Here is a 70,547-nt window from a genome sequence, read left to right as displayed (position 1 = left end):
GTCTGACCTGATGGGACGAAGAGTGTCTGGCCTTGCTTCAGGGTGCATTTGTAGCACTTGTCCACCTGGTCGGCGAAGAACATGCCGCTGTGGTTGGACGATGACCTCCAGCGCTCATACAGGGACAGGTTGGCAGAGGTGGGCTTGATAAGGAAGAAGATCTTCTCTCCCTGCAAACAGGAGCAGATGTTCAGCGGCATGTGAATGGCTGAACGCCAGCGTGCCAAGAAGCCACTGACCTTCAGGACGTGGTACCACACGGAGGCGCCGCCGCACTCGATGTGGAAGTCCGTGTAGCTGTCCTTCACGCAGATCAGACAGTATTTGGTGACTTTGGGTTTCCCCAGCAGGGCGTCGTCGGGCCAGTAGTTCTCCACCCAGGACAGGCGCCGCACTATCTGAGGACTCTCTACGATGGAGCTCATCCTGGAGAACACAGAGAGACACGGTGGTCAGGTCTGCTGCAGGACGCTGCCTTCAGGCGTCCCGCCACTCAGCCGCCGCACCTGGTGTCGGAGAACTCCAGGTTGATCACGTTCAGAACCTTCTTCCTGTTGGTGCTGTAGTAATAATCCACAAACTCTTTGAGCTTCATCTGGCTGTCCGTCTGCTTGGTGACGTCCACCACGTTGACGGTGACGTCTGGACCTGAGAGGACAGGAGAGGACAGCGTGAGAACATCTTACAGAACATCTCCTGCCCCCCACTGACAGAGCGCTAGCTCCCCCTGCTGGAGGACTGATCGGCTTCTGCACCTCCTGCTGCCTCAGAGCTTTCTAACAGGGAACCAATAGTCTCTGATTTATTCAGGACTGATGGTCACATGATGACTGAGAAATACGAAGCTTCTGAGGATCAGAGAAACCCTCAGGGAAGCAGCTTCAGTTACTCCAGAACTGTCAGAAGACAGCGTTCTTGGTCCCTGAGGCAGATGAAATGTGTCCTATTCGCTCCGTCGTTCACAGGTCGTCTCTCCGTCACGCCGCCCGCACATCTGGGCTGATTGGTTTAAAGCCAACGCCATGAATGGGAGATGAAATCCACCCAATGCTTCCTGTTTCACAGGAACTGGCAGGCAGGAAGTCGCCCATAGTTATAGAGGCCCCTCCCCCTTCACCCCGCCGGACGAGCCGAGGTAGGAAAAGAAAAGCTCCAGAAATGGAATCAGAAGGAAGCCCCACCCACTTTCAGAGCTCATCAGGTGAGACGTTCACAGCAGAGCCCACAGTGGGAGGAGCAGGTGAGACGTTCACAGCAGAGCCCACAGTGGGAGGAGCAGGTGAGACGTTCACAGCAGAGCCCACAGTGGGAGGAGCAGGTGAGACGTTCACAGCAGAGCCCACAGTAGGAGGAGCAGGTGAGACGTTCACAGCAGAGCCCACAGTGGGAGGAGCAGGTGAGACGTTCACGGCAGAGCCCACAGTGGGAGGAGCAGGTGAGACGTTCACGGCAGAGCCCACAGTGGGAGGAGCAGGTGAGACGTTCACGGCAGAGCCCACAGTGGGAGGAGCAGGTGAGACGTTCACAGCAGAGCCCACAGTGGGAGGAGCAGGTGAGACGTTCACGGCAGAGCCCACAGTGGGAGGAGCAGGTGAGACGTTCACAGCAGAGCCCACAGTGGGAGGAGCAGGTGAGACGTTCACAGCAGAGCCCACAGTGGGAGGAGCAGGTGAGACGTTCACAGCAGAGCCCACAGTGGGAGGAGCAGGTGAGACGTTCACAGCAGAGCCCACAGTGGGAGGAGCAGGTGAGACGTTCACAGCAGAGCCCACAGTGGGAGGAGCAGGTGAGACGTTCACAGCAGAGCCCACAGTAGGGAGGAGCAGGTGAGACGTTCACAGCAGAGCCCACAGTGGGAGGAGCAGGTGAGACGTTCACGGCAGAGCCCACAGTGGGAGGAGCAGGTGAGACGTTCACCGGCAGAGCCCACAGTGGGAGGAGCAGGTGAGACGTTCACAGGCAGAGCCCACAGTGGGAGGAGCAGGTGAGACGTTCACAGGCAGAGCCCACAGTGGGAGGAGCAGGTGAGACGTTCACAGCAGAGCCCACAGTGGGAGGAGCAGGTGAGACGTTCACAGCAGAGCCCACAGTGGGAGGAGCAGGTGAGACGTTCACAGCAGAGCCCACAGTGGGAGGAGCAGGTGAGACGTTCACAGCAGAGCCCACAGTGGGAGGAGCAGGTGAGACGTTCACAGCAGAGCCCACAGTGGGAGGAGCAGGTGAGACGTTCACAGCAGAGCCCACAGTGGGAGGAGCAGGTGAGACGTTCACGGCAGAGCCCACAGTGGGAGGAGCAGGTGAGACGTTCACGGCAGAGCCCACAGTGGGAGGAGCAGGTGAGACGTTCACAGCAGAGCCCACAGTGGGAGGAGCAGGTGAGACGTTCACAGCAGAGCCCACAGTGGGAGGAGCAGGTGAGACGTTCACGGCAGAGCCCACAGTGGGAGGAGCAGGTGAGACGTTCACTGCAGAGCCCACAGTGGGAGGAGCAGGTGAGACGTTCACAGCAGAGCCCACAGTGGGAGGAGCAGGTGAGACGTTCACAGGCAGAGCCCACAGTGGGAGGAGCAGGTGAGACGTTCACAGGCAGAGCCCACAGTGGGAGGAGCAGGTGAGACGTTCACGCAGAGCCCACAGTGGGAGGAGCAGGTGAGACGTTCACGGCAGAGCCCACAGTGGGAGGAGCAGGTGAGACGTTCACAGCAGAGCCCACAGTGGGAGGAGCAGGTGAGACGTTCACGGCAGAGCCCACTGTGGGAGGAAGCAGGTGAGACGTTCACTGCAGAGCCCCACAGTTGGAGGGAGCAGGTGAGACGTTCACAGCAGAGCCCACAGTGGGAGAGCAGGTGAGACGTTCACGGCAGAGCCCACAGTGGGAGGAGCAGTGAGACGTTCCAGCAGAAAGCCCACAGTAGGAGGAGCAGGTGAGACGTTCACTGCAGAGCCCACAGTGGGGGAGGACAGGAGAGATCGTTCACAGGCAGAGCCCACAGTGGAGGAGCAGGTGAGACGTTCACAGCAGAGCCCACAGTGGGAGGAGCAGGTGAGACGTTCACAGGCAGAGCCCACAGTGGGAGGAGCAGGTGAGACGTTCACAGCAGAAGCCCACAGTGGAGGAGCAGGTGAGACGTTCACAGCAGAGCCCACAGTGGAGGAGCAGGTGAGACGTTCACAGCAGAGCCCACAGTGGGAGTGACAGGTGAGACGTTCACAGCAGAGCCCACAGTGGGAGGAAGCAGGTGAGACGTTCACAGCAGAGCCCACAGTGGGAGGAGCAGGTGAGACGTTCACGGCAGAGCCCACAGTAGGAGGAGCAGGTGAGACGTTCACGGCAGAGCCCACAGTGGGAGGAGCAGGTGAGACGTTCACGGCAGAGCCCACAGTGGAGGGAGCAGGTGAGACGTTCACAGCAGAGCCCACAGTGGGAGGAGCAGGTGAGACGTTCACAGCAGAGCCCACAGTGGGAGGAGCAGGTGAGACGTTCACGGCAGAGCCCACAGTGGGAGGAGCAGGTGAGACGTTCACGGCAGAGCCCACAGTGGGAGGAGCAGGTGAGACGTTCACAGCAGAGCCCACAGTGGGAGGAGCAGGTGAGACGTTCACAGCAGAGCCCACAGTGGGAGGAGCAGGTGAGACGTTCACGGCAGAGCCCACAGTGGGAGGAGCAGGTGAGACGTTCACGGCAGAGCCCACAGTAGGAGGAGCAGGTGAGACGTTCACAGCAGAGCCCACAGTGGGAGGAGCAGGTGAGACGTTCACAGCAGAGCCCACAGTGGGAGGAACAGGTGAGACGTTCACAGCAGAGCCCACAGTGGGAGGAGCAGGTGAGACGTTCACAGCAGAGCCCACAGTGGGAGGAACAGGTGAGACGTTCACAGCAGAGCCCACAGTGGGAGGAGCAGGTGAGACGTTCACGGCAGAGCCCACAGTGGGAGGAGCAGGTGAGACGTTCACAGCAGAGCCCGCAGTGGGAGGAGCAGGTGAGACGTTCACAGCAGAGCCCACAGTGGGAGGAGCAGGTGAGACGTTCACGGCAGAGCCCACAGTGGGAGGAGCAGGTGAGACGTTCACAGCAGAGCCCACAGTGGGAGGAGCAGGTGAGACGTTCACGGCAGAGCCCACAGTGGGAGGAGCAGGTGAGACGTTCACAGCAGAGCCCACAGTGGGAGGAGCAGGTGAGACGTTCACGGCAGAGCCCACAGTGGGAGGAGCAGGTGAGACGTTCACGGCAGAGCCCACAGTGGGAGGAGCAGGTGAGACGTTCACGGCAGAGCCCACAGTGGGAGGAGCAGGTGAGACGTTCACGGCAGAGCCCACAGTGGGAGGAGCAGGTGAGACGTTCACAGCAGAGCCCACAGTGGGAGGAGCAGGTGAGACGTTCACAGCAGAGCCCACAGTGGGAGGAGCAGGTGAGACGTTCACAGCAGAGCCCACAGTGGGAGGAGCAGGTGAGACGTTCACAGCAGAGCCCACAGTGGGAGGAGCAGGTGAGACGTTCACAGCAGAGCCCACAGTAGGAGGAGCAGGTGAGACGTTCACGGCAGAGCCCACAGTAGGAGGAGCAGGTGAGACGTTCACAGCAGAGCCCACAGTGGGAGGAGCAGGTGAGACGTTCACGGCAGAGCCCACAGTGGGAGGAGCAGGTGAGACGTTCACGGCAGAGCCCACAGTAGGAGGAGCAGGTGAGACGTTCACGGCAGAGCCCACAGTGGGAGGAGCAGGTGAGACGTTCACGGCAGAGCCCACAGTAGGAGGAGCAGGTGAGACGTTCACGGCAGAGCCCACAGTGGGAGGAGCAGGTGAGACGTTCACGGCAGAGCCCACAGTGGGAGGAGCAGGTGAGACGTTCACGGCAGAGCCCACAGTAGGAGGAGCAGGTGAGACGTTCACGGCAGAGCCCACAGTAGGAGGAGCAGGTGAGACGTTCACAGCAGAGCCCACAGTGGGAGGAGCAGGTCAGACGTTCACGGCAGAGCCCACAGTAGGAGGAGCAGGTGAGACGTTCACGGCAGAGCCCACAGTGGGAGGAGCAGGTGAGACGTTCACGGCAGAGCCCACAGTGGGAGGAGCAGGTGAGACGTTCACGGCAGAGCCCACAGTAGGAGGAGCAGGTGAGACGTTCACGGCAGAGCCCACAGTAGGAGGAGCAGGTGAGACGTTCACGGCAGAGCCCACAGTGGGAGGAGCAGGTGAGACGTTCACAGCAGAGCCCACAGTGGGAGGAGCAGGTGAGACGTTCACAGCAGAGCCCACAGTAGGAGGAGCAGGTGAGACGTTCACGGCAGAGCCCACAGTGGGAGGAGCAGGTGAGACGTTCACGGCAGAGCCCACAGTAGGAGGAGCAGGTGAGACGTTCACGGCAGAGCCCACAGTAGGAGGAGCAGGTGAGACGTTCACAGCAGAGCCCACAGTGGGAGGAGCAGGTCAGACGTTCACGGCAGAGCCCACAGTGGGAGGAGCAGGTGAGACGTTCACGGCAGAGCCCACAGTGGGAGGAGCAGGTGAGACGTTCACGGCAGAGCCCACAGTGGGAGGAGCAGGTGAGACGTTCACGGCAGAGCCCACAGTAGGAGGAGCAGGTGAGACGTTCACGGCAGAGCCCACAGTGGGAGGAGCAGGTGAGACGTTCACAGCAGAGCCCACAGTGGGAGGAGCAGGTGAGACGTTCACGGCAGAGCCCACAGTAGGAGGAGCAGGTGAGACGTTCACAGCAGAGCCCACAGTGGGAGGAGCAGGTGAGACGTTCACAGCAGAGCCCACAGTAGGAGGAGCAGGTGAGACGTTCACAGCAGAGCCCACAGTAGGAGGAGCAGGTGAGACGTTCACGGCAGAGCCCACAGTGGGAGGAGCAGGTGAGACGTTCACGGCAGAGCCCACAGTAGGAGGAGCAGGTGAGACGTTCACAGCAGAGCCCACAGTGGGAGGAGCAGGTGAGACGTTCACGGCAGAGCCCACAGTAGGAGGAGCAGGTGAGACGTTCACGGCAGAGCCCACAGTGGGAGGAGCAGGTGAGACGTTCACAGCAGAGCCCACAGTGGGAGGAGCAGGTGAGACGTTCACAGCAGAGCCCACAGTGGGAGGAGCAGGTGAGACGTTCACGGCAGAGCCCACAGTGGGAGGAGCAGGTGAGACGTTCACGGCAGAGCCCACAGTGGGAGGAGCAGGTGAGACGTTCACAGCAGAGCCCACAGTAGGAGGAGCAGGTGAGACGTTCACGGCAGAGCCCACAGTGGGAGGAGCAGGTGAGACGTTCACAGCAGAGCCCACAGTGGAGGAGCAGGTGAGACGTTCACAGCAGAGCCCACAGTGGGAGGAGCAGGTGAGACGTTCACAGCAGAGCCCACAGTGGGAGGAGCAGGTGAGACGTTCACAGCAGAGCCCACAGTGGGAGGAGCAGGTGAGACGTTCACAGCAGAGCCCACAGTGGGAGGAGCAGGTGAGACGTTCACAGCAGAGCCCACAGTGGGAGGAGCAGGTGAGACGTTCACGGCAGAGCCCACAGTAGGAGGAGCAGGTGAGACGTTCACAGCAGAGCCCACAGTGGGAGGAGCAGGTGAGACGTTCACAGCAGAGCCCACAGTGGGAGGAGCAGGTGAGACGTTCACGAGCAGAGCCCACAGTGGGAGGAGCAGGTGAGACGTTCACAGCAGAGCCCACAGTGGGAGGAGCAGGTGAGACGTTCACAGCAGAGCCCACAGTGGGAGGAGCAGGTGAGACGTTCACAGCAGAGCCCACAGTGGGAGGAGCAGGTGAGACGTTCACAGCAGAGCCCACAGTAGGAGGAGCAGGTGAGACGTTCACAGCAGAGCCCACAGTGGGAGGAGCAGGTGAGACGTTCACAGCAGAGCCCACAGTGGGAGGAGCAGGTGAGACGTTCACGGCAGAGCCCACAGTGGGAGGAGCAGGTGAGACGTTCACAGCAGAGCCCACAGTGGGAGGAGCAGGTGAGACGTTCACAGCAGAGCCCACAGTGGGAGGAGCAGGTGAGACGTTCACAGCAGAGCCCACAGTGGGAGGAGCAGGTGAGACGTTCACGGCAGAGCCCACAGTGGGAGGAGCAGGTGAGACGTTCACGGCAGAGCCCACAGTGGGAGGAGCAGGTGAGACGTTCACAGCAGAGCCCACAGTGGGAGGAGCAGGTGAGACGTTCACAGGCAGAGCCCACAGTGGGAGGAGCAGGTGAGACGTTCACAGCAGAGCCCACAGTGGGAGGAGCAGGTGAGACGTTCACAGCAGAGCCCACAGTGGGAGGAGCAGGTGAGACGTTCACGGCAGAGCCCACAGTGGGAGGAGCAGGTGAGACGTTCACGGCAGAGCCCACAGTAGGAGGAGCAGGTGAGACGTTCACGGCAGAGCCCACAGTGGGAGGAGCAGGTGAGACGTTCACAGCAGAGCCCACAGTGGGAGGAGCAGGTGAGACGTTCACGGCAGAGCCCACAGTGGGAGGAGCAGGTGAGACGTTCACGGCAGAGCCCACAGTGGGAGGAGCAGGTGAGACGTTCACGGCAGAGCCCACAGTGGGAGGAGCAGGTGAGACGTTCACGGCAGAGCCCACAGTGGGAGGAGCAGGTGAGACGTTCACAGCAGAGCCCACAGTGGGAGGAGCAGGTGAGACGTTCACGGCAGAGCCCACAGTGGGAGGAGCAGGTGAGACGTTCACGGCAGAGCCCACAGTGGGAGGAGCAGGTGAGACGTTCACAGCAGAGCCCACAGTAGGAGGAGCAGGTGAGACGTTCACAGCAGAGCCCACAGTGGGAGGAGCAGGTGAGACGTTCACGGCAGAGCCCACAGTAGGAGGAGCAGGTGAGACGTTCACAGCAGAGCCCACAGTAGGAGGAGCAGGTGAGACGTTCACGGCAGAGCCCACAGTGGGAGGAGCAGGTGAGACGTTCACGGCAGAGCCCACAGTAGGAGGAGCAGGTGAGACGTTCACAGCAGAGCCCACAGTGGGAGGAGCAGGTGAGACGTTCACGGCAGAGCCCACAGTGGGAGGAGCAGGTGAGACGTTCACAGCAGAGCCCACAGTGGGAGGAGCAGGTGAGACGTTCACAGCAGAGCCCACAGTGGGAGGAGCAGGTGAGACGTTCACAGCAGAGCCCACAGTGGGAGGAGCAGGTGAGACGTTCACAGCAGAGCCCACAGTGGGAGGAGCTGCGTTTCTGTTAGTATCCTCCATAGTAACATGGTGGGGAGGTCACAGTGTAACAGGTGCTGGGCCCCAAGGAGCCGCTGCCTCCCCAGGAGCAGACGTGTGGTTTTCTGACCCTGGAAAGGTGGGGATGTCCTCCTCCTTACCTGCCTCTGTTTCGCCCTGGTACTGAAACATGATGTTCTGATCCACCTCCTCTGGCTCCTGGACAGAAACACCAATGTTCCTAAAAACCCTCCTGACCTAAAGCTAGCTTACGTCATGTTTCTCCTGAAGGCTCCCTTCCCAGTTCTCCCAGTTAAAGGGACAGAGGATGACACAGCAGGCCATCCTGGACAATCATGGACGTCCACGTCTAATAAGACTGGAGCAGAAGGGTCAGGGTGGTCCAGGAACTCCCAGGAGAGGCTGCTAGCTGGACAGTTAGCCTACTCCACTACAGCAACTATCAGCTGCTGGTTTTAACATGTTTCAGGGTTTAATTCAGCTTCCTACCAACGTAGTTCTCCACGTCACTGATGTAGAAGGTGGGGGCGGGCATGGACAGGCCCAGGCCATCCTTCTTCTGAACCATGATGGGTTCGTTGAAGCCGTTCTCCTCCAAGTAGTCCATGGACAGCTGGCTGCCGCTCAGCTTCACCACGATGTCGTCGGCACTAAGTGGAAAGAAGGAGCAGAGAGTGTCCATCAGCCTCAAAGGTAGAAAATAGCGCCCCCGAGTGGAAGTACCTGATGCTGCCACACCTTCTCATTCATAGGCCTAAATATTCACACCCCTTCAGCTGGTCCAGGATTGGCCCAGTTACTAAAACACAGACCTGCAGGGATTTTACTGGGATTCGATGTGATGGCTGCTGGTGAGGATGGTGGAAAAGGCAGATGGTCTAAACATCTAGATCTAGGATCTTCTTCTCAGACACCCTGTCTACTTTTAAGGCTAGGCTTAAAACTTTCCTTTTTGATAAAGCTTCTAGTTAGAGTGGCTCAGGTTATCCTGATCTATCTCTATAGCTCTGCTGCTATAGGCTTAGACTGCTGGAGGACATAGGGACCCCTTTTTCATCATTCTGCTTCATTCTATCTCTATTCTCCCACTCTGCAGAATCTGTTAGTTCAATCTCTAACGTTCTGCTCTCTCTGCTTTTTCTCATAGTAGCTTCATCTGGTCTGTTCCTGTTTGGCTGTGACTCCATCCTGGAGAGAAATATCAGCTGTGCTGCTGCCATCAACACCTTTGTTTCTAGATGTTGGAGCTTGGCCTGTTTTCCAGTGTAGTCCTGTTTCTCTGACTGGATGTACTGTCCTTATTCCTGTTTCTGTTGACATGAAAACTTGTCCGATGAACTGTTTCTTTCACACACAGAGCCTCCTGTGGAGCTAGCTTGATGATCTGGTTAATCTGGATCTATAAAGTGACTTGAGATGACATGATGTGAATTGGAGCTACATAAATAAACTGAACCGAAATCTGCAGAACAAGCTGCCCTCAATCTCCTCATCAGTACCCAGAGTCCTGCTCTGTGTTCTATTCCTCAATCGAAACCCAACGCTTCTGGTTCCAGACTCAGAGGTTCTGTAGAGAACATCAGAGAAGAACCAGCACTGTTAAGAGCAGTGCTTCAGCACTCTGGACAGAGAACATTGAAGATGGACAGGGTTAAATTGATGGACAATCCTGGAGGAGAAGAACACGTTAGAGATTCCAGAAGATTAGAGACCTTCTAGCAGATAGGTTAAATGAAGAACACAGAAGGAATCAGAATGGCCTAGTCCAAGTCCAGATGGACACTGAACGACATCCTGCATCCAGGCTGACTGAGCTTTAGATGTTCACAGAAGGTCTGTCTCCTGAAATCCTTCAGTTTAAGGACTTCCGGAGGAGGACTCTGAAGCACCAATGAGGGTCTCAGTCATGAGGAGGATTGTCCTGAGTCTGAGGTTGCCGGTTCAAGTACTCCCCTGCCTGACCGGAGCTCAGAGGGATGAAGGCGACTGTACCTGGGGAAGGTCCGGCTCCGCAGCTCCTTGATGAAAACCTGGCTGCCGTTCTGAACCGCTCGGATGTCTGCGCTTTGCCCGGTGTCATATTTGCTCCAGTTCTTTTTCTTTTTCACTGAAAGAGTCAGAAACGGTTGTTAATAAGCTAAGAAAGGACAGTGGTTGGTCTTCAAACCGTTCAGCTTTGGATTCAGCTGAAACGGCGGCTGAACCGGACCACCGTCACTCACAGGTAGATTTGCCATGGGTCTTCTCGCAGTTGGGGCAATGGTAGATATCGATGTCCGGAGCGTCGTCTTCATCAACCCCAACACAGCTGAAAGCAGAAGCAAAGCACTGTTAAACAACGCAGCAGAACCGTTTGTGACGGCTGAGGAAAAAGGGGCGGAGCTACAACAGTAAAGACGTTCAGATCAAATGGGGGGGTAGGATGGCGATGACTTTTTAATATAAGCAGTTAAAGAAAAATGCTCGGATTAAAAGGAAGTTAAAGCCTAAGAGAAAAATGGATGCTAGCAAGGCGGAGGTCCTGGAGGTCAGAGGGAAGTCAGACAGGTTATACTTAGGGCCCCAGCCAGGGGCCCCTGATGCTTGTCGTCATGGGGACCAATCTAAGTCGTACTGCTGGTGAGATTTGACTGTAGCTGCTATGATTTAAGCTTCCCAGGTGTCTCCATTGCACATTTACACTACCCCCAACCCCCCAGGCTGCCAACTGACCTTCCACTTTATTCAGATACGTTTTTACAACAACAGCGCGGTGTTTTATAGAGCCGACAGGCAGAGGCGTCAGAGGTCGCCACAGCAGGATGGTTTCATGATGCTGCATCAGAAACAAAGCCACTGCAGCTTAGAGCTAGGATGATCTGCAGAATCATCGCAGTTTAATCATTTCTCTGCAATTTTCAAATAGCTGCCATTATGTTTGGTCATATTACATTTAAAAAGAATAAGTAGCTAAAATTATCTCTCCAGCCCTTTAGCTGGCGGTAATATGCTCAAAGTTGGTTCTAAACCACACAGACGGGAAGAGAGATGCAGCTAGGATGCAACTTCATGCATTTAGAATTAATCATTTCTTGACGAAACTGTAAAGTTCTGCAACAAAGGACTCTGGAGAAGCAAGGTCATTAAAAACTGAAACATTTACATGATTTTGGTTAATCCAAAGAAACATCTAAAGAAAATCACAAAACCGGCTTCCCTGAGCAAGACCCTTAACCCCACACTGCTTCACAGGCGGCGCTCCAAAGGTTTGCTCCATCAGAGGAACGCTGTCATGTTACGGATTCTACCTGTTCTGAAGGCAGCAGTTACTGATCAATCAACCAATCTAAGGCTGACTGATCTTATCCATCATTGACAGCTCTCAGGTTTCTCTTCTGTCAAGATCTTTTCAGAAAATGAAAGGATTCATGTAGACCTGAAACAATCAGATTATTCAATGATTGAAATAATTATCAACTAATGGATTAATCATTAACTGGAGTATAGAGACTGTAAAACCTGCCTTTAGCTGACAGAGTGACCCAATTAGAGTTGGAATTATACCAAGATTGTAAAAATTTCTGGTGTTTTAGATAAAAAAAAAAACAATCTGCTGTATAATCCAGAACTCAAGCGAAAAAGTTTTAGTTTCACATGGTTTCATTTTGTAGAAAAAATCTTCTTTAAGGAACATTGACTACCTGATTATTTATCATTAATCTAAAAAAACAATCAACAGATTAATCGATTTGTAATATAATGCCGTCCCTTATTCATGTTTTTTAAATATGATAAATAAAAAGAAAAGAGACATCCTTATATTTGATCTATTTAATGGTCCAGCTGTTTAAAATCTGACTGAAAGAACTAAACTTAGTGAGATTAACAGGAACCGTGAAACAGGAAGTTCTAAAAATAATGCATTTACTGCATCATAGTTACTTTAACACATTTGTTGTATATCCTACCCTGCTAATATGAAACGATTGTGTTAAAGTAACTAAATATGGTTAAGTGCCAAAAACGGTTGGATTATTTTCTTCAGTGTGACTAACAGACGGGTGTCCCTGGTTGCCCGGATTCGCTGTCAGAAGGAGAACCTTCCTGTTTCCTCCGTCCAGCATCATCTTTCCCATCATCCTCTCCTTCTGATCAGAGAACTGGAGGAGTTTATCCAGATTTAGGTTCACTAACAGAGGAGGTTCATCCTGGATCTTGGGATCCATGAAGGACATCATCTGGATCCATTCATGGTTCTGTTCTAACTATGGTTTTACTTCTATTAGAGTAAAGGCTCAGATTAAGACAGAACTATGGCGCCCTCCAGTGGCCGATGTTAACGTTACAATAACAAATGTGGATGTCATCAATGAAAAGCATGGAGCTCATTTTATTCCTTTATTTTATTTTAACCCATTAATCAGCAGTTAACCATGAGTTATTATTTCTTTACGTCCCTGGATGGATTTCAGGAAAAGATGATAAAGTTCCTGAAACTTTGTAAAGTAATATTAGAGTGAAAACGGTGTTTATGCGAGGTCATGGATAGTGTAATATATTATTAATCACATTTTTTCCACTGTTTCCACAGCAATGGGAAATATTTGGGCCCCAAATGGACCCTCCCTCAAACCAGGGAGAGAAGGACCCTTTTATCGGCCACATGGGAAGGAGACCAGGAACCGGGAATGCTCCAAATCGCTCTACTAACCCAAGATAAACTTTTAAGATGTTTTTAGGCCAGAATGGAGATTTTACTGAATCTAAAACAGAGAGCTGTTGTTTTAGCCCAGAGCTGAGGATGTCCTGCAGAGTACACTGAACTCCAAGCCTTTCCAGTCTACCGGATTATTCTCCTCATCAGATTAGCGCTCTCTAAATGATCAGCTGCTGGAGAGAATGGCTGCTAAACTGGCCACACAAAGTTTCACTCTGCTTTAAATTAAAGTCTTTCAACCAGAGAAAACTATTTATAAAATTAAATTAAGATAAGGAGGAAAATTTCCTGAAATCTAATATCTGAACTAGACATATATAAAAAAGAGAGGATCCGTCCTGCTGGACTGGACTGGAACGGTGGGAGGGGCAGGCTGTTAACCAGCAATACCTACAGGTTTACATGGTACGCCCTGCTTATGGGACGTACGGCTTTGGTACGCTCTAATTTAGACCTAGACAACTTTTACTGTCATTTTCTATACACAGTATATACTAAACAACATTTAGGACAGCTTTCAGACAGTAAATGAACATTTCCATTCCGTAAAGTGCAGCAGTGATCAAAGGTAAACAGAGTGGGACAAAAAACGTATCAATCTGGAAGTTCAGAGCATTAATATCTATGATGCAGATATGCAGCAGTCTGGTTTGGTGTTATCAGTGTGATGCAGGATCTGGGACATGATTTAGATCAGGGGTAACCAATTAAAAATCAGCCGGATCCGAATAAAATCATCAACCAGTAAAGATCCGGAGACATTTTTAATGATCCGTTACTTTAAACAGAATTTATCACAGGTGTTTATGCATCCATGTTATACATTGAATTGTTAAATTAAAAAATATAAAAAAAAAAATAGAAAAATCATTTTAAAATCTAAAGTGTTTTTTTTTTAAGTATAGAAAAGCAATCTTTCAGTTTGGTTTATAGACAATTTCCTGATTCCCATATTTTCTCAAACAGCTGAACTGATGGTTTGTTATTTTCTTTCTTTTTTCTGTCTTAATGTTGGCAGTGGGCTTTAGGCTGCCCTGCAAGGCTTTAAACCTGGGTTTAACCGGAGACTAAGCCATTCTCAAGCACATATCAAGGTGCTCATTTTTATCCATATTTATTTTTTATCCTGTTCATGGTGGAGAATCCTGCTTCACAGCAGCAGGTTGAACCAAACATCCTCTAAATGATCAGGCTCCGCTCCGGTCCGGCCAGGTCAAGATTCGCTATTGCAATCTCACCAAACAGGAAAAAGAACCGCAAGAAGATCTGGTTTGTCAAATTAAAATATAGTAACAACAGATCGGTGACTACAAATTAGAGCAAAATTCTTCTATATTTCAAAAAACTAACGCAGTTTATTTAAAAGATTGGATGCAAACTATTGGTTCTTCAACAGACCAGGAAGCAGATTTCTCATCTCCATTAGAAACATCTGCTGGATGCTGATGGGGAGTTTTTTAATAAGTCATATTGAACTAATTGTGTATTTCTGCATGTTTTGCTCCTAAGAAATTTAATGATAATATCGCAATCCTCTGCTCGAGCTCTGAGGATAAGTCGGAGCACAGCAAGAGGAGAGGAACAGCGGAGGCTGCAGGCTTTGCTTTGCAGGAGGTCTGGATGCTGCGGGACGGAGCGGAGACGGAGGATGTAGGATTTCAGGGTAACAGGAGAAGTGAAGTTAGACACTGTCGTCAGACAACATGCGGTAATTTATAAATGATTGAAATCAGGTTGGGTCCGGATTAGCCAGCAGGTGGGTCCAGATCCGCACCGCGGTCCTCTAATCTGTGACCTCTGATTTAGAGTTTTCTTATCAGTTCATCAGTGTGATGGCGGTGGGGAAGAAGCTGCTGCAGAACCTGCTGGTCCTGCATTGAATGCTGGGAAGCCTCTTCCCAGAGGGCAGCAGGGAGAACAGTCCATGGTGGGGGTCTGTTATTGATGGAAAATGTAAAATCCCTACAGAAGATTTCATTGAGGTTAACAGGCGCTGTTTTACTAACAGGTTAGCGTCGAACTTTGAAAAGTTTACAAGAACTCACTGGCTGCCTGATAACTACAGGATTATTTTTGGAGGGTTTTTTGTTCTTTGGGACGATGCTGTCTGTTAGTGAGGCGTTCATGAGGCGTCATGAAGCGTTTCACATTCATACAAACTGTTCTGATACTGTGTCACTGAATACTGACACCTGCTGGACATTTAAAATCACTACAGGTAGCTTCTTCAACAGACTATACTGACACCTATTGATGACCTAAAATATGATTTTACGCTATTTTTCGCGATAATGGATTATTTCATATCTATAATTTGATTTGAAAAAAATGTTTGATACTTTTAGATACAATCTGTAAATGTGAACATAAAATGGGAAAATGTAAGTGAAGAAGGATGTTTTTGTGGAGTAGGATTTATTTATTTACATTTCTTTCAACAGAACTGATAAGGTGTGAATTTGTGGAAAATGAAGAGAGGAAAAAAAACCACAGAGATCAGCCTCCAGCTTCTACAAGAGAAATCAGGTGAGAAAAGTGACTTGCGTAAAATGTTGTGTTAAAGATTGTAACATTGAATTATTAATCCCTGGTTTCAAACTGGAATTACTGGGAATCTCCAGCAATATAAATTTTTAGTAAGGTATCAATTTAAAACTCTTATTTTCTTTCTTATTGTTCCTACTAGATTCTATTTATTTTGTGTGTGTGTGTATTTAAAAGGATTTAATTCCAACTCTGAAAGTTAACATTTCCAAGACCAGCAGGGATTATAATCCAGATTAGCCCCGCCCCCATGCCTGTTGTTTCCTTCCAGGAAGGACGACTGTCATTTAACGTGACAAATCTTGCCCAGCCCGCTACGCGCAGGGCCTGATCCACCACTATGAGGTATTCCTAGATAAAAGCCCGACTAACATTTGGAAAATATACTGAGATACACTATATTGCCAAAAGTATTTGCTCACCTGCCTTGACTCACATATGAGCTTAAGTGACATCCCGTTCCTAATCCATAGGGTTCAATATGACGTCGGTCCACCCTTTGCAGCTAGAACAGCTTCAACTCTTCTGGGAAGGCTGTCCACAAGGTTTAGGAGTGTGTTTATGGGAATTTTTGACCATTCTTCCAGAAGCGCATTTGTGAGGTTGCACACTGATGTTGGACGAGAAGGCCTGGCTCTCAGTCTCCGCTCTAATTCATCCCAAAGGTGTTCTATCGGGTTGAGGTCAGGACTCTGTGCAGGCCAGTCAAGTTCATCCACACCAGACTCTGTCATCCATGTCTTTATGGACCTTGCTTTGTGCACTGGTGCACAGTCATGTTGGAAGAGGAAGGGGCCAGCTCCAAACTGTTCCCACAAAGTTGGGAGCATGGCATTGTCCAAAATGTCTTGGGATGCTGAAGCATTCAGAGTTCCTTTCACTGGAACTAAGGGGCCAAGCCCAGCTCCTGAAAAACAACCCCACACCATAATCCCCCCTCCAACAAACTTTACACTTGGCACAATGCAGTCAGACAAGTACCGTTCTCCTGGCAACCGCCAAACCCAGACCCGTCCATCAGATTGCCAGATGGAGAAGCGCGATTCGTCACTCCAGAGAACGCGTCTCCACTGCTCTAGAGTCCAGTGGCGGCGTGCTTTACACCACCGCATCCGACGCTTTGCATTGCACTTGGTGATGTATGGCTTGGATGCAGCTGCTCGACCATGGAAACCCATTCCATGAAGCTCTCTGCGCACTGTTCTTGAGCTAATCTGAAGGCCACATGAAGTTTGGAGGTCTGTAGTGATTGACTCTGCAGAAAGTTGGCGACCTCTTCGCACTATGCGCGTCAGCATCCGCTGACCCCGCTCCGTCAGTTTACGTGGCCTACCACTTCGTGGCTGAGTTGCTGTCGTTCCCAAACACTTCCATTTTCTTATAATACAGCTGACAGTTGACTGTGGAATATTTAGGAGCGAGGAAATTTCACGACTGGATTTGTTGCACAGGTGGCATCCTATCACAGTTCCACGCTGGAATTCACTGAGCTCCTGAGAGCGACCCATTCTTTCACAAATGTTTGTAAAAACAGTCTGCATGCCTAGGTGCTTGAATTTATACACCTGTGGCCATGGAAGTGATTGGAACACCTGATTCCAATAATTTGGATGGGTGAGCAAATACTTTTGGCAATATAGTGTACATGAAAATGGAACGACCAAGTTTCATCTTTAGTAGTAAGTTTAAATTCGAGTTTCTGATTGTCTGAATTAACCTCTGAAACATATTTTCCCTAAAAATGATCTAATGTCTTCCTGATGAAATTTGCACCACTAGTCAAGCTCACATCCCTCCCATCATCAGGACTAAAGTAGAGTTGGATCCACCAAGGTGGACACCTTATGAGATATTCCTAGATAACAGCCTGCTAGGGAGCCATAGCTGTTCACCTTCTTTCCTTCAGTCACCAACAGGCTTGCTGCCAACCATTGGTCTGAAACACCATGACGGGAGAGGCTGCCGGTTCGGGTAGCGGTGCTAGCAGTAGCTGGTCCATGGTTTACTCCAGCTAAGCTAGCTGATGGGTTAAAGACAGCGACGTCTAGCAGAAGTCTGAACGTGCCGTACTGTGGTATTAGTGGAGCCTGTGATGCCGCTCTGCCTGCTAGCGCTGCACACTAACCGGGTTTCATCACATTCTCCAGAACTTTGAGGGAAAAAGCAAAGAAAACGCGGATTAGAGGTGTTTCTATCTGCTTAGGAGGGAAATATCCAGGTGATTAAAACCGTCAGAGGGTAAGGTTACCCTAGGCTGTAGTAAAGAGGAAGCTAAGGTAACTAGCTGTTGCAGACAGGTTTGAATGACTATGTTGAAATCAGGCCGAGTGTGCTAACTTTTTCATGTCATCCAGTAGAAGCAATGCCATGTTGATAGAGAGAAGAGTGATTCTAAACGTGTTCTTCACACCAAATATGAAACGTGAAAAGCTCCAACAACATGCAGTCTGTAGGTTGTTGGTTTCTCCTCATCATGATGGAAACCAGACAAAGCTGCTGGCGTTCCTGGGTTCACCGGATTCCCAGAGACGGAAGCAGTATGGGGAATACCACCACTTTCTCCAAAGGCTGGGACTGGATGACCGTCGCTTCCAGCTGTACCTCCACCTATCCAGGACCTTTGGGGGACAAACCACTGAGACAACAATAAGAAGCTGAGACAACTTTCTGGAGCTCAATCAGGAGTAGCAGGACACAAGAACGAGAAGACCTGCAGAGAGAGAACCAGAACTCCTTCCGAAACTAAGGAACCACAGCGGGAGATCTGAGACGAACGCTGGGGAATCAGTGCACCACAGTGGGGAGAGAAGAGAGAAGAAGCACAGCTGTAGGCCTGGGAAACAGCGTCAGTGGGGAGAGGTTCCAGCTTGCCGGGGCTAGCTACAGAGGCTAACTGCAGAGGATCAGAGGAGCACAGTGGAAGATCGGATAAGACGATCAGGCAGACAGAACTCTGAAGGCGAGGTAGAGACTACCACCGCCTGGGAGGAGAACAGCTGGACATTTGAGAAGCCAGTCAGGAAGAGAGACTACGGCTGGCTGGAGCTAGCCTCCAGAGGCTAACTGGAGATGAGAGGAGTACGGCTTGCCTGGGAAGACAGCGGCAGAGTTGGGGAGAAAAGGCATCAGCTGGCTGGTATCAGCAGTGGGTGTAGGACGAAGAAACAGTCCTTCTAGGGCAAAATTAAAATGTCCTTTTCAAAAGCCACTTCATCCCACTTCATCCTTTGTCAACTTAATTCTATCTTCTATTTCTCTGCTGCCTCCTTCACAGCTATATCTAGCCCCCGATTGAATTTCACCACACAAATGTAAACAAAAGCTCGGGTTTTTCAAGGCACCCATTATATTTCACAAAATCGCACCATTTACCAGGCTAAATTCGCCACCTTTGCCTCGCTCAAGAGATGTATCTATGTATAGAGATAAGATGGGAATCCTTCACTCCAGCCTTCGGTGTGAACGCACCTTAAAGGAATAGTACACCCAAAACATGATTAGCCTTCATTTTCTACTCACCCCCATGCTGAACAACACTCTGGAGTACTTTTTTGATATCTCAAATGTATCTGGAGATCTGGGAGGCTTCTTGCTGTCTGCTGACATTCAAATAATGGAGGTCTATGGCGCCCGAGGCAGAAAGGTCCATAAAAGTCCACAAAAAACGTGTCAATATTCCTCCATACTGCTCGTCCAATGTATTCCAAGTGTCCTGAGTGGGTAGCGTCCATAATTTACTCGAAACGAAGTCATTCAGAATGTTTTTAGAGCATAAACAGTAGTGTATAGCATTTCCTGAAAGTGCGCGCGTGCGCGTTCATGACGCTACGGAAGCCGGCAGACCAAATCAGATGAAAGTGCGCATTCAGCGTCTGCTCTGCCGATAATGCAAGCGTAGAAGAAGAAATGTGCTGTTTACCTGTGCAAAGAAAGAAACAACGAAAGAAAAATGTCTGAGGACTTCAGTGTTGAGGAAGAGCATGAGTTCTTTGCCGAGCTGAATGCGCACTTTCGTCTGGTTTGGTCTGCCGCGGTTTCCGTAGCGTCGTGAGCTCGCAGGCGCGCGCTTTCAGGAAATCCTATACACTACTGTTTATGCTCTAAAAACATTCTAAATGACTTCGTTTCGAGTAAATTCTGGATGCTACCCACTCAGGACTCTTGGAATACATTGGACGAGCAGTATGGAGGAATATTGACACGTTTTTTGTGGACTTTTATGGACCTTTCTGCCTCGGGCGCCATAGACCTCCATTATTTGAATGTCAGCAGACAGCAAGAAGCCTCCCAGATCTCCAGATGCATTTGAGATATCAAAAAAGTACTCCAGAGTGTTGTTCAGCATGGGGGTGAGTAGAAAATGAAGGCTAATCATGTTTTGGGTGTACTATTCCTTTAAGGATGACACTCCGTCCTGCAGGAACAGATCATCCTTCATGGAGGTAAATGTTTGCGATGTCAGAAATTCACTAATAAATGTATTTCCATCTTCAGAGAAAAAAGTCCAAACCCAACCAATGCACTTTCTAAAGTTCATTCTAATCTTGCTTTTTGAATCAAGCTCTTCTAAGGAGATACTTCAACATGTTTCTAAAACCGTCTGCTGACAGCTGAGAGGAACAACCTTAGCTCAAAGTGTTCTAGTGAGCCCCAAACACACCTTTTTCTTCTTGGCTTTCAAACCCCCTCCCCCAAGCTGGAAAATTTGCACTCAAATTTTCAAATGTCAGCCAGGTTGAAGGTCTAACAAGAGTAATATGCTGAATTTCTTCCTCCAGCCTTTAGGAGGCGGTAATGCACCCACCAGAAGTCTTGCTTGGAAGGAACTGCCTGATTAACAGGCCGGGGTTCAATCAGAAACAGAACCAGATGGATGCGAGGAATGAAGCAGTGAGCAGATCGCCCCATGTCCCTTTAATGTTAGTTTATATCCTTGGTTCCAAACGCTGAGATCTCTTCACTAAAGTGAGGCTGCTGAACCTCTAGAACCAACCTTCTGCTGTTGCCGACACAGCATTTCAGGTAATCAGTTCTGTTGTTGCAAAGCAACAAAACCAACAGCCAAGTGCATTTTGGGCAATAACTGTTGATCTTTATCACGCCTCCCTCTCTGCTACAACAAAACTTTGGACTTGTTTAATGAAAATGTCAAGGACTCCTAAGTCTCTAGAGTAACACCTTCTCTTAGAAAATTTGATGAAAATCTGTTTTTTCTCTGCTCAGATTATAAGAGACAACCTGCATTCAAAAGAACTGTAAGGAGACAGTCAAGGGAAGCTGAAGAGGCCCTGCAAGGTGGTTCTGAGGCAACAGACTGGGATGCAGTGTGTCAGCCACATGGAGAGGACATCAATGCAATGACTATATCAACTTCTGTCAAAAGGTGAAGATCAGAGGAAGCAAGCAGACATAGAGGCAGAGGCTGGGAAACAAGCTCCAGCAGAACAATCTCAGAGATGAAGAAGATCCCAGGCTTCCAGCAGAAGGATGATCAGACAGAAGGAAGTCTGGACAGAGGCAATGAACTAAAAACCATTCAGCATCTTCATCTCCTTCCCACAGTCACATGGACATCCTGCCCTCCTCTGCTCTTCACTCTCCTGATTCTATTAGTTGATCAGAAGCATCTGCAGCGGCTGCACTGATGGGAAAGCGTCCTCCCGTCACTGATAAACAAACAGGTGATAGGATTAAATAAAAGCGCCCCTACATGTCCTCCACTTTCAGTTTATCTTTTTATCTTTTTCAAAACATGTGTAAGTATAAACCTTAACAATGAATCAGTGGAATATTTATTCCAAGTATTTTTTCATAATTGGCTTATGAGGCTCCTTAGATTGAGGCTGTTGTTAAGACTCCAGCTTCAAACTGAGCTGGGGATCCAAACTGGAGGTCTAGATCCACTTTCCTCCAAGGGATCGTTTGAGTTTCACACTGAGCAAGGGATTCATCTGCACCACAGTCCGTTCAAGTACCGCAGGAAATCTGAGTGGCAGTCAGTTTCTCCGTTCTCCTACAAACAACCGCATTCTGGGTAAACCCTCCACCGAATGAGACAAACCCTGGAACACCCCACACCGACTGGAGTCAAAGAGTCAACCACTTTTCTGGAAACGTGAGTCTGCAAACCATTTCTCCTCTTCAAGTTCGAGAATCAATTTTCCCACTGAACCTGAACTAACCGCAGTGTCTTCCCCTCACCTTTAACTTCCGGTGTAGCACTGTCCAGAGCAACACTGGAATCTCCACCAGCTTCTCAATAAACCTGTTAAACTTTTTCTCTGGTCTCTCTGTAAAGGTTTCTCTGCATGTGGGTCAGAGGATTTGATAAAATCATGACAGGAATTTGTTGTGATGAATGAAACACTGATGGATCTTATAAACAATCACATGCAAAACAATTCACAAAGAAGACATCTATGCAGCATCTGGCTCTGCCTGGTGGATGATTTAACACCTGAGCGTGGGAACATGTATCCTTATTAATGAGCGATTTGCTAATTACAGGTCCGCATATAACAAAAATAAATTCAATAAATCAACCAAGTTATTATTAATAGACATAACAAAACTAACATACATTTAATCAATATTGTTCATAGGACTCCAGAGGAGAGGTTATATTTATTTAATTCTTCCATTAATAAGCTGCATAATGCTAACGTGATGCTAACTGTCTGGTTCACCTGCAGACAGCTCAGTCCAGGCAAGGCGATGTTCGTCTCGAACGCACCAGCTAAAAATGGTACGGCAACACCTCAGCCTGCCTGAGGCTTCAAACATCTCAGAGTTTAGCTAAGGTTCTACGTCTGCAGGATAACACCCATAAAGGCTGCAGCCATGTCCACTGATAGAAGAGAATAAACACGGGTAGATATCCAGGCTGATAATTTTCTCTTTGCGTCAAAGATCAGAAAATAACTGTACTCACAAGGATCCTGAATCTTCACACTACATTGAATCAAACAATAAGGTACATGTCAGCCACAGCTGCTGTGGGGCAAGCTGCCCTACATTGGCTTCCTGTTAAATCCAGAATAGAATTTAAAATCCTCCTTCTCACATATAAAGCCTTAAATGGCCAAGCTCCATCTGATATCAGAGATCTGATTGTTCCTTATGTTCCTAACAGAGCACTTCGCTCTCAATCTGCAGGTTTACTAGTGGTTCATAGAACTTCTAAAAGTAGAATGGGAGGCAGATCTTTTAGTTCTCAGGCTCCTCTCCTGTGGAACCAACTACCAGTTTTAGTCTGTGAGGCAGACACCCTGTCTACTTTTAAGGCTAGGCTTAAAACTTTCCTTTTTGATAAAGCTTCTAGTTAGAGTGGCTCAGGTTATCCAGAGCTATCTCTATAGTTCTGCTGCTATAGGCTTAGACTGCTGGAGGACATAGGGACCCCTTTTTCCTCATTCTGCTTCATTCTATCTCTATTCTCCCACTCTGCAGAATCTGTTAGTTCAATCTCTAACGTTCTGCTCTCTCTGCTTTTTCTCATAGTAGCTTCATCTGGTCTGTTCCTGTTTGGCTGTGACTCCATCCTGGAGAGAAATATCAGCTGTGCTGCTGCCATCAACACCTTTGTTTCTAGATGTTGGAGCTTGGCCTGTTTTCCAGTGTAGTCCTGTTTCTCTGACTGTGACTAACTGGATGTGCTCTCTTCATCCTCTGACATGGGAGCTAGCTCGGAGCTCGTCTGCCTGGCTGTGTGTTTCCTGGACGGGGCCGCCTGTGGAGCTGGTTGACAGTTGCCTTTAGTATCTATGCTTCTTTTTCTATGTCTGCTTCTGTCTCCTTGAACCCCAGTGGGCCTCAGCAGATGGCCGCTCACACTGAGCCTGGTTCTGCTGGAGGTTTCTTCCTGTTCAAAGGGAGTTTTTCCTCTCCACTGTCGCTACAAGCATGCTTAGTGTGAGGGATTGCTGAACAGTCAATGAGTCGATGCAATCAGCTGGTTTTCCTTAGATAGAAAACTTTGAATCAATCTGACTGGATGATCTAGTTTAATTGTCTCTATAAAGTGACCTGAGATGACATGATGTGAATTGGAGCTATAGAAATAAACTGAATAGAATTCTTACCTATCGAAGGAATAAAGAAATCTAAGGAGACTTAAAAAGCCAGAGCGAAGTGCGCTGTATGGCAGAGGTAAGGATAAAACCTGTGAATGATTCCTCAGGTCTTATTTTTTATTTTTAATGGGACGCATGATGCTAATCAAACGGGACATTCAGAGTGCTGTGATTATTTTTACCAAAAGGGAACGAAAACAATGTTTTTCTACATTATATAACTATATCAATATGTAAATATATATATTTACATATATATATTTACATTAAAGTTAATTTGGGGGTAGAAAGATGGGACAGAGAGAGGACGCGTTTGAAGGAGTCTGAAACCCGGCGTACACTGTGATTTTTTTCTATCGTTGAACGCATCTGCTGCTCACACTGTGCGACTAATCGCAGTGTTTAGTTGTACAGTGTGAGTTCACAGCTCATGATCTATGTTTGGCCCGACGTTCTGATGCGATCTACCTGCTCACACTCTAAGACTAAAAAGCAGGTGGGACAGAGCTCCGCAGTGAGATGGAGCTGCTCATCTATCCTGAAGCCAAATAGAACGGGGATATGAAGCTTACTATAGTGAACCGCGCTGCCTTGGCAATTTGCGCAATTTTGTGCTGAAATTCCTAAATTGAAAAGGCGACGACGTATTTGGAAAAAGGACGTGGCTGCTGCGGTCCATCAATTTTGCAGACAGAGCTGCATTTAACTCATTGCATCTCCGCCACGCTGCTGTGTTTACATCTGAGAGGAAGAATAAAAAGAAGAATCCTTGGTTGCACCCTGAGCGATTTGCCTATGGCGGAATTTGATTTCCTCACGATTCCTGATCAGGTGATGGTCGTGAGAGGCTGATCGCCGCACGTAGCCCCCTACACGACTCACGACGCTCAATCAGGCTGAAAGTTTGGCCGATCGAAAGATTGTTGCATGACTGGAAAATTGCCCCGAAAATCGCACAGGGAACGCCGGGCTTTAGGAGGACTGGCAGCTTGGGACAACCTTCAGCGCGGCCCCTGGAAGGTCTCGGCCCCTGGAAGCATGCGGCCCCTGAATTTACAGTGGTGTCACACCTTCATCATGTTGCTGACTGGATATGATTTTGATCAGCAGTCCGTAAACCACCTGCTTATGAAAGGAACTCTACTCAGTGTTCCTCTGATGTAGTTAGTTTACATCAGAGGATGGAAACAACAAAGAAGGAACCAATCAGAGAGAACATAAAGTTCAACCAATCAGAGAGGAGAACAACCCGCCGAGTCCTGCAGCCTCCAGAGGTGTTTCCACACCCGGCTGCTGCTGCTGGACGTCCAGCGTCATCAGAGGGGAACCTCACACCCCCTAAACTAGAGGAACCTGAAACATGTCCAGTGTGTCGCAGTTAGCTTGTCGCAGGTATGACGCAGATACTTTTGATTTATTCCCAATATTGAAGCATGGTCTGCGCTGTTATTCCACGCCACAACGCCAGAGGGCCAATCAGGATCTAGCTAGGATTGTGGGTGTCCGTGTTTCGGTTTGACCAGCTTGTTTGTCATCTACAACTCCTCATCCAACGCGGGACGCCACACATTTTAACCATGAGTGTTCCCCAAAGACTGGCCGTAGCGCTGCGTGTTTTGGTTTCGGTCGCAAACCAACAGACCGTCGCACAGAGCTACAAACTAGCGTCCTGCCGGTGTGTGGGATAGAGTCCGAGGTGTGCCAGGCGCTGTGGACGGCACTACAGCCAGAGTTTCTGCCATTAGGTACCAAACAGGAAATACTCATAGTGTAGAGAGGATGTAGAACTGACCAATCAGAGGCCTCCTGTCTGCGCTCACCTACAGGTTTGGAGAGGAGGGGGGGGGGGGGTCTGGGTTAACACACGCAGACAGCCTGGTCTGTGAGCATAAACCAGCTTTAGATGCTTCATGGAGGTAAACAGGTCAGCCTCATTTTCTAGCTGATGGAGGGAAAGTACACATGGCTGCTGCCCCAAACTCACCTTCACCACGTGACAGCAGGTAGAACCAGCATCACCCTGCCCCCCCTCCCACGGGCACCCAGTGAAGAGTTTACATTCAGGCGCGTAAACCCTCCGCTCCGCAGGGCTGCTTGGCTCCAATAAAGCCGCTTTAAAGCGACCATCTGACGGGCTGGGGGCCACAGTCAGGGACGGGGGGTCACAGTCAGGGACAGGGGGCCAATAATGCCGTCTGATGGGGGGGGTTCTGCTCCTCTCCACAGCGGCCACACCAGCAGAGGGAACCGGCGGAGCCTCCGAGAACATGGCGGGGCAGGAAGGCTCCGCTCCGGGGCCCCTCCGCTCCGGGGCCCCTCGGCTCGGTCTCCGTTCTGCTTGAACAGCGACCGAACCGAGAGCTTCATGCGCGGCCGCGTTCAACGACAACATGGCCGATAAAATGTCCGGCAGCGGCGGGGAAAGGAGGTCCCGATTAGCGGAGGCTCCGCCGAGGCTTCCCCGCCGCTCAGCGCTTCTGGCCGGGGAGGAGGCAGAGTTTAGACCGGGGGAGCGGAGGATGTGAGCCGCAGTGTAACTGCTTTATTACCCAGTTATTAGTCGGTCCCAGGAATGTGTTTTGTTGTTTAAAATGTCCCAGCCCCGGTCGGCGGGCTCTAACTCCGCCTTCTTCTTCTCCTCCGAGCGGCCTCCGCTCAGATGGAGCGGAGCCACAAAGCTGCTGTCAAACGCAGGCTTCGCCATTTTGGTTTGTTCCCCAGAAAAGCAGAGCGGAGAGTCCTTACCTGCCGTGGAACCAGTCCTTACAGGCATCGCACTCGATCATAAACTGGGTCACGTCGTAAGGCAGCCTGCAGATGCAATAGACTGGTACCGTCGCCATGTTCCTTCCCTCCCAGCCAGAGTGGGGGGGCTGCAGGAGGAACAATATGATCCAATATGAGCAGAAAAAAAGCAGCCAGGGGCAGGATCAAGCTAGGCTGCCTGCCTGCTCCATCCACCCGCAGAGGCTGCCTGCTGCGGAGCGATGCTCGCTCCTCTAATGCATAGTTTGATGAATATTTCCACTCACTGGATGCCCCCTGCTGACTGCCTGCACGCGCTCACAGCGGAGTTACACGGAGCCCAGGACCATACGTCAGAGAGACTTCAAATCTGATGAATGAATTTTAGGATCAGTCTCAAGGGCAGGGATGGTTACTCTGAGGTTCCTCTTAAGTTCCTTTTAAGTTCCTCTGAGGATTCATTTTGAAGTTCCTCTAAGGTTCTCTGAGGTCCATTTTAAGTTCCTCTGAAGTTCCCCCGAGGTTGCTTTTAAGTTCCTCTGAAGTTCCTTTTAAGTTCCTCTGAGGGTCCTCTGAGGTTCCTTTTAAGTTCCTCTTAGGTTCCTCTGAAGTTGCTCTTAAGTTCCTTTGAGGTTCCCTTTAAGTTTCTCTTAAGTTCCAGTGAGGTTCCTTTTAAGTTCCTCTAAGGTTCCTCTTAAGTTCCTCCTAGGTTCCTCTGAGGTTCCTCTGAAGTTCCTATGAGGTTCCTTTTAAGTTCCTCTGAGGTTCTTTTTAAGTTCCTCTAAAGTTCCTCTGAGGTTCCTATTAAGTTCCTCTGAGGTTCCTTTTAAGTTTCTCTTAAGTTCCTCTGAGGTTACTCTGAAGTTCCTCTGAGGTTCCTCCCTCTTAAGTTCCTCTGATATTCCTCTGATGTTCTTCTGAGGTTCCTCTTAAGTTCCTCCTAGGTTCCTCTGAAGTTCCTTTTAAGTTCCTCTGAGGTTCTTTTTAAGTTCCTCTAAAGTTCCTCTGAGGTTCCTATTAAGTTCCTCTGAGGTTCCTATTAAGTTCCTCTGAGGTTCCTCCCTCTTAAGTTCCTCTGATATTCATCTGATGTTCCTCTTAAGTTCCTCTGAGGTTCCTCTGAAGTTCCTTTGAGGTTCCTATTAAGTTCCTCTGAGGTTCCTTTTAAGTTTCTCTTAAGTCCCTCTGAAGTTTAGCTTAGGTTCCTCTTAAGTTCCTCTGAGGTTCCTTTTAAGTTTCTCTTAAGTTCCTCTGAGGTTTGTTTTAAGTTTCTCTTAAGTTCCTCTGAGGTTCCTTTTAAGTTCCGCTGAAGTTTCTCTGCAAGAACTTCAACAAAATCCACAGGAAGCTCAGCTGGCTCAACAAATGGCACTAATACTGTCACATGTTATGTGACATACATTCATACATACAACTATACCTATATTATAATTATTTATGTATATAGGCACTGCTCAAAAAAATTACAGGAACACTTTGGAAACACATCAGATCTTAATGGGGGAAAAAATCCTGCTGTTTATTTATACTTATATGGACTGGGTGATGTGTTAGGAACAGGATGCCACATCATTTGATGGAAATGAACATTATCTGACCATCACAGACCATCACTGACCCACCACCAATCCGGTCATGCTGAACGATGTTTCAGGCTGCATAACGCTCTCCACAGCTTCTCCAGACCCTTTCACATCTGTCACATGTGCTCAGGGTGAACCTGCTTTCATCTATGAAAAGCACAGGGTGCCAGTGTACTTGCCAATTCTGGTGTTCTGTGGCAAATGCCAATCGAGCTCCATGGTGCCGGGCTGTGAGCACAGGACCCACTAGAGGACGTGGGGCCCTCAGGCCACCCTCGTGAAGTCTGTTTGTGATTGTTTGGTCAGAGACATTCACACCAGTGGCCTGCTGGACGTCATTTTGTAGGGCTCTGGCAGTGCTCCTTCTGCTCCTCCTTGCACCAAGGAGCAGATAGCGGTCCTGCTGATGGGTTGTAGACCTTTTACAGCCCTGTACAGCTCTCCTAGAGTAACTGCCTGTCTCCTGGAATCTCCTCCATGCTCTTGAGATTGTGCTGGGAGACACAGCAAACCTTCTGGCAAGGGCACTGATTGATGTGCCATCCTGGAGGAGTTGGACCGCCTGTGCAACCTCTGTCGGGTCCACGTAGCCGCTCATGCTAACAGTAGTGACAGTGACCCTAGCCAAATGCAAAACTGGTCAAAAAGAGTGAAAAGATGAGGAGGGGAAAAATGTCAGTGGCCCTACACCTGGAAAACCATTCCTGTTTTGATGGTTGTCTCGTTGTTGCCACTCTAGTGCACCTGTTATTAATTTCATTAACACCAAAGCAGCTGAAACTGATTAATAACCCTCTCTGCTACTTACCTGACCTGATTACAAAGTTTTCCTTTAATTTTTTTGTATATATATATATATATATATATATATATATATATATATATATATATATATATACATATGTCAGGACTTGGTGCAGTTCTGCTGGCTCTTCCCTCTCCTCTCTCCTTGCAGGTGACTGCCTTTGACAGAGGGGCGGGTTGCCCACACCTGCGGCTCGTATGTGATTACTGGCAGAGCATAGCTATTCATTGCCTGAGTCTTATTCTTGCCATTGAGCTGGCTCCTTAGGACCTGCCTTACTTGTTGGAGGTATTTGGCCGGAGCTGCTTTCCTTGTTACCTCTTCGAGGTTGCCATTTGCTTGTGGGATTCCAAGGTACTTGTAGTGTGGAAGCTCAATGGTAGCATTCTCTTATGATAGAAAGAAGAACACTTGAAAACGATTCACACCATTTTGTTCTCCAGAGGGGGGAAACATTTATTTGCAATTCCCCAGGGCCTCCTCCCAGAGGGATGTGCCTGGAAGACTTCAGAAGAAAGGGTTCAGGGGGCTCTGAAGAAGCTGCCTGAGCCACCTCAGCTGACTCCTCCAAATATGGAGAAGAAGCGACTACTCTGAGCATCTCCTGAATCCTATATCTGTGTGTCAGCCAGATTGAGGAGATCCTCAAGGTATCTCTTTGACTGTCCAATGCCTCTTTCACGGTCATCAAGGGTCCAATGATTGCCTCTTTCTTGGTCATCAGGGGAAAGGAGACACAGGACAGTTTGCCAGTATCGCTTTGAGGCCAACCGATAGTCCATGGACTCTCCAAGCTCCTAACAGTTCTGAGTTTTTGCCTCTGCGACTGCCCAGGCAGTGGCACATTTGACCTCACAATACCTCCTTGCTGCCTTAGGAGTCCCACAAGCCAGGGAATCTTGATAGGTCTCCTTCAAAAAAGCCCATTGCCTGATATGGTGGAACCAGCGCTCCCATCCTGTAGCCAGGTCTAAAGTAATTTGGCAAGTGCTTGATGGTCGGGTTCTCCCTCGAGGGACCAGGCCAGGCCCAGCCCGAAAAGACAAACGCAAGCCCATCCACCAGTGGGCCCACCACCTGCAGGGGGAATGAGGGACAGGTAAAGAGAGGATATGGCAGCACAGTAGTGAGAGGCAAAAGCCTCAGTGACCCGATCTGCAGGTGCTCGAATGGGGACATGGAATATCACCTCACAGGCAGGTGTAGGAGGCAGAGTTGTACCGGCTTGAAATAAGCTCACTTCCACATGTAGCATGGGCTCTAGAACCCAGCTCCTTGAGAGAGGCACCTATATGCCAGAGATATGGCCTCCACAATCCAGTGTGTTAATCTTTGGCGGGAGACAGGTTTGCCCTTATGAGCAGTAGCCCAGGATACAGATGGTCAGCTCTTCTGAGACAGGCTGCCCTGTCCACATAAGCTCTTAAAGCTCTCACTGGACATAAGCAATGAAGCTTCTGCTCTTCCGCTGAAGAGAAAGGGGGTGGACGAAATGCCAGCAATTCCACCATCGAACACCTGTATGCAGACTCCAACACCTTCAGCACAAAAGCAGGGTTGGGTCTCAAGCACACCTTAGAGAGCCCGGGTGCCCACTGTAAACAGGCGGGACTGACTGAAAGTGCATGCAACTCACTCACCCTCTTAGCCGTGGTCAACGCTAAAAGCAGGGCAGTTTTCAATGAAAGGAACTTTAAGCCAACACCCTCCAAAGGTTCAAAGGGATGATGACAAAGGGCATCCAGCACCAGACTGAGATCCCATAATGGCACCAGAGGCTTAGAAACTGGTAACTTACCTCATGCCCCTCTCATGAAACGACACACTAAGGGGTGCTTCCACACAGGTTTATCACCAAACCCTACCTGACAAGCAGAGATTGCGGCTAAATAAACCTTAATTGTTGAAAAAGCCTTACCCTTCTCCTACAAGCTCTGCAGAAAGCGGAGCACATCCACCACTGAACACTGAAAAGGAATGGTCTATTTTTCCTCACACCATTCCTCAAACATTTGCCATTTACCACTGTAAAGATAGCAAGTAGAAGGAGCCCTAGCATTCTGTATGGTGTCGATTACCTCTGGGGGGAGGCCTGTTGCATTTAAATTCCACCTTTCATGGGCAAAGCCCAGAGTGCCACCAGATAGCCACCAGAATCAAAGACAGCCCCTGTTCCCTCACTCTGACTAGAGTTGGGGATATCAGGCTGAGAGGAGGGAAAGCATAAAGCAACACGTCTGGCCATGGGTGCACCAGCGCGTCCATACCCAGTGGAGCGTATGGGTCTGACAGGGAGAAAAACAGCAGGCAATGAGCGTTTTCCCATGAGGCGAAGAGATCTACGGCAGCTGTCCGTATCTCTGCCAGATCTGCTCCACCACCTGTGGATGCAGCTTCCATTATCCATAGAGAGGGTTCCCTTTGGATAAAAGATCGAAACCACTTTTACTCTGCGACACAAATGACGGCGGGAAGAGAGTCGCAGTGAGGTGACCCACCGCTGAAAGTCCCTCATCATCAGAAGCCCCAGATGGACCTCTGAAATCACGGATGCCATAAGACCGAGGAGCCACAGGCACAGTCTGAATGTAACAACGTTTCTCAACTGAAAACGTGTCATGCACTGAGTGAATGACAGGATTCTCCCCTCTGATAATGTGATACGATAAGAGAGGGAGTTTATTTTGAGACCCAAATACTCCGTGCATTGCACGGGAATCAGGCGACTTTTAGCTTGATTTATCCTTAACCCGAGGTTGATGAGGTGATTCATCACTGCTAGGGATTAGCTGACTGCCTGCTCCCTTGATCGAGAACAGATTAGATAATCGTCTATGTAAGAAAATATTTGTATCTCGCACGTCCTCAGAGGGGACAACGACCCTTCCACACACACACACACAAACGGGGTTAATGACAGCCCAAACGGGATGTTCTGAAACTTGTAGGCAGCGCTCTGATAAGCGAACCTGATAAACTTTCGGTGTGGGGGGTAAATGGAGATCTGAAAATAGGCGTCGTAAAGGTCCAACCGGACGGATGGAGCGGCACAGTGCTTTGTGTGTGAGCATCCTGAATGTATATCTGCGTAAGTGTCTGTTTAACATACGCAGGTCCAGTATGGGGCGTAGTGATACGCTGTCTTTCTTTGGAATGAGAAAAGTAGAAACCCTGACGAACCTTCTCGTCCAGTACTACTCTGATCGCTTTTTTCTCTAACAGGGATGCTATTTCGTCTTTCAGGACATGAGCTGAATCCCGAATGGGGGGGTTTGGCTGGGCTTGCGAGGCAAATAAAGGTTAAAAGCATCTCCCTCCTGTTTTCTAAAGGGTACTCATCTGACTCATCTTCTCCAAGGAGGGACCAAATAGACCTATCGTCGGGTCATAGGCCGCATCCATGATCTCGGCCTTCTGGGAATCACTCAGGCCTGACAGGTTTAACCATAGGCCTCTTTCCCCAGAGACAGCCAGACCCATGACACAACCACAACCTTGAACAGCACCACCAGAGGTGCGTAAGATGAGATTGTTCACCACGCAGATCTCATCCCATAGACTGGGGTTAGGTGTCCCCGAGTCCAGTTGATGCCCCATCTCCTCCAGGATTTCACCTTGGTACGCAGACAGCAGTGTAACCACTTTAAGTGAGCACACTGACTGACCCGTATATCTGTACATCCTTTGGTAAATGGAGGCTGTGAGGCGGTCCATTTTACCTGGGAGCGAGATATTTGGAGATGCTGAAACCGATCTGCGATTAGGGTGGAGGTGGTAAGCCACTGAAGACTCTACTGCTGAGGGTTCGGCCAGCCCCAGCTCACCCATGCCCTGTATCTCCAGCTTAGAGAAGCACTTGGCGGGAAGCTTGCTCTTAAATGGGCTGGACCAGAAGCTCATTTCTCTCATTCAAGCAGGAACGGCCAGTAAAAGTTGCTTTGCTGGTGGTGAAGCTGGTGGAAGCCTTTTACCGTCAATCAGGTCCCGTTCTGCTCCTTCTGAATCCTGCACTGCAGGCCAGGGGATATTCAGCTTTAAAGCCGCCCGTCTGTACACATCGTACAGGTCACTGTCCCCCGGGCAGATGACTTCTGCCCCACTTGAAGGCCTGGAGTGTTAACCCGGGACGGTCGGGTCCTCCTCCTTCATGTCCTCCAGTTCGAGGAAGTCGGAGATAGCGTCACCATCCATTTCGTCGATGCTGTAGGCTGTAATTCTCTATCTGTGTATGACTGGTACCACAAGCTCACCAGTGCTGACCTTATGGATCTTGGTTAATTCTTCCAGTTGTTTTTGTCCCTAATAAGACTGATCTATGAAGACTGATCTGACAAACTTGCGAAATAAAAAGACACGCGAAATAAAACATATTGAGATAGATGTTAAAGACAAACTGGACTAAAATAAAAACAGACAGACCAGCTTTTTCAGCTTTTATTTATAATACAGATAAAAATGTTTTTGTTTTCATTTTTGACGTCAAGCTTAGAAAATGTCAAAAACTGTTTTTAAGGCAACTTTACAAAGATATTTACAGAAGGCACTTTTACCTAAAAAAATTAAATCTCAAACGTGATAAAGAAAATGGCAAAAACAGTTTTTAAGGCAACTTTACAAAGATATTTACAGAAGGCACATTTACCTAAAAAAATTAAATCTCAAACGCAATAAACCACATTTACAGAAGGTTTAGTAAAGTATAAAAAGAATAGCTATAACCCTATTCTAAAATTGCATTTAAAATTGGAAAAGTTCCAGCATCTTAAATGTGCAAGGAGGTCCTCCAAAGCGACTTCTCATCTATGGTAAACGTTTGAAAACCTGCGTTTGTTACTAATCAACACATATCACCAGCTGTGGCTCAGAGGTCATAGAAAAAGAAAAAAGAAAAAGTTAAAGGATGACATGTTTGCTTTCATGTGCCTAAAGGGCGAGTGATTTACGGAAATGCTGCGCTCTCTGGGCCAGTTCCTTCGCAAACTCTAGGACTTCCAGCAGAGCCTGTTTGTCTGGGTAGTACACGGCCGCCTTCTTGGTGGCCACAGCCAGCTGCTTGAGGAGCGCACACAGGTGGTTGCTCTTACACAGGAGGCTTTGGCAGGAGCCTCGACGGGCGGCCTCCTTGCACAGAGTGTTGACCAGCCTCTGGCCCACCATGATGACCAGTTTGCTCTGGGAGATGAACTTCTCTGGTGGCTGGTTATTTCGAAGGCTCTCCACGAATCCAGCGATGGCCTTTTGAAGAGCTCCAAAATAGAGCCTGCAGTGCTCTGACAGGGATGGCTGCTGTTCCTCTGCGCTGCTTCTGGGCTCAGCCTGAGAAAAAGCACATATTAACCAGAAATAAAGGAAAAAATATAATAAAAAAGCAAACACAACAATGAGCCACCATGTCACCAGAGGACAAGTTAGGAGCTCTACTGATCCTTCATAAACAGTTTCAGCTGGAGCCGCACAGAATGTCCTACAAGAACCATTCCCAATCTGCAGGAGCCTCATTGATTTTCTTGTCCCTCATGATAAACCAGTGGATGCATTAATATTTTAGGGAGATTAAATCTTACTACAGATGACAAAGATTCACAATAATTATTGAAGAATAACATCAGAAAATGAGGTTTATGATGCTGATGATTGCATTACATTCCAGAACTTTAGGCCCACCTTCATCTGCTGGCTCCATGTTATGAAAATAAAAGGCCATAAATCTATAAACACACAAAGCTACAGTGATGATGTCAATAGTCTGGATCAGATTAAAAATAATCGGGGTCAGAATAAAGAAATTCATCAGCAGTAAAGCTTAATTATGATCTGTTACTTTAAACAGAATTGAATATATAAATAAAATAAAATCAGGTGTTTATGTATCCATGTTATAGATTGAATAAAAAAAAAAATGTAAGCAACCTGTTAGAAATAGAAAGGAGCTAGATCTGTAAACATAGATTGTTCACTCTGCAGAAACAGTCTGTGCTGCTAAACCACCTGCAATCTGCTGACTCTGCAACATCTTTGGTTCCATAAGGAGAGAGGGAATCAGAGAAGTTTTTTAAATGAACTGAACGTCTCTAAATGACCACAGAGGGAGGCAGACACGTCTGAAAAGATGAAGGATAAAGTCTGAATGATCAGAGGATTGTTTTGCTGCATACCTTTTGGCAGACTGGTGAGACGCTCTCTTTCGCTTCTTTATTCGTTTCTTCTGGCCTCCTTTCTTCAGTCTTTTTCTATGAGAAAGGTGAAAAAACACTTTTAGCTTTTCTTGACGTGTCATAATGTCCGTAACGTCTTTGATAAAGTTGAGTCTTTCACCTGTAGCTCTACATAGTCGTTGTCGTCCTCTCCTGACTCTGATTCTGGTTTATCCAGACCTTCCTTGGTCTGTGGTGGACTCCTGCTGCTCACAGGCTCCTGATCTCGTGGCGGAGCTTTAAACAGAAGCTTACCGTTTCCGTAGATGATGGAGACAAGGCGCCTGACATCGTCAGGCACGGTGCGGGCCACCATCACAAAGCGGTCCAGTTGGTCAGGGTTCTGGACCTGGCCCGGGTCCTGGCAGAGGGAGTCAAGGGCCCAACCGGTTGCGTTGAGAGAGCTCGCCGTTTGTTGGAGGATCACAACAGAATCCTCCACTATGGAGAGCTGCTTGTGGAGCCTGACCTGCAGGTTCGTGTCAGTCAGGCGACGAGAGTTACCCCTCACATCAAGAGCAAAGTTGAGGAAGCAGGTGAGAGCGGACACCACCTTCTCTGTTGCTACCTGGATTTCTTGGAGGTGCTTCTCCAGGTGGGTTTTACTCCTCCAGTTGCTGCTTACAAAGTCCATGAGCCGCGGCACGGCCCCACAAACCGACTCTTGAAGCTCAAGCAGTTTTCGGCAGGCGTCTTCCTGACAGAGAGTCACTTCTCGAAGAGGCTCAGGGGAAGATGAGCTCAGGGGCAGAGAGTCACAGGAGCTGGTGGAAGAGCTGGAGGCTGTGCTGATCCTCTGGTTAACTTCAGTAGAAAGCCTGAGCTGCTCTTCTCCAGCCACCAGAGTTTTCCCACCACCTGGAAGGTCAGGGAAAGATGCACAAGCCAAAAAGTTCCTCATCCGCTGCAGGCGCACCCTTTTGTGCTCCAAAGTTTTATTTGGATCGCCCCTTCTCTCCAGGTCTTTATGATCTTCTGAAGCATCGCTGACCACCTGGCTAAGGTGGTCCTGCTCCGGCGGTAATCTCTCTGTTGGGTGTTTGTCTGAAAGTGGGGGCAATAGTTTGGAGGCATTGGGTGTATCATAGATCAGGAAATCTGGATTTGATCTCCGAGCTGGAAGAGTGTCGTAGACGTGTCTGCATTCAGCTCTGGCTGGCAGGGTGTCATAGTTGCCCTCCATGTTGCTTTGCTTCTCTGACCCGGCTGGGACATCGTAGATCCACTCCTGCTTCTGGGGAGAAGGAAGTGTGCTAAATCCAGCGCAGAGTTTACGTTGGTGTTCTGTGGCTGAGCGAGGAAGGATGTCATAGTTTGGGTCGGAGGCCACGGGTGGAGGAACTGCATATACCTTAGGAAGAAAATCAGTTCTAATCATACAGTTCATCATTTAACAGGTAAGATTGTACAAAGAGAAATAAACACCAATAATAACGTCTACAGTAAAGTTATTCTTTAGGTTATTCATGGTGTTCTTAATTCAAAAAAATAAAAATATGTTCAATACAGTTTATTTCTATAGCGCCAATTCACATCATGTCATATCAGGTCATCTCAGATCCAAATCAACCAGATCATCCAGTCAGATTGATTCAAAGTTTTCTATCTAAGGAAAACCAGCTGATTGCCTCGACTCATTGACTCTTCAGCAATCCCTCACACCAAGCATGCTTGTAGCGACAGTGGAGAGGAAAAACTCCCTTTGAACAGGAAGAAACCTCCAGCAGAACCAGGCTCAGTGTGAGCGGCCATCTGCTGAGGCCCACTGGGGTTCAAGGAGACAGAAGCAGACAGACTATATCTGCTAACTGAAACAAATCCAAACCATAACTTCACAACTCAGGCATAAACAGCATGTGGGTCTGATCAGGTCAATACAGCAAAGTCAACAGTTCTATAGCTCTATTTCTATCTGAACTTCCTGGATCAGCTCAGTCTAATACCAACAGATGGCAGCATGGAGCTGTGTTTCTGTGACTTCTGTGAAAACAGAGGTTTGTTAATTGCAGTTTTCTCTACTTTAACAATGACTGAAAAAGTTACACCTCTTCAGTGTATTGAGTAGATCCAAATAAAAAACATCTTACTTTCTCCAACTCATCCAAAAATATTGCTGCAAACTATTAATGTCACTTTGGACTTTTGTCATTTTAGATGGATTTTCGGACTTTTCAATTTCCAGTCTGAAGTTCCAATTGATCTAAAACAAACGGTGCAAAACTAATTCAAGCACTCAAAGAGATCAGTGGCAGTTAAGCAGAAATGAAACCCTCCCACTTTATCTTTTAAATATTTTTTTTTTTTAACAAACTGCTTGAATCTGCTGCTATGAGTCACAAATTCAGCTTCAGAACTTCCTCCTTCTCTTTTACTTCAGCTGAAGCAGAGCAATGATGATGTTGTCTTGTATATAGTACACAGAGCTACACAGCAGAGGGCGCTGTTTCCCAATAACTGGCACCAAAAACGACAGGGTGGACCTTGGAGGCTGCAGCTGCTGAACTTTATCTAATATTTTAAATCAGCTATGCTGCAACAAAGATGAGTTTACAGCTGACCTGCCAGCATGAACCAATCAGTGTTTATTTAAAAATAAATAACTGGCCCTTTAGTTCCACGGTCCATACCAGTTAGTTTCATTATGAACAATCAGTTGTTTGCCAGCCACTAAAAAAAAAACCTTACAAAGAAGAAGAACGCAGTGCAGAGACACGCAGAGAAAAGACAAGCAGAAAGAGAGAGAGGACTGCGAATCAGTGGAGCAGGTTAGCTTCTGTATCTCTGCTGCATGATGACAGCAGAGCGCGAACTTACGGATCCACTAGCTGCTCGCTCAGGAGGACAGAGTTCGGTGCTTTTATGTGCTGTCGTTAAAGTCTCCATTAATACAGAAGAAAGTGGCAGTGTCAGGGTTCTATGCTCTGCTGATTCTGTTCCACAGGCGGCTCGTTGGGGCTGCTCTGGCTGCAGCTTAAGAGGAGCGTTCAGTCAGCTGAAGGACGCCAGAGTGTTACCCTGAAACCCCTTAACTTCCATCTCCGTTCCTCCCCGCAGCGCACCAGACCTCCTGCAAAGCAAAGCCTACAGCCTCCGCTGTTCCTCCCGTCTTGCTACGCTCCGACTTCCTCGGAGCCCGGGGAGAGCATTGCGTTATTATTATAATTAAATTCGGAGGAGCAAAACATGCAGAAATGAACGCTTAATTTAATGTGACATATTTAAAAATTCCCCATCAGCATCCAGCAGATGTTTCTGATGGAGATGAGAAATCTGCTTTCTGGTCTGTTGAAGGACCAATAGTTTGCATCCAATCTTTTAAATAAACTGCGTTAGTTTTTGAAATATATAAGAATTATGCTCTTATTTGTAGTAACAGATCTGTTCTTATTAAATTTTAATTTGACAAACCGGTTCTTCTCGATGTTCTTTTTCCTGTTTAGTGCGATTGCAATAGTGGATCTTGACCTGGCCGGACCGGAGCAAAAATAGCTCGCCTCCGTATTTTGGCAGTGACGGACGGAGAAGACGTACGTGGTTTGTGACGTGCGGAGGAGTAGCCGTGGATGTGGACCAGCTCTCATTGCTTTACATGAAAGACGATTACTCCGCTCGACGTACATGAGCGGGGCGGAGCGCTGACGGAGTATGAGGAATCTGGGGGTTAGACCGTTGTGGTACGCCTAGGCCTCTGTCCTGTCGACAGATCTTCGTTCCTGTGAGTTGGATGTTTTGGATTCCTAGTTCTAACCTGTCTCCCTCAGCTCTTATGCTCTGGATTACTCACTGTCTGTCTCTATGCGCTGAAGACTGGTTACTGAATCCCTGCTGTTCCCCTCTGTGTTACCAAGCCGGACAAGAAACCCCCTTCCTGGGTTCACTCTGGTTCCTTCAGCTGCTCCTCGAACCTGTCTCCGCTGTGGTGCTGCTCGGGCTCCCGCCTATGTTCGATCCGCTAGCTCACCTGTCGCTAAGCCATCTCCTCCCATTGGAAAGCAGTGAGTTGCAGAACCCTTTCTTCCACTCACCGTCCCCGGATAGGTTATCTGCACCTGGTGGTAAGCGAAGCAGCATCAGCGCAGATCTCCCTTACTATCTTAGTGTTGATCAGTTTCCTCTTTCCTCCCGCAGTGCTCCTAACCCTGACGTTCCAAACCTTGTCTGCAGCTCACATTGTGAGCTATTCATATTTGTGTATAGCCTAAATAAACGTCTTTAACTGCTCCTTGTTCCCTGTCTGTGTCTGCATGGGGCCAAACACCCAAAAACCATGCCAGGCGCTAGGTGCTATTTTGAAATAAAAGGGGCGGAGAGGTCTAAAAAGGTGCTAAAAATGGCAGCAGAAACGCTAATTTGGCAACACGGCCTGGCTGAGCTACAGGAAACCGCCTGACCTTACCTTAACTCCAGGGAACACGGTTTTGATCCAGCTACTCTTGGACTCCCCAAAGTAGGAGCATCACTGTATGACCTGCTAACCTCAGCGCATTGCTCATTTTACCAAAACAAATACTCAACACAAATTCACCGGCTGAGCAAATCGCTTTTGCTGGCAAGACAAATTATCCGGCGAGCAAAATTGTGTTCAAAGCAGGTTTTGTGTTCGGTGTGAACGCACCATAAGTCAAAAAGCTCGGCTAGTCGATCCTGTAGATCCGTTGGAATATAATAGAGATGAGTGGCTGCTTTTCAGAGGGTTTGGTGCCAGTTAATAGGAAACAGCGCCCTCTGATGCGTAGCTTCTCTGCTCCACCGTAACATTTGTAGTTAAAGTGAAAGCCAAAGAGTAACATGTTTGTGAAGCTCACAACAAAAGACAAATTGAAATGAAAAATAATTAAAGGATGAACTGGGAACATTTTAATAGAAGTGTTTGAATTTGTTTTGGATTTCTTTTCTTTTTTTTTTTAGTTTTTAAGGCACTAGTGGCTGATTTATTTTTTATTTTTTGGACAGTAAGCTGACAGGAAAGGGGGGGATGAGAGAGGGGGAGAGACATGCGGGAAAGGACCACATGCTTTCGAACCCGGGTAAGCTGCGTCGAGGACTAAGGCCTCCGTACATGGGTCGTGCGTGCTAACCACCGCTCCACCTGCACGCCCCAAATTTGTTTTAGATTTCTGTGACCCAGACAATCAGAGGTGTGTGTGTAAGAGAAAACCAGAAAATGTTTATTTCTCTGTATAACGTGACAGTTAGAGTACAAAGAGTGCAGCAATGCTTGCATCAGGACATTAGGAGGCCATTAACTTCCCACTGAAAGGCCGGTGGTGAGAGTTTAACCACAGACCTTCCTGCTGCGAGATGCGGCTGCTTTTCACACATGATTTCACATTAAATAAAGGTTCGAGACATCCAAACTTTTTACTTTGTATGTGTTTGGTGTCTTTTTTGTGGTAGCAGCAGCTCTAAGCTTTGCTGCTTTTATTTATCTGTGATTGCAGCTTTTCTCCTTTGCAGCGGTTTTTCTTTGCATGTTTTTGTGTTTGCAGGACCTTTGAAATTTGCTGTTAAATCATGTATTGATGTGACGTTTGCAGCCCTCGGCCACCAAACAGAACGTTCTTAAAACCTTGTTTCCTTGATTAATAAAAGATGTGCAAAACTCACACAAGAGTCTCTTTGATCGTTGCCCCTTAATGGTTCTGCAGTCTCCGATTTTTTCTCCGTCTCTGGAACTGAAGCTGTAGGCTTTTGCATTGCCATTTGGAGGGAAGGGGATGATTCCTGCACAAAACAAGCAGGATATCTGATGAAGACCCACACAGGTGGCAATATGAGAGACCTGCTGATCAATAAGTGTGCTTACAACAGGGAGGGAAGCTCCTCTTGACTGGGGCGGAACATCGTAAACTTGTTTTGGGCTGGATGCCATGCAGAAGGAAGGCTGCAGACATAAGAGCAAACCGTTAAATCACAAAGCTGCAGCTACCTCTCTGACCTCAGCCTCAACACATTCATGAGGACAGTGTTTCCTCTGTGGAGAAGCCAAAAGGCTGATTTATACTTTGAAACTAGGTCATCTGCATAGGTTTCGCAGTGAACAAAAAGGAGTCCCTGCTCCCTCCGCAGACACTCTGCTGCACCTCTCCCAAATTGTAACTGACCGCAGACAGGAGGTCGGCTTGTTTTGTTGTTATGACCAAAATTAGGGAAAAAACTTGTGAAGTTGGACCAGCTGGAAGAGCGTGGTGCGCGAGAACGCTGGGACCCTTTTTCCTCCTAGATCGCTGCACTTTTTCGCCCTCATGTCCCTCCGTTGTCAGACTAAACTCGCCCTCGTTAAGGAAACCATGCAGCTCAGCAGGTTCTGCATGGCTGCTATAAAGGGGAACAGGGCTACCTCAGGGCAGAGGAGGAAATCATGAACATGTGGCTGCCTTTCTTCCCAACACGCTGTACCAAGGAACATTCTTGTGCATTTCTAGGGTCCCGCAGAGCAGGCATTGCTGTCTGCAGTAAAAAGTGTCTGAAGTCTGTGTCTGTTTGTTTTACAAGGCCCATAAAGGCCTGAGTGCTGCGTTCCTGTCCTTTCACTGAGCCCCTGGTCCCCACATGTGAGGCCTTTGGTCAGCAGGAGTCCACAGCTTCCTGCAGCAGCATTCTGTGGGTTTACCGTTTCAAAGGAACCAACAGGTTTAGCCTTTCACTGACAGACACAGAAATGAAAAGATGGATACCTTGTTGATGGCCGTTCCATCTGGGCTCTGCCTCAGAGCCGACATGATCGGACTGCAGGAAGCTGACAAAGGCACAGATGGGACCTTGTAGACAATGTCCATGCGTTCATAGGCAGGGCTGCTGATGGGCCGGGGTGTACTGGGGATCTGGTAGATGTTTTGCACCTTGACATCACTGTCTCTGTCGTGTCGAAGGCGTTCTGCAGCAGTGGAGGTCTGCAGCAGGAGCTCTAATCGGTTTGCAGGGGCCAGACCCCGTCTGCCGTGCAGGGAACACATCCACCATCCGCTGGTGTCGGCCACGCTTTGCTCCAGCACCGTGACCACGTCGCCCCTTCTGAAGGCCAGCTCATCTGGACACTCTGCCACGTTGTCGTACAGAGCTTTGGCAAACTTACTCTGAAACAGAACAGAAAGTATATCAACATAGTAAAATGTCACTAAATAACAAAGATATGACTCAGTGTCAAAAACCCAGTGAAGCTTAGCAAAGGTTAGAGTATTGGTCTCCCCCCCCCCCTCCACACACACACCCACACACACACACAGGCTCAAACTGTTTGATGCAAACAGAGTGTCTGTCAGTGAGAGCAGGATCGTTCTCTGATGGTACTTTGTGGAGATTTTTAAACCCAGAGAGGATCCCTTGGTCTAAGCAGTCAAAGCGCTCCCATCTTTGGAGCACAGCGCTCCTGTTCAGGCAGGACAGACTCTACAGATGGACTAAAAACAACCTGAACATCTTTAATGATCCGCTGCAGCCGGTCAAGGCGGTCTCTGCTCCCTCTCCCCTCCGCATCCTTTCCCCTTTACTTCCTTTCCCCTCTGCATCCTTTGACCTTCCGTAAAAGTAAAAAAAAAAAAAAAAACAACAAAGACCATCCACTGGACTTGGTTTCCAAGATTTGAAGACGTTTCGCTTCCCCTCCAGGAAGCTTTTTCAATTCCAATGTCTGGATCTGCAGTGAGTTTGAGTCTTTCTATAGACAAGGCCTTGTATTGCTTGGTAACATGCAAATGGTAACTGATGAATGGGTCGTTTGGTTACATTGTTAGCCTGTAATATCTGAAACCTGTCTATGATTGTGTAGGGTTGGTCGTTAAGGAGGTATTGTTCACCGGTTGGAGCGGGGAGGTACTTTGTTCCTCTGTGATGGGGTGGGGGGTGTGGTGATATCTGGAAGGGATCATCTCTATAACTGAATAGTGCCTTTCCCCTGCATCCTTTCCTCTACGTCCTTTCCTCTCTACTTCCTTTCCTCTGCGTCCTTTTCTCTCTACTTCCTTTCCTCTGCGTCCCTTCCTCTCTAGTTCCTTTCCTCTGCGTCCTTTCCTCTCTACTTCCTTTCCTCTCGTCCTTTTCTCTCTACTTCCTTTCTTCTGCGTCCTTTTCTCTCTACTTCCTTTCCTCTGCATCATTTGCTCTGTGTCCTTTCCTCTCTGCTCCCTCTCCCCTCTACTTCCTTTCCTCTGCATCCTTTTCTCTGCGTCCTTTCCTCTGTGTCCTTTCCTCTCTGCATCCTTTCCTCTCTGTGTTGTTTCCTGTGCGTCCATTCCTCTCCATCCTTTCCTTTCTGCATCCTTTCCTTTCTGCATCCTTTCCTCTCTGCATCCTTTCCTCTGCGTCCTTTCCTTTGACCTAACAGCAACCATGGTTACACAGCAAATTATGTTTTCACCAAAGAAGCCCAAACAGCATAAGCCACACATTTTTAGTCAGTTTTATGTTTTGCAAAAAAAAGGAACATTTATAATTTGGAATAACAAAAATATTTTTTCCAGACTGAGAGCTCCTCACTTCTTGTCATGAAAAAAGGACGGAATCACTTCCTCATGGATGATGAAAACAGCCCTGCTGCTCATCATTCTAGCTGCTTCCATCAAACTCAATATGAACATTTTTAATCACCTGATTCACTGAATAAATCTCTGTTTGACGTTTTTAATAACTGATACCGTAACTGACACCGGTGTGCAATCATCAGTAAATGGCAGCCGCTCATTCACAGAAATAATCGCATGCAGGCCAAACAAAAATCCATGTCTCTGTGTTGTTATCTTGCCTCCGTCTTAAACCGGATGATCAGTTCTTGTGGCGATGGCTGCACCATTCTATCATGTTTTATTCTATTCTATTCTATCCTATCATGTTCTATTCTATCATGTTTTATTCTATTCTATCATGTTTTATTCTATTCTATTCTATCATGTTCTATTCTATTCTATCATGTTTTATTCTATTCTATTTTATCATGTTCTATTCCATTCTACTCTATCATGTTCTGTTCTATTCTATAACGTTTTGTAATATTCTATTCTATCATGTTCTATTCTACCATGTTCTATTCTATTCTATCATGTTCTATTCTATCATGTTCTATTCTATCATGTTCTATTCTATTCTATCATGTTTTATTCTATTCTATTTTATCATGTTCTATTCCATTCTACTCTATCATGTTCTGTTCTATTCTATAACGTTTTGTAATATTCTATTCTATCATGTTCTATTCTACCATGTTCTATTCTATTCTATCATGTTCTATTCTATTCTATCATGTTCTATTCTATCATGTTCTATTCCATTCTATTCTACCATGTTCTATTCTATTCTATCATGTTCTATTCTATTCTATCATGTTCTATTCTATCATGTTCTATTCTATTCTATCATGTTCTATTCTATCATGTTCTATTCTATTCTATCATGTTCTATTCTATTCTATCATGTTCTATTCTATTCTATCATGTTCTATTCTATTCTATCATGTTCTATTCTATTCTATCATGTTCTATTCTATTCTATCATGTTCTATTCTATTCTATCATGTTCTATTCTATTCTATCATGTTCTATTCTATCATGTTCTATTCTATTCTATCATGTTTTATTCTATTCTATTCTATCATGTTCTATTCTATCATGTTCTATTCCATTCTATTCTACCATGTTCTATTCTATTCTATCATGTTCTATTCTACCATGTTCTATTCTATTCTATCATGTTCTATTCTATTCTATCATGTTCTATTCTATCATGTTCTATTCTATTCTATCATGTTTTATTCTATTCTATTTTATCATGTTCTATTCCATTCTACTCTATCATGTTCTGTTCTATTCTATAACGTTTTGTAATATTCTATTCTATCATGTTCTATTCTACCATGTTCTATTCTATTCTATCATGTTCTATTCTATCATGTTCTATTCTATTCTATCATGTTTTATTCTATTCTATTTTATCATGTTCTATTCCATTCTACTCTATCATGTTCTGTTCTATTCTATAACGTTTTGTAATATTCTATTCTATCATGTTCTATTCTACCATGTTCTCTTCTATTCTATCATGTTCTATTCTATTCTATCATGTTCTATTCTATTCTATCATGTTCTATTCCATTCTATTCTACCATGTTCTATTCTATTCTATCATGTTCTATTCTATCATGTTCTATTCTATTCTATCATGTTCTATTCCATTCTACTCTATCATGTTCTGTTCTATAACGTTTTGTTCTATTCTATTCTATCATGCTCTATTCTATTTTATCATGTTCTATTCCATTCTATTCTACCATGTTCTATTCTATTCTATCATGTTCTATTCTATCATGTTCTATTCTATTCTATCATGTTCTATTCCATTCTATTCCTCATGTTCTATTCTATCATGTTCTAATCTATCATGTTTTATTCTGTTCTATTCTGTTCTATTCCATTCCATTCTATCGTGTTCTGTCCTATTCTAAAACCTTCTATTCTATTCTATCATGTTCTATTTTGGTCTATCATATTTTATTCTATTCTATTTTATCATGTTCTATTCTATTTTATTTTGTTATTTTCTATCATGTTCTATTCCATTCTATTCTATCATGTTGTGTTCTATTCTATCATGTTCTGTTCTATTCTATCATGTTCTATTCTATCATGTTCTGTTCTATTCTATAATGTTCTATTCTATCATGTTTTGTTCTATTCTATCATGTTATATTCTATTATGTTCTGTTCTATTCTATCATGTTCTATTCTATTATGTTCGTTTCCATTTGATCATATTCTAAAAATAAAAAGCTAAAAAAACCAGGTGTACCCAGGTGTTTCCTGGCCTTCAGTGTTAGCTGTGGCCGCGGCTGCCTGCCCTTGTGCGTCGCCTCAATAAGGGGCGCATCTCTGTGGTTTAAATTCTTTACTCCAGTTATGGGAAGTTTCAGCTCCCCTGATTCACCAGAAGGAATCGGATCTGAGAGCCGGATCTTCTGTATGTTCAGTTCTTTCAGGCCATCTAGGACAAACCATCAGAACGTGGTTTCGTTGTTTAAAACCACGTTCTCCCATAATCCTCCCTGCTTTGATATGTTTCATGTTTCTGCTGACAGAGCAATGCTGACCCGCCGCCACCCGTACAACGCCACTGATGGTGGAGCTTTCCGTTGTTTTAGCAGAGTCTTTCTGCCGCCTTCACAGCATAAAGGGTCCCTCACCTCCACCAGGCATGACATGAACTGACTATGTTCACAGGAGAACCCACTGGAACCCTCACGGCTCTGCAGCCATAGTGAAGGGTTTGCCGAAGGAACCTCCTCCTGCCATCAATGATTAAAACCATTCACTTCAACTTTGCTCCCAGTTAAAGCAGCTTTGGGTTCCAGGTAGTTTTTCTACTTTTGGTTTTAAATGACAAATGAATTCTGAGTAATTTCACTTCCTGTTTTTGCTTCCTACAGAGAGATAAATGAAAAAACTATTTTCTTCATAGTTCCTCTCTCCGGCTTGAGTAACCTGCCGCCTGTTCTGCTCCTGTCTGCAGACCCAGCATCCAGCATGGCTTTGTCCCAATGCATCCCGTTCTCGCCCCATGCATCCCGACCTCATGTTCAGTCACCTGCAGATTAACCCGAGCAGAGCAGCAGGAAGTGTGGGAAGGCTGCCAGTCGGAACATCCTCTTCTGCTGGTCCGGCTCTGATGATGACAGAGCTGTCAAGGAGGCAGAGCTTTGGGTGACGAAACATTTCTAAACTAAAACCACAAAGTTGACAAGCAGGATGTTGTGGTCAGATGTGTTGCTTGGCTGAAAGCACCGGACTCAAAAATCGCATTAGTGAGAAATATCTCAGAACTGTGAAGGGCTGCTTATTGTAAATGCAGTTTGTTTTTAAAAACTGAAAGGTAAACTCACATGGTGAATAATTTCCACACAGTTTGGTGGTTAATAAAAGTCCCCTGCATGCCACCTCCTAATGAAGGAAGCGATGGTAAATACCATGAGAAGGACGGTGCCAGCAGCAGCGAAAGGCTCAACGACTACGTTAAAACACTCAGACCTGTTTCTCTAAGCACAGGCTTAAATTCAGCAACAAACTATTCAAACTCAGCAGGTACAGAAATGAGCAAGTGTAAAACTGATAGCAGGGTTTTTTCTTTTGTAAGCGTTTGTGATGTTTAGCTAAAAAAGGGGCGACCTCCTCGGGACAGGACTCTGCTGCCCTTTTGCACCTTATGGACAAAGGACAGTCATTAAAGGACCAGAATGTTCACACTTTGGACAAAGAAGACAGGTGGTTTGAGAGGAACGTGAAGGAAGCAATCTATGTTAAGAAAGAAAAACCAACCTTAAACAGAGGGGGGGGGCTGAGATTCCAGCTTTCAAAAAGAGTTGATCCCTTCCCGCGATCGTTGCAACCCCAACCCCTTCACAGGAGACCAAACATCTGGCCTGCTAATTCAGGACAACAATTACCCCCTAATGACCCCCCTTTCAGAGGCATAGTCCAGTATCGGTTATTGCACGCTAATAAAGAACCCAAACGACTTGCCATTAATAAGGGGTGGACTCATTTCAATTTGCATTTTTTCTAAGGCAAAACAAGGCTTTGGTTTTGGTCACTCTGTAAAACCTGGAACTCAACGCTATTTCTGACAGTTTGAATTGAAAAATTTTCCTGGATGGAAAGAGAAACGTCTTCAAAATAGAAAAAAAATGTCAAGTGGATTGATTTTAACTTTTTTGGAAAGCTAAAGAGCTGCTGTACTTAGTTTGCTAACAGCTAAAAAAATACAAACAACAAAGATGGATCTTATCCACAGCAAAAAAACAGAAATCTTGGAAAAATAAAACTGATCTGTTGACCAAACATTGGTAAAATAGAAAACTGCTCACTGAAACATTTAACTTAATTTTAACTCCTTGAAAAAACCCGCCCTCTCCATTAAAAATAAAAAGCACAATCCTGTACCCTCTCATGAGGGAACGCCTTTTAAACTCGTGCACAAACCCGTTTCTCCTTGTGCACGCTCTGTTTAAAAGCTGCTGTATGCATCACTCATACAAGCTTACTTTCTAAAAGAAGATTTGCAATTTTTCCTCTATGTCCGACTCACCACCAGTAAGTGAAAATGGGGACAAGCGTGTAGTTCGGCCTTACGTAAACATATCACCAGAATGATCGACAAAAAGAAGGACCACTTATTTTGATGATCCACCCCAAAGTAAACAATGGTCCTGTATACCTTTAAGAAACCGTCTCTTGACCCAGATGACTTGGTCAATTATAGACCTATATCCAATCTTTCTTTCTTATCTAAAATTCTTGAGAAAGTAGTTGCCAAACAAGTGTGCTATCACTTAGACCATAATGAACTTTTTGAAGAGTTTCAGTCTGGCTTTAGAGCTCATCAGTAGGGATGGGAATCGAAAACCTGTTCGGTGTGTTCCAACTCCGCGGCACCGTTTGGCAGCTCACTTAACGATTTCTTAACTGTTCCAGGCAGCACCAGAGCCGAGCGCTGGGCCGCACGACTTATGTCACGTTTTTTACTGAAGTTACGCACACAGCTTTTAGTAAGCAAGTACGACGTGACCAGGCGTAGGTCTAGAAAAGCAAAACAAAAGCAGTCAAAGCGATTGCAAGTTTGGCTTCATTTTAAGGAAGAGAAAGATGGCAACAAGGCCCTTTGCAATCATTTCAAATTGGCAATAAAGCTAAAGTTATGACTAACATGGAAGAAAACTCTGGTGGGAAGTAGCTAGTTTTATATCACTGGTTGAGCTTAACGTGGTTCCTAGTAAATCAGATGCTATTTCCTAACCCTTTTTGGCGTTATTAAACATGCTACGAAGTTGCTCCGCAGTTTATTTAAATCGGGGAAATCAGTTTATTTCCACAAATTGTACAGTAATCCTTTTTCAATAAACGGATGCTTTCTTCAATAGATTTAGATGACTGTGGTGAGACGGGTAGCCTGGCTGGCTCAGAGGCTGGCAGCTCCCGTTCACTGCCTTCTGTTTTCGCCGAGGCAGGCAGAGATAGAATGTCCCAGGCGAAGGTAGATGAATGTCATCGTGAACTTACCAGGTTCATTGTTTACAGAATCAATAAGAGAATCGATAGGGAATCGAATCGTTTACCAGAATTGATAAGAGAATCGGAATCGTAAAAAGTTTATCAATTCCCGACCCCACTCATCATAGCACTGAAACAGCTCTGGTGAAAGTCACTAATGATATTCTCATGGCCTCAGATAATGGACTTGTATCTGTGCTCGTCCTGTTGGATCTCAGTGCTGCATTTGATACAGTTGACCATAATATTCTTTTAGAAAGACTTGAATATTTTGTTGGAATTAAAGGAACAGCTCTAGACTGGTTTAAATCTGATCTATCTGATCGATTTCAGGACCTGTCATTTAAATCCCATATCAAAAAAGGTTTCTAGAATTTCCTTCTTTCATCTGAGGAATATTGCAAGAATGAGCAATCTCCTGTCCAGGGGTGATGCTGAGAAACTAGTCAATGCATTTGTTACTTCAAGGCTGGACTATTGTAATTCTTTACTATCAGGAAGTCCACAGCTGATCCAAAATGCTGCAGCCAGAGTTCTGATGAAAATGAAAAAGAGAGATCATATCTCGCCTATCCTGGCTTCTCTTCATTGGCTTCCTGTTAAATCCAGAATAGAATTTAAAATCCTCCTTCTCACATATAAAGCCTTAAATGGCCAAGCTCCATCTGATATCAGAGATCTGATTGTTCCTTATGTTCCTAACAGAGCACTTCGCTCTCAATCTGCAGGTTTACTAGTGGTTCCTAGAATTTCTAAAAGTAGAATGGGAGGCAGATCTTTTAGTTCTCAGGCTCCTCTCCTGTGGAACCAACTACCAGTTTTAGTCCGTGAGTCAGACACCCTGTCTACTTTTAAGGCTAGGCTTAAAACTTTCCTTTTTGATAAAGCTTCTAGTTAGAGTGGCTCAGGTTATCCTGAGCTATCTCTATAGTTCTGCTGCTATAGGCTTAGACTGCTGGAGGACATAGGGACCCCTTTTTCATCATTCTGCTTCGCTATATTCTATTGCTACTTCCAATGTTTGGCAATTTCCCATCATGAATAAATTAATCAAATGAGTTTTTAGGGTTTCACAAAGATTGTAGAAAATCAACTTTAGATCACTTTCTGAGATTCTGTGGATTAGATAATCAAATTTCAGGTAAAGGTTTTTCTAAATAACAGAAGCTTCATGATCTTCAGTGAAATGAGCAACTTTTAAAAATATGAAAAAAATGTTTTTATCCAACTTTCCTGTTTGATGAACAGCAGTGAAGTTTTTATTGCTGAAATAAACCATGAATTTTTCCTCTCTATCCATTTGTCTTGTGAGTATAGAGTGATTTTCTTTTTCATCCTCCCCTCCTTTAAGGAGCTAAAAGACTCCTCTTCCTCACCATATGGTCTGACGCTCTGGGGCCGTTGGATGTCGGGTCCTCCAGACCAACATGTTTATCTGTTATTGATGCTGAAGGAGGAGCAGCTGAGGAGGTCTGGAGAGGAGGAACACTGGAGGAGCTCTCTCCCACTCTTAGCCCACTGGAACATGGAGGAGGCCCTGGCTGAGTCACGTCCGCCAGCCTCCAGGGGTCTGCTGGACCCTTCAGCTGCATGTAAAGACAAGCTGCCCGTCCATTCAGAGGAGCGTCCTTCAGGCCCAGAATAGCCTCCGTCAGCAGCTCCTCTGACACAAAGAGGCCTTTCACCATCAGACATCAACACACCGGACACCTGTCGGGATGCAGGCCTCTGGAGCGCACCCAGCACAGCAGACCCCCGTCAGCACCCCCACCCATAATCCTCTGGGTCAGGCAGCAGGCGTGCAGCTGATAAAGGATCAGCTTCCCATCCTCTGGTGTTGGTGTCTGCTGCGACTTGTCCCCTCACGGTGTTTGCACAGCAATCCCCCCCCCCCAGCCCTGATCGTGTGTCTGCATGCTGCGCGGCAACAATGTCAGCCTCAGCTGTGACTCTCTGGGATTCCTGCACACGCCTGCCTGCTTGGATCAGCCCCCCCCGACAGCTGACCCCCAGCTGCCTGACCCCCCCATCAGCCTTCCTCACAAACTAACACCAGAGCTTGCTTCTAGGCAGGCGTCGATGAGCCAGGCGGCTCAGGGTCCAGATCATGTATGATAACGATCATGTGTTCAACCGAAACACGCAGAAAACCAACGGTTTCCTACTGGATCACAGAGGATGGAGAGAGGAGTTCATCTAATTTCCTCTCTTGATAAAACTGATTCTGGAAGTTTCTGCTACCCAGGAGTCTCTGAACTCCTGGATGGAAAATGGGATGAAGCTCTTCTGCTGTTTTAGCAACAAGCTTTAACCCCTTAAGCCCGGTGGGCCCAGCTGACACCTGCTCATGTTTATCTATTTATAGAAATGGAACAAACAGTCACATGGTGTTTCATCCACATGCCTTTCAAATGGGGCTTTAAAATTTCTAAAACGTTTCAAAGTTATTTGTTTACAAATAGAATTAGATAAAAAATTCCACCTGACGTGTGACTCTGCGGGAGTAATGCAACAGCAGGTATTCATTTTTAGCCCCGCCCCCTAATGGCCGCCATCATTGCAAACTAGAGGCTGAACTTTCCAAGGAGGGGTCAGAGGTCATTGTGTCACCAATTAAGGTGATGTAACCGGCATGCGTTACATTAGCTGCTCTGTTATTCTTATTTTCTATTCAGTTTGGTGATATTCTTGGTAAATTTCAATGAAACAACGGCTAAATCTAAGAAGCAAAGACTTTGTCTTATGCTGAAGCTCTGCAATAATGGAACTCAGCATATTTGTCGGATCAGATTCTCTTTTATGAGCGGAAAAATGCATTTCTGCACTGTGCTAAAATCCCATTTCCTCCCAGATCACTGTCCACTAAAACCTTTGTGGAACAAACATGTTTCAACTAATTCAGTCCAAATTAGCCTGACTTATAGTCAAGATGTGGATCTATAAAGTCTGAGGTTCATGTAGAGTTTCTAATGGACTTTCGTTGTTTTTTTCGTTGTTTTTTGGTTTATTCTGGAAAAAATTGGCATTTCAAATATTTTTCTTTTTTTTCTTTTTTTTAATCACCTATAAATCAGACATTTAAAATAGTGGTTCCACCTGAAAAATATTCCTTTCTGTCCAACAAAAACTAACAATTGCATTTCCAATTTATAGTTTGGGAACTGAACTTGCTTTAATTCACATTTGGAATTTCATGCAGAAGCTGCACCTAAGACCCTCAGGGTTTAAGCAAACAGGACGGATAGAAGCTGGGATCTAAACGTTGAGTCTAAAACATACAGAGTGATGCTTCCAGAACAGGCTGGGTTGCTGGAGATTTATATCCCCCCCCAGTGCCCAGTGGCTAAACTGGGAACACCTCACTTCCATGCTGAGGTGGAACATGGAGTCGCTTCCTGTGGCCGCCGTGATGGGGAATCTACCGTTTCTAGATCCCTGGTTTACACCGCTGTGGCTATTCTTCTATTTTGTGTTTGTGAAATAAAGATTTAAACCTGAGAACATTCAGGATGAACTGATTAAGAGCTAAACCATCAAAGCATCTTCTAGAAGGTCTGTTGGAGGAAACGCCCGTTTCCCTACAGATGAGATGCTAGGAAGCTGACACTGAGCCTGGGGTTCAATTCCCTGCCCTGGAGCCCGTGGAGCAACCGTTCCTCTCTACCCATCCCCTGGAACCTGTAAGGTGGCGAGTTCTTCAGCAGAGAACATGATAGAAGATCTCGGTGTGATCGATGAGCTGTAGCTCACTCAGGAAGCCTTTATTCGGTGGTGTTGGAGGCGGTGCGCCCCCAATAGTCTTCCTGTGTGAAACAGAAGCTGAAACCTCTAAGGAGCATCGGTAGAACCATTAAAAATCTTGTTTTATTGAAGGACGCCATGAACCCGCTTCCTACCCACCAGTGGAAAGTTTTCTCACTCAGAGCCACCATCTGCTGAAACGAAGGGGTTGTAAATGTGAATTTTTTTCCATTCTAATGATGTTCTGTCACAGGAAACACTAATTAAGGCACAGGAGGTGACTGTGGGTGTCTCACCTCAACGCAATGCTTCCCAACGCCAACATGGCCGCCATTAAAGGGCCAGAAAGCAGCGCCATTACTCCTCCTTTTCTTAGCCTTCAGAGAGCTTCAGTGAACTGTCCCTTTAAATCCGGCCTGACATCCTTCCAGGGAAACTATCTGGAGCCAACAGGCTGGGAACACTGGAAGCAGCCCTCAGAGTGGGAACACCACCTTCTCCTCCCTGACCTTTGCCCTCTGCCAGGGGGGGTCAGCCTCATCCACTGGTAGATTTTCCCATGAATCGGTGGGAAAACCCAACATTCCGATACGATGGAGGAACCCAGAGGTAAACGATCTCCTGATGAACTTTATGGAAAAGGAGCTTGATTTGAGGCTTCTCCTCCACGCAAACAGCCGCAGCCTCTCCATTCAGGTTTAAAACCTGCTTTGACCTCTGACCTCAGCTAGCAGGCTCCACCATGCATCTAAACAGGGGCCGTTCTAGGATGTGTTTTCTAGGGGGCCCAGGGTGGGGCTAGTTTAGCATGAAACACAAGAAGAGGGAAATAGACAGCCGGGAACCAAAGAGCAGCTCGTTGGATGAAGGGAAATTATTCCAATAGAACATTTTTATTCCTAACTTAAAAGTGTAAATTTTCCCTAAAATTAAAAATCCCTAAAAATAAGAAATAACCCTGAAATATTAGTTGCTAAATAAAATAAAGCTATATTTTTTGTTAATTAGCTCCCTTTACATCATAATTAAGGACTTTTTTAATATTTATGACGTATTTTAAATGATGATTACCAGTTTAACAAACTAACTGATACATTTATTTCTAACAAATTTAGCTTTTTTTTGTTTTAAATTACATTTAACAGATAAAACTTTTTCCTTTCTCAATATAATTGATGCTGGGACCTTAATTTTAAAAGTATAGTTAAAATAGAAATAAAAAAATAAATGAAATGAGTGGAGGGTGGCCATCGGTCGCCATGTCTGTTACTGCATCTCATCGACAGATGAGTAGATAGATCCATAACAGGAGCCAGGACTAGTTCTACCTGGGGCCCCTGTTGGCCCCTGTCTAGAACCGGCCATCCAACCTGATGAGAAGGAAAGCAGCTTCATGCAGCATCAGCAGCCACATGACCTTTGACCTCTGAGCATCAGAGAGGCTGCAGGTTCGGGGCCACCTGTCACTACCCGACCCGTACTGGAATCATTATCCATACCATCAGCTCGCCATCATCCAGATATCCATCCCGGCCGCCCTCCATTTTACTTTGCAAAAATACCCAAGTTACGTTTTTCCCTCCTTAAAAATAGGAAGCGTACTAAACTATGATGTGTTAAAGGTTAATTATGATGTATTTCCTGAGCAAATAAAAGCATTTATATCCTCTGTTTTATCACTGTTCCTGATCTGCACATAAATGCTACTTCCTGGAGCTAACTTTATCGGCTTTGGATTTAAAAATAAATCTAGTCTTATCGAGTTTTATGTTTTCATTTCCTGTTAACATTTTGGTATATAGTGCGTACAGAGATGGCAAAAGTACTCACTTTCCTTACTTGAGTAAAAGTACAGATACTTGTGTTAAGAAATACTCTGCTAAAAGTGGAAGTACTGATTAAACTTCTTTACTCAAGTAAAAGTAACAAAGTAAAGGCTTGTAAATTTACTTAAAGTATAAAAGTAAAAGTAGAAACCACTTTTTTCATGCCGTTGCCTACATTTTAAATGGATGTCTGCCAATAGGACTAGATCTCCGTTGTGTTCATTTTCAATCATCTCGTCGTCCATGCTACTATGCTAACGCCACCGCCACCAAGCTGCAATGATTCGCCGCCAATGAATACCGCCGAATCTGTCGATTCATCTTGTAGTGGTGCGTCAAATGCAACGTAGATTCCCATCCAATTAGATTGAATTTGGTATTGATGACGTGAAAAATAATAACGGTAACTCCATTGAAATGATTCAAAACTAAAGTAACGAGCCAATTTTTTTTAAATGTAAGGAGTAGAAAGTACAGATATTTGTGTAAAAATGTAAGGAGTAGAAGTAAAAAGTCGCCATAAAAATAAGTAGTAAAGTAAAGTAAAAATATCAGAAAAATCTACTCGAGTACAGTAACGAAGTATTTGTACTTCGTTACTTCCCATCTCTGAGTGTGTAATCTAAAGAAACAACTAGAATGCAGATAAACATGGTTTCTTTAAATTTACTGCTCTGAGCACGATGACGTCAGAGAAGCTGTTTAATGGAGAAAATGGAAAAAAGCATAAAGATTGTATCGGAAAGTCTTCAAACATCTTCTAAAGATGTATATTTACATTCTTTAGAGAGTTAAGGAAAGAAATAAGTAATTTTAGTTCTATGATGATATTATCCATGGCCACCTGGATGAATATCTGGTTGAACATGAGCTGATGGTATGGGTATGCTGGCCTGACGAGGTATGGTCGCATGATGGGGCATGCTGGCCTGATGGGGCATGCTGGCCTGATGGGGCATGCTGGCCTGACGGGGTATGCCGGTCTGACGGGGCATGCCGGCCTGATGGGGCATGCTGGCCTGACGGGGTATGCCGGTCTGATGGGGCATGCCGGCCTGATGGGGCATGCTGGCCTGACGGGGTATGCCGGTCTGATGGGGCATGCCGGCCTGATGGGGTATGCTGGCCTGACGGGGTATGCCGGTCTGACGGGGCATGCCGGCCTGACGGGGTATGCCGGCCTGATGGGGCATGCTGGCCTGATGGGGTATGCTGGCCTGACGGGGTATGCCGGTCTGATGGGGCATGCCGGCCTGACGGGGTATGCCGGCCTGATGGGGCATGCTGGCCTGATGGGGTATGCTGGCCTGACGGGGTATGCCGGTCTGATGGGGCATGCCGGCCTGACGGGGTATGCCGGCCTGATGGGGCATGCTGGCCTGATGGGGTATGCTGGCCTGACGGGGTATGCCGGTCTGATGGGGCATGCCGGCCTGACGGGGTATGCCGGCCTGATGGGGCATGCTGGCCTGACGGGGTATGCCGGTCTGATGGGGCATGCCGGCCTGATGGGGTATGCTGGCCTGACGGGGTATGCCGGTCTGATGGGGCATGCCGGCCTGACGGGGCATGCTGGCCTGACGGGGTATGCCGGTCTGACGGGGCATGCCGGCCTGACGGGGCATGCTGGCCTGACGGGGTATGCCGGTCTGACGGGGCATGCCGGCCTGACGGGGCATGCCGGCCTGACGGGGTATGCCGGTCTGACGGGGCATGCCGGCCTGACGGGGCATGCCGGCCTGACGGGGCATGCTGGCCTGACGGGGCATGCTGGCCTGGCAGAACAGCAGTGGTTAGCATAGCTTCTAACTGACCCAGTTTAACCAGACCAGAGGTGTCAGAATTATTCATGTTTATTCCTACAGTTTAAAAACACTTTAGTAGAAGTTAGAGGATCAACTTCAGCTTTTTACTCCAGTAAAAGTATAAAAGAACCATTTATGAAAACTACTTCAAGTATAAAAGTAAAAGTAATGCAAGAAAAAATGTTAAAGCCAGAAGCTTTACTGCTCTACTCTATTAAAGGAAAATTTTTCTACAATTCTGGACGATAACTTCCTTAGATTTCATTTTCTTAGTTTTATAACTAATGGTAAGAGTGTCACATTTAACTTTGCATCATCTTGAAAAATGATTTATTTTGGTATTTGGTGAGCAACAAGTTGGGGCAGCACCGAGTCCAACCTCAAAGAAATACCAACAGGCCATAATGAAAATGAGCTTAAATGGACTATTTGTAAAATGTAAGGAGTAGAAGGAAAAAAGTTTAGTTTAAAGTATAATTCCTCCAGGAAAGTATCAATTGCCAACATTTCTACTTCAATAAGGAAGTATTTGTAGTTTATTCTGCGCCTCTGAAGCAGGAATCCTGCAGAGCAACTGGAAGCTCATTATTGGAACTGAAATAAGGGAAAAGTGAAGCTTTATGAAATGATGCGTTTATATTCACACCCGTCAGGTTAAAGCTGTATTTTAAAAACCTTCTATGACCTTTGTTTGACTTAAGAAATGCAATCATCCCAGTTCCTAAAAATGAACCAAAGTGTGAAAAAACTAAATCTAAAATTAAATAAAGGATTGTTGTGATAATAACCATGGAAACAATCAAACTCTAGAGCAGAAATAAAGTCCCCAGTGGAGCGCCTGCATGGCTCTGCGGTTCCTCAGCAGGAACTTATCTCACTGCTTCACATCCGCCGTTATTTATAACCTCACTTCCTCACGCTCCTCCTCGGCCTTTCTTCATCCGGCCAGCAGAGGCGCTGCATCCTTTCTACCTGCTCCAGGCAGGACCGGACCGGGTCAGTACCTGGACCACCTGCTCCAGCCTCTCAATGCGTTACCATGGCAACAGGAAACATGATGGAGAGAAAGGTTTGAATCCGGGGACGTTCAGCCAAGCAGCTGGAGGTAAAGGAGGACTAGAACCCGGCCGGGTTTGGATCAGCACCTTTTTATTTCCAAAAAGTGAAAATTAAAGAGAAAATGAAGGAAAGGTCCGAGTAGGGGGAACCGACCCGGTTCTCCCGCTTCAGGAAGCTTTACTCCTGAAATTATTCAACTAGAACCTAAAGGATCGTAGGAGTGAAACAGGTTCTGGAATGATGCTACTGGACCAGAACCTCTATGGTCTGGAAGGATCCATGATGGAGGACGGATCCATGCAGCACCATCATCTACAGCGGGACCGGGTCCACCGGCTCCATAAAGGTTCTACTGCCTGCTGGTTCTGATTCTGTTCCAGATCTGGATGACGGCTGCAGCAGCAGACGGGGAGGAACAGAACCCGTCCAGCAGAACTTCTGTTCAGTCCAATCAGGATGATCCGGTGGACTGAGTCGTATTTCTGGGTGAGAAAAAGAACCAAACTGATCGGTTTTCCTGAGGTTCTGTCAGACGACGAGCAGAACTTCCCTAAATGACCCGGTCCGGTTCCAACTAAGCAGAAAGGAAGTCTGACTGGTTCTGTCTGGTTACTCATCAGTCTATTTATAGGGAGCGGAGGATGAGGATGATGATTAATGAAGGTCATCAACTGTTAAACTCACTGACCCGACCAGAACCTTGGATCTGCTTCCTCCGGACCTTCTATCAGTCCTGGAAGGAAGCTGAACAGAACCTGGATTCTGGTCCAACAGCCATCCTCTTCAGGCTGCTGTGTTTCTGAGGATGGTACCACTGGACCCATCAGCTACAGAACCGGTTCCTTCTACAAGCAACACAAACAAGGCTGGACCACAGTCAGTACTCACCATGTCGGTTCTGTTCCCAGAGGTTCTGTTCAGAGGGTCTCACTGAACCATCTCAGGCAGCAGAGCGAGGAGCTGAGCTGCTTCCTGCGCCGCGTCTCGTCTGGTCTGAGCTCCACGGAGCCCCAGCTGGGCGGGGCCTCGGGTCAGAACCGCCTCCCTGCAGCCCCATTGGTCAGAACCGCCTCCCTGCAGCCCCATTGGTCAGAACCGCCTCCCTGCAGCCCCATTGGTCAGAACCGCCTCCCTGCAGCCCCATTGGTCAGAACCGCCTCCCTGCAGCCCCATTGGTCAGAACCTCCCACAGAAGCTCAAAGTGGAGCAGAACCAGGTCACCTCTTCTAGGTTTCCTTTCCAACTAATTTCAGATTGTTTCTGCTGTGTAGAAGAAGTGTTGGGGGGGGGGGACCAGCTGCCCCCCCGACCAGCTGTGCTCTAAATAGAAGCCGGCAAACAAAACCACAACCAGATGCATCTTGTTTTTTTTTTTTTTATTAAAATTCAAAATCAAAATTGAGACAAAAGAAGATTACTAAAGCAGGAGGAGGAGCGGTGGTCATGGAAACCCTGGACTAACAGCGAATCAGTCGGTGGTGGCCCGGCGGTACCAGAAGCGGGCCCTGAAGTCGTCGCTGCAGGTCATGAAGCCGGGGTTGGTGGGCGAGTGGACGATGCAGCGGACGATGTTATTGTGGCCCAGAGAGAGCAGGTTCTTCCTCTCCGCCGTCCTGGAGTCCCAGCAGCACAGGCTGATGGTCCGTTCGTCAGGCAGCAGCACGTAGTCCTCTGTGTGGTTGAACACGCCCTGAGTGCGGTGCATCTGGCGCCCGCTGAGCCCCGCTCCTGAAACACAAACACGTCGTCATGAGGTCGGCTTCTATGGCGGCGCTGATCCGGCCTGCAGGAAAGGTTCTGGTCCACTGGGCTCACCGTCCTGCAGCTCTTTCTGCTCCCACACAGGAGCTGAGGAAGCAGACGCATCTAGAACCCGGCCATGGAGCTGAAGGTTCCCACAGGTGGAACGTTTGGGTTGGGCCGAATCCAGAACAATTCCTCAGTTAGGTCCGGTTTGCAAAGTGGACCAGAACTTGCATGCAGCAGTGCAACGATTCGGTCAGAAATCTAAATTCTGATATCTCTTGATTTCATTTTCACTGCAGGGTTTTACTTTGATCTGGAAGTATAGTGCTGCCCCCTGCTGGCCAGCAAGGATCTGCAAGCAGCTGGAAGCAGAAACACAGATGATCTCAGCCTTTTAAATGCAATGCGACCAAAATCAGGCATTATTTTACAGACTCTGTTCCCTCTGAGCTGCAGGATGATTAGCTGGAAATCATTTGGATTGATATCATTTTCATGTTTTATGAAAATGTTATTAATCTAGTCATACAGTGCGAATTCACATCTCATGATGCATATGCAGCACGACGCTCTGATGCGATCTACCTGCTCAGACTATACGACCTAAAACCACGTGAGACTCAGCTCCGCAGTGAGATGGAGCTGATCTGACTCCTTTATCCGGAAGCCAAACAAAAAGAAGAGGAATATGAAGCTCATTAGAGTGAAACGCGCTGCCTTGGATATTTGGGCAATTTTGTGCTGAGCATGCTTAGTGTGGGGGAGTCAATGCAATCAACTGGTTTTCCTTAGATAGAAAACTTTGTATCAATTTGACTGTATGATCTGGTTGAACTGTAAAGTGCCTTGAGATGACATGTGTTGTGAATTTGGCGCTATATAAATAAACTGAATTGAATTGAATTGCTGAAAGCCCTAAAAAGAAAAGTTGACGACTTATTTGGACAAAGACATGGCTGAGCATGCTTCTGGGTTTTCCTCTGACAGGAAGAAGAAGAAGAATCCTTGTTTGCCCACTGAGCGATTTCCCCACGATGGTCGGGAGGTGGTCGTAAGGGGCCGATCTCCCCCCTCGTTACCCCCTGTACACTACACAACTCATGATGAGGCTGAAAGCAAGAGATTCTCACACGACCCCCTAGAGGCTAACCCCTAGAGGCTAACCCCTAGAAGCTAACCCCTAGAAGCTAACCCCTAGAGGCTAACCCCTAGAAGCTAACCCCTAGAAGCCAACCCCTAGAGGCTAACCCCTAGAGGCTAACCCCTAGAAGCTAACCCCTAGAAGCCAACCCCTAGAGGCTAACCCCTAGAGGCTAACCCCTAGAAGCTAACCCCTAGAAGCTAACCCCTAGAAGCTAACCCCTAGAAGCTAACCCCTAGAAGCTAACCCCTAGAAGCTAACCCCTAGAAGCCAACCCCTAGAGGCTAACCCCTAGAAGCTAACCCCTAGAAGCTAACCCCTAGAAGCTAACCCCTAGAAGCTAACCCCTAGAAGCCAACCCCTAGAGGCTAACCCCTAGAAGCTACTACTGGCCAGGAGGATAACAGCAGTATTTCTGGGCAGCACTGAGATGAAAATACTGCAGGTGAACAGGTATAGTACCTCATATTTTGGTTCAGTGCTCCCACCACCATCAGTTAGAGGAGAGGAAGACGTCTTCTAGACTCTGAGTCGTAGGTGACCTGAACGCTCACCTGTATACTTGACCAGAGTCCGTCCGGTGGAGATCTCCCACAGTTTGGCCACAGAGTCTTTACCGCTGGACAGGATGTACTTGGAGTTCTTGGAGAAGATGGCGGAGCAGACCTCGGCGCCGTCGTGGGCCTTCTCAAAGGTGCTGACACAGCGGTTGGAGACGCCGTCCCACAGCTTGATGCTGCCGTCCTTGCTGCAGGTGACGTAGCTGTTGGCGGTGGGGTTGTAGCTGACGCCGCTGATGGTGTCCGTGTGCTGGTCCAGCGGGTTGCAGGAGACGAAGCACTGGAAGGTGTTGACGTCGTAGAGGCGGAGCGTGGGGTGCTGGGTCCCCACCAGCAGGAAGTCTCCGGAGGGGTGGAAGGAGATGGAGCGCAGCATCTCTGCTTCCTGCAGGCGGTGGGAAACAAAGTCGTTAGACCAAAACACTTCTTTCCAGTCTTCCTCTGTCCAATGTCTGTGATCTTTTGCCCATCTTAATCTTTTTCTTTTATTGGCCAGTCTCAGATATGGCTTTTTCTTTGCCACTCTGCCCTGAAGCCCAGAATCCCGCAGCTGCCTCTTCACTGTAGATGTTGACTCTGGTGTTTTGCGGGTACTATTTAATGAAGATGCCAGTTGGGTAGGGCTTCAACAACGAATCGATAAAATCGATAAAAATCGACTTTTAAAAGCGTTGGCAACGAATTTCATCATCAATTAGTTGTGTCGCGCGATTAATGCGTCATCCGCCGCCGCCGTCATCACATCCTATTTTTCAAAAAAGCGACTAGCGACAAATCTGGGGACTTTTTACGGTGTCACTGGCGGCTTTTGGAGACTCTTACGTGAAAGCATGTATCGTTCCTACTCTGCCGTGGGGCGCCTCCCCCATCCCAACCCCGTTCTCCCGCAGGAGTCCCTCTCAGCGCTGCAGTCAGAGCCGCAGGATGTTTACCCTCAGCGTCCAGACTGCAAATGAAGCGCGCATGCGCCGGGATTGACGGCGCAAATTGATCACAATAATTAAAATAGCCTGCGCTTTGTAAAGTGAAAAAAGTCGTAACATGCAACTTTTGTCAAAACAAATGAACATGGCACGGAACCACCATGTTTGTTTGGTTTTAAAGCGGGGAAACGTAACGTTAGTTTCTCAGGTAGCTCATCTGATGCTTTCCTTACCGTGTTAGTAGGTTACAGACAGTGATAAGGTTGGCTACTTATTTTACTTTTAATTTCATTTGAATTAGCTTAAGCAGCGTTTATATTTACTTTATAAATAAATTAACTTGCAAATTATGAGGGCAAGGCTTTTAAAGTTTAAATCTTCTGGCAAAGATAAAGTAAAGAAGATCCTGCAATTTATGGAAGTAAAGCAGAATAAAATCCAGCAAGATCAGTAATATGTCAATTAATTATCTGCCACATTCCCATGTAAATATCTGTCTTTGGAGGATGTGTTTTTTAGCACCCCTAGTTCTCTCATTTTTATTCCAAATACAATTTATAATTTGAATCACAGGGCTATTTTTATCTCTATGGTTCAGTATTTTCTCAAGTAGCAACTTTAACTGCTATACTTTCCTGTCTTAAAAGGCAGAACTCTTCTAGTCTAAAAAAAACTAATTTGTTGAAATGGGGGGGCCTATTGTTTGAACCCCTTAGGGGCTTTTAAAAACAAAAATGTCTTTTTTAGCGCTTTATGAAACAAAGTAGCCTATATTTTGTGGATGTACAGCTACATTTCTCATGTAAGTTTGCGTAGTTTTAACTCAAACATTTATTTTTCATATTGCACCAGTACAGTTAATGAGCAGCCTGTACTTGTGTGCTTGTTTGTTCTGAATAAAATGTTTATTTTGGAATAAAGAGTATAAAATATAAAATATATTTTTTGTCCGATTCATCGATTAATCTAAAAAATAATCGGCCGATTCATCGATTTTTAAAATAATCGTTAGTTGCACCCCTAATATATATATATATATATATATATATATATATATTTCAATTAAAAATGTCAGAAATAGCGTTGAGTTCCAGGTTTTATACAGCAGCCCAACAAAGCCTCACAAAAGCCAAATGACCCCCATTACCAAAACAAGGCTTTGTTTTATTCCACTCTATAACACCTGGAACACTATTCCTGACATTTGGAATTAAAAAAGCTAGGACGATGACTGATGAGTGCAGTGATGCTGCGGGAGCTGGAAGTCAGCAGCAGAACCAACCTGGATGTATTTGAAGGCTCTCTTTGCAGACGGCTTGGAGTAGTCGAACAGCTTCAGGGTGTAATCTCTGGAGCCAGACGCCAGGATCTGTTCGCTGGGATGGAAGGCCAGACAGGTGACCTCGTCCACGTGATCGTAGAGCGTCCGGATCACTGGGTGGTTCTCCATGTTCTGCTGCGCCGTCTCATTCATCATCACCTGAGAAACAGCAGCAGGTGATCAGAACAGCAGCACAACATCACGACTTGCCCTCACTAAGCTCCGCCCCCTAACCTCAATTGGCATGGCGCTCTTCGCCAGCATCCGCTCTGTGTCCAGGATCTTTATGGATGCGTCAGCTGAGCCCGTGGCGATCAGCTGGCCATCCCTGCTGTACGTGGCCACGCGGCATGGACCCTTATGGGACGTGACGTAGCAGGTCTCGTACTCTGAGGCCTCTGGGGACATGGTCTGCACATCAGCATCGAACTCCAGGTCGATGCCCACCCCGGGAGCCACCGTGTCCGAACGGCCAATGGCGTACTGGACGGCACTGTCGTCATTCTCCATCCCTGCAGCAGATGGCAGACATTCCGACCAGATTAGGGTCATTAATCTCTATTCTATTCAGTTTATTTCTATAGCTCCAATTCACATCATGTCATCTCAGGTCACTTTCCAGTTCACCAGATCATCCAGTCAGATTGATTCAAAGTTTTCTATCTAAGGAAAACCAGGTGATTGCCTCGACTCATTGACTCTTCAGCAATCCCTCATACTAAGCATGCTTGTAGCGACAGTGGAGAGGAAAAACTCCCTTTGAACAGGAAGAAACCTCCAGCAGAACCAGGCTCAGTGTGAGCGGCCATCTGCTGAGGCCCACTGGGGTTCAAGGAGACAGAAGCAGACATAGAAAAAGAAGCATAGATACAAAAGGCAACCAGCTCCACAGGCGGCCCCGTCCAGGAAACAAACAGCCAGGCAGACGAGCTCCGAGCCAGCTCCCATGTCAGAGGATGAAGAGAGCACATCCAGTTAGTCACAGTCAACGAAACAGGACTACACTGGAAAACAGGCCAAGCTCCAACATCTAGAAACAAAGGTGTTGATGGCAGCAGCACAGCTGATATTTCTCTCCAGGATGGAGTCACAGCCAAACAGGAACAGACCAGATGAAGCTACTATGAGAAAAAGCAGAGAGAGCAGAACGTTAGAGATTGAACTAACAGATTCTGCAGAGTGGGAGAATAGAGATAGAATGAAGCAGAATGATGAAAAAGGGGTCCCTATGTCCTCCAGCAGTCTAAGCCTATAGCAGCAGAACTATAGAGATAGCTCAGGATAACCTGAGCCACTCTAACTAGAAGCTTTATCAAAAAGGAAAGTTTTAAGCCTAGCCTTAAAAGTAGACAGGGTGTCTGCCTCACGGACTAAAACTGGTAGTTGGTTCCACAGGAGAGGAGCCTGATAACTAAAAGATCTGCCTCCCATTCTACTTTTAGAAATTCTAGGAACCACTAGTAAACCTGCAGATTGAGAGCGAAGTGCTCTGTTAGGAACATAAGGAACAATCAGATCTCTGATATCAGATGGAGCTTGGCCATTTAAGGCTTTATATGTGAGAAGGAGGATTTTAAATTCTATTCTGGATTTAACAGGAAGCCAATGAGGAGAAGCCAGATTAGGGTTATTAATAAGCTGAGGCTCTCACCGATCTTAGCCAGCTGCATCAGCTGCTCGGAGGGAGACACCACGCTGTGCGGCTTCACCTCGCTGATCAGGCTGTTGGCGATGCTGGTGTAGCCATCATGCAGCAGCTGGCTGATGATCAGCCGGTACAGCTGCTGCCGGTCCTTCAGGGTGGGCTTAGGGCGGAACATTAGTAGCAGCTAACGGCCAGCCTCAGGCGGAGGGAAGGCTAGGACTCGATGCTACCACTGTTAGCTGGATGCTAACAGCCTGGATGCTACCAGCCTAGGGCCAGCTTCAAGCTGCTGGGCCTCCGACCTGTTGGAGAGAAGCTAAATCCCGCCTGAAAGGTTCTTTAAAAACTTTAAACCAGGTCAGAACATCCAACCAGGTGGGAGCTGCAGCGGCCTTCTTCTTCTTTTGTTTATTTCTTCTTCTGCTTTGAATTTAATGGCGGATGCTGTTGGCCGCCTTAACGGTGCTTTACCGCCACCTACTGTTTCGGAGTGTGGGTGCCCCTTACAGAGGACCTGGCTGTGAGAGCGGTTAACTCTCTTTGAAGTCAAATGCTCCACTTCCTGTAATTTTTCAGTCAAAAACCCTTCTTAAATAGATAACTTTATAAAAGCGTTCAGCTTTGTGCATGTTGGCTGCTTGAGATCTGAAGAGGATGAATCCTTCATGTTATGATCTGGCCACCCGTTGACGGGTCATAACATTGTCTTATTTCATTGTTTTCGATCTTATTTAAATAGTTTTTTCATTGTTAAATAAAATAAAAAGTCAAAGATAGGCCTAAACACCACCTGAAATCTTGCCTAGGGTATTAAGGCCTGACACAAACTCTCCTCATAACATAACCTACTTGGCGGAGGTCATTAAAAATTAGCTTTTTTATTGTCAGAATTCAGTCAGAATTCTGAGAAAAAAGTCAGAATTTTGAGATTAAAGTCAGAATTCTGAGATTAAAGTCAAAATTCTGACTTTTTACCCATGCTAAACTGAAATAAAATTTAAAAATCAGTTAACTTTTTTATTTTTTCCAGTGATCGTAATTCTCTTCCGTAAAAATCTGATGTTTCTATGTTTACATCTTGTTTAGGAAGTGCTTTCTTCTATTATTTTGGTTTGTTCATATTGATATTTTCTATCCTGTTCTAAAAGCTTTCTTGCATGGCCAACTCTGGAGGCATGCTGAGCTTCACAGGTTGATAATGCAACAGCTGGCTGTTTTCTATAGATTCATGAACAGATTTCATCCAGATTGAAACTAAATCCTGTCGTCTATCCGATTCCGGCCTCCGATCTGCACCACTCCCTTCAATCTGAGTCTATCTGCAGATCTTTTTTGAAACATAGTTTTTGATCTGATGCACCTTTAAAGTATCTGAACAGGTTTAACTGTGTTCCAGAGTTCTTGTGATGACTCTGATCATTTATTAACCATGAAGCTCAGACCTGTACAGTAACTTAAACAGCTTCTCTGTACTTTCTCTGATCTTTGCTGTACTCTCTCACTGCTTTTGCAATCTGGCACTTTAAGCTTTTCAAGTATTTTGCAGGAGGAGAATGTACTTACATTTTTACTTCTCTAATCTGCCTTCTCCTATGATATATAATTTATTGACCTCATGTCATGATTAATAATCATAATTCAACCATCAAAGGAATGTTACTGTTCCTTAATTTCCAAAGAAATAAAAATGATGAGCAGCTTAGAGCCCATGTGATGAAATGAAACCATTCCCTGCAGACCAGACTTGTTGTGTCTGTGACTGCCCCCTGGTGGCTACATGCTGATATGGGAGAAGTGAAAGCTGCAGGTCAATGTCTTGATGTCGCCTGATGGTTTCCTTAGATAGGAAAGTGGATCCAGCTGCATTCTCTAAAAAGCTTGGATGGGTTTACAGTGTCTCAATGATTGGACGGACTCTTTGAATGTTCAAAGAAATGACTTGAACTTGACTTTAGACTGGCAGGACCTGCCTCTGGACCAGGGTAAAAAGATGACTTTGGACCTGTCCAAAGCGCACTTTCATCTGGTTTGGTCTGCCGCGGTTTCCGTAGACTCGTGAACGCGCTTTCAGGAAATCCTATACACTACTGTTTACGCTCTAAAAACATTCTTTTTTTTTTTTTTTTTTTTTTTTTTTTTTTTTTTTTTTTTTTTTTATACAGTGTCCTGTCTGGCAAGGTGGCAATAAGAATAATTGTCTTGATGCCAAAAGGAGCCCAACAGATTTTACTTTCACAAGTGTAGCGGTATCGCAATTGCCATACCGCTCCACTTGTTTCATGTATATAAATTGCTTTATTATAATTATGCAGGGAGTTTTACAGTTCATATGGACACTGCAATGTAAGTAGAGCAGAAAAACAGAAGAAGAAGAAGGAAAAAGAAAAAGAAAAAAACAGGACAAAAGATGAAAGAAAGAGGAGATAGGAAGGAGACAATGACAAAACATTTTCAGTCTGCTTCAACACCTGTAATGAGATGGAGAAAAAAAAAAAAAAAAAGAAAAAAGAACAGCACAACCAAAAAACATGGTACGAGATATACAATAAAGCAAACACCTTGAAACTATCACTAAAGTAATATTATTAAGTCTGACATGTACATTGTGTTACCTGAAGATATGAATGTGGGGTTTCTGTTTGGAAGTGAATCTCTAAGTACCTGAAGCCTAGCACCTGTAGTTGTTTGTGAGGGTGAACTTGTGCATGTAAAGTTTTAACCATAGAAAAAAATGCTCAATAGTGGTTGTGGAGAGCCGGAGAGGCACACCCCCCAGAGCACTGAGTCCAGCGCCGGGAGACCCAAAGCCCCAGGCGCCCAAGGGGACCCAAGAAGCGAAGGCACCAAGGCGGGGCCAGCCCCGGAAATCAGACCCCACCAAGGCAGGAGGAGAGACAGCCACGAGGAAGCCCCCCAGCCACCGCCATGCCGGCGCCCCGGGGAGCCGCGGGGACGAGTCCGCGGGCCCCGCCGCCGCCGGCAGCCGGCCACCCCGAAGTAGGGCCGGGCGCCGAACACCAGCCCCCCCACGGCGCCGACCGAAACGCCCCAGCCCCACAGAGCACCGAAACACGCCCCGCCCCCCCGCACCAAGCCCCGGCGACCGGCCGCAACACCCACCGCGACCGCACCACCCAGGAAAACACTAAGACGGCCCCGCCCCCGGCCGGGGCCCATGATCATCCGCCGCGAACCGGCCACGAGCGCCGCGGGACCCCCCCCCAAAACGCCCCCCCGGCCAAAAGCGCAGCCCCACCCCACCAAGACCGATGCCAACAGCGCGCAACGAAACACACCGCGCACAGAATCAGCCCGAGAGCAGAAAAGCCGCCCGGCGCAAAACCGCAAGAGGAGCAGACCGCAGCCGGCGCAACCACCCCCCCCCAGCAGCCCGAGGGGCAGCACAAAGCCAGAGCGGAGCGAACCGCGCCGCCCCCCCCACCGGACGATGCCAAAGCAGCCCAGCCACGTCCGCCACCCCCCCCCGCAGCCCACACCAGGCCCCGACACGCGGCCAGAGCAGCTCCGCCGCCCCGGCCCCCCACCACGCGCCGGTCATAGCCACCCCAGGCCCACACCCGCCCCGCAGCCCCACCCGCCGCGATCAGTGGGAACAGAGCAGCCCCGCCATGCCTCCAGGAGGGAAAACCCACCCGAATACCCAGCCAGCGCAGCCAGCCCGCCCAGACCGGCCCCCCAACACTACCCCCGCCGGAGCCGCCCGGACCCCCACACACCAGCGGCGCGCCGCCAGCAGGACCCCCACCCAGCCGGCCCGCCTGCCCCCCGAGAAAACAGACATGCCAAACCCCCCAAAGAAAAAAAGAGAAAAAAAAAAAAAAAAAAAAAAAAAAAAAAAGGGGCCCCCACAATGCGACAGCGGACACCAGACACCGACCCGCCCGCAACCGCTCCCCCCCACCGAGGAAGAGAAAAAAAAAAAAAAAATAATAAAAAAAAAATTAAAAATTAAAAATAACAAATAAATAGGTAAATAAATAAATTAATTAATAATTACAATTAAAATAAATAGGCAAGAGGAGAAGTGCGAGCGGAAAAACCGGAGCCCAAAACAGGACCCAAGACCCGCACCCCACCATGCCGCGCAGCTCCCCCCCTCCCCGAACCGATACCACAGAACCGGCACAGGAAAGAAACACCGCCCAGGAACCGGCATCGTAGCGAAGGCACCGGCACCGACCCCGAAAATCCCCGAACAACACCCAGCCCCACCCCGAAGCGGATCCAGTCCCAGGCCCCAGGGATCCGAGGCCCCAAGGGCACCCCACCCCCAGACAGGAGCCCCAGCAAAGCCCCGGCCGGCCGGGGCCAGCGGAGAGGCCGCCAGGAATGAGCCAGCAGTCCCCCGGGCATCCACCCCCAGCTCCACCAGTGCACCGGTGAGCCCCGACGCCAGCCAGCGGAGGGAGAGCAGGACGGGGGGAATGGGCTCCGCACTTAGCGGAGACTTGAGATGTATTTGGGAGAGGGTGCGGTTGAGACCCCAACCTGGGAAAGAAAAAAAAAAAAAAAAAAAAAAACACACCATCTCAATCATGCCTTCCCTCCCTAGTGCCCCCACTCGTACCACAGGAAAAAAAAAAAAAAAAAAAAAAAAATTGAATAAAATAATAATAATAATAAATAAAGAAAATAACAACGCAGACACACATTCACACATAACACTCACATCCAATAATACCAGGTTTTTTTTTTTTTTTTTTCTCTTTTTTTTTTGTCTTCCCTCTATCACCACCCCCCACCCCCCCTCCGGAGATGTAATCCCTCCCCTACAATAACAATCAAGCTACTCACCACACAAGCGACAGAAGACATCCAGGCCGAGATCATACCTACTCCCCCTCCCTCCCCTTCCCCCACTTACAGAGTGCAAACCCGTGAGGGGGTAAGCACTTGCCATAGGTGTTAATGTCCATGCCCCCCCCCAGCCCAGCAGGCCCCGAGGCACCCCGGCACACCAGAGGCCGTGGCAGCAGGGACAGACAGCCAGGCGTACACCGGCCCAGAACCCAAGCAGCACTCCCCACAGAACCCGAACCCCCGAACCCCCACCGGGGACCCCGCCCAAGGGCAATGCGCCCCAGGGATCCCAGGCCCAAGGAGCCACCCCAGACCCACCCCGCAGTAGGGCCGGGCAATGCCCAAAAACCCCCGGCACCGGCGCCAGCACCCCCACCCTGACCCCGGCCCCCGAACGACTCCCCCCAACACCGGTCCCACAGCACCAATCCGAAGAAGAAGAAAGCCACACAACACAGCTAAGCGCAAATCCCGAGCCCCACTCCAAGCCCCGATCCCCCCGCCCACACACCCCCTCCCACACAAAAAACAAAAACAAAAAAATTATAATATTCTCCCCCTCACCGGAGAAGAACGGCCGCAAACAAGCCAGTGCCCAACACCCACCGCCACACCACGAGGACCCCTCCACCCAGATGCTCCTCCCCAGAAAAGTCAACATGCCTGCCCTCCCAGGAGACAGGCAAGCCCGCCGAACAGGAATCCCCCCGGCAGCGCACCGCCGGCATGCGGGGGCCCGAGCAGCCCCAACAGAAACAACACCGGAAGGCCGACAAGGACGAACCGACGGCACCAACCAAGCCCCCAGGCGGACTCCCCCACCCAAAAACACAACGAAACCACCCCGCCCCCACCGACCACAGCAAACACAGCCGCAAGGCAAAGCAAAGGACAGAGCAGCCCCACCCGGCGCACGCCAGAGAGCCAGAGCAGCAAGGCCGCCCCAGCCGCCAGAAGCCGGCACAAGCAGCAAAAAGAAAGCAGCAGACGCGACCCCACCACCCCCGCCGCGCCCGGCGCGAAAGCAGCACGACCCACCCCGCTCCGGCCCCGCACCGCCCACAGGCCGCCGAGAGGAGGACGGCCACGCCGGCCACGGCCCGTCCCCCCCCCGCCGCCAAACACCGAGCAACCCTCC

The 70,547-nt window shown here is 47.5% G+C and overlaps 3 protein-coding genes across 3 annotated transcripts in view; all 3 read right to left on the bottom strand.

The window, feature by feature from the left end:
- The window catches only part of phf2 (PHD finger protein 2), a gene marked incomplete at its 3' end in the record, with an annotated part of 52,815 nt that extends 26,275 nt beyond the window's left edge, over nt 1–26,540 (bottom strand). The window contains exons 1-7 of the mRNA XM_038289158.1: nt 26,213–26,540; nt 10,378–10,463; nt 10,148–10,262; nt 8,645–8,805; nt 507–648; nt 240–426; nt 8–170 (exon numbers count right to left, since the gene is read on the bottom strand). Of these exons, the coding sequence (XP_038145086.1) occupies nt 8–170; nt 240–426; nt 507–648; nt 8,645–8,805; nt 10,148–10,262; nt 10,378–10,463; nt 26,213–26,310 (952 nt within the window). The remainder of the gene's footprint in view (nt 1–7; nt 171–239; nt 427–506; nt 649–8,644; nt 8,806–10,147; nt 10,263–10,377; nt 10,464–26,212) is intronic.
- A 6,503-nt stretch (nt 26,541–33,043) lies between these two features.
- On the bottom strand, nt 33,044–58,274 carry cass4 (Cas scaffold protein family member 4). Its single transcript, XM_038289157.1, has 7 exons — nt 58,141–58,274; nt 41,472–41,870; nt 40,601–40,678; nt 40,402–40,518; nt 34,916–36,145; nt 34,756–34,830; nt 33,044–33,916 (listed from the first exon to the last, which is right to left on the bottom strand). The coding sequence occupies exons 1-7, from the start codon at nt 58,141–58,143 to the stop codon at nt 33,524–33,526; spliced, it is 2,295 nt and encodes a 764-aa protein (XP_038145085.1). The 5' UTR covers nt 58,144–58,274; the 3' UTR covers nt 33,044–33,523.
- A 342-nt stretch (nt 58,275–58,616) lies between these two features.
- cstf1 (cleavage stimulation factor, 3' pre-RNA, subunit 1) lies at nt 58,617–65,031 on the bottom strand. The gene is made up of 5 exons (XM_038289186.1): nt 64,595–65,031; nt 63,178–63,455; nt 62,905–63,102; nt 60,694–61,084; nt 58,617–58,980 (listed from the first exon to the last, which is right to left on the bottom strand). The coding sequence occupies exons 1-5, from the start codon at nt 64,761–64,763 to the stop codon at nt 58,721–58,723; spliced, it is 1,296 nt and encodes a 431-aa protein (XP_038145114.1). The 5' UTR covers nt 64,764–65,031; the 3' UTR covers nt 58,617–58,720.
- Nucleotides 65,032–70,547: the final 5,516 nt, after the last annotated feature.

This window comes from Cyprinodon tularosa, unplaced genomic scaffold, assembly GCF_016077235.1.
Source record: "Cyprinodon tularosa strain WSP-4 unplaced genomic scaffold, ASM1607723v1 ctg264, whole genome shotgun sequence".
In the NCBI taxonomy this organism is placed as follows: Eukaryota; Metazoa; Chordata; class Actinopteri; order Cyprinodontiformes; family Cyprinodontidae; genus Cyprinodon; species Cyprinodon tularosa.
The sequence above is the reverse complement of the archived record's forward strand: the minus strand, read 5'-3'. Positions and strand labels throughout refer to the sequence as shown.

What these genes read in the sequence shown, in the direction of transcription:
- cass4 (XM_038289157.1), bottom strand. An exon ending in ATGGAACGGCCATCAACAAG is followed by an intron (nt 40,679 to 41,471) that starts GTATCCATCTTT and finishes TTATGTCTGCAG; the next exon opens with CCTTCCTTCTGCATGGCATC. An exon ending in TCTCACCAGTCTGCCAAAAG is followed by an intron (nt 33,917 to 34,755) that starts GTATGCAGCAAA and finishes GCTTTTTCTCAG; the next exon opens with GCTGAGCCCAGAAGCAGCGC.
- cstf1 (XM_038289186.1), bottom strand. Translation starts at nt 64,763, where the DNA reads ATGTTCCGCCCTAAGCCCACCCTGAAGGACCGGCAGCAGCTGTACCGG. An exon ending in AGAGCGCCATGCCAATTGAG is followed by an intron (nt 63,103 to 63,177) that starts GTTAGGGGGCGG and finishes GCTGTTTCTCAG; the next exon opens with GTGATGATGAATGAGACGGC. An exon ending in GAGCCTTCAAATACATCCAG is followed by an intron (nt 61,085 to 62,904) that starts GTTGGTTCTGCT and finishes CACCGCCTGCAG; the next exon opens with GAAGCAGAGATGCTGCGCTC.